Source organism: Gallinula chloropus, assembly GCF_964237585.1.
Source record: "Gallinula chloropus genome assembly, chromosome: 26".
Classification (NCBI taxonomy): Eukaryota; Metazoa; Chordata; class Aves; order Gruiformes; family Rallidae; genus Gallinula; species Gallinula chloropus.
In genome coordinates, this window is record NC_140111.1 from 1,484,666 (window position 1) to 1,553,241 (window position 68,576).

Genomic DNA, 68,576 nt, shown 5'->3' on the forward strand with positions numbered 1-68,576 from the left:
TCCCAGGGCTCCCTCACCCTCACTGGGAAGAAGTTCTTCCCCAGATTGGTGGGGAACTCCCTGTGCTCCAACTTGAGCCCATTGCCCCTTGTCCTGTCCCCACAGACACTGAGCAGAGGCTGCCCATGTCCCCCTGTGTCCCACCCTTCAGCTATTGATCCCCATTGATCAGATCCCCCCTCAGAAATCAAACAACTGCCCTCGTTAGGTAATAAAAGCGTAACTCACAGTGTCACAGGTAAGGAGCAGGGATCAATGACAGTACAAAACCACTGAGTTACTGCTCTGCCTGGCAGTAAGTGTCTCTGAAGGACCACAGGGGTATCCCAAAGAGCTGGAATACCAGCACTCGGTGCCTAATGAAAAGGGAGTAGATGTTCTTCACTCCAGAAGGGCAATCTGAGACCAGGAACGGGCCACAGCAAAGCCAATTGAAATCTGAGCCCAATGCAATTGTGGGAGAAGCAACAGCTGACTGCTGCTGGGGAGTATGGGAACAGAAGTGACTCACTGCTTATCTCACCCAAGGCTTGACTCTGGGAACAATGAGCAGCCCTTGTAAAATGGAAGGCAGGGGCCAGCCTGTGCCAAAGGCACAAAGGACCCTTGACCACTCCAGCTGAAGGAGTTCTGTTGCTGTATGGTCATGTTTTCCCATTCCCTTTTGTTGCCTCCCAGGTCTGATAACACTGGAAGAGCTTCACCAGCAAGTGCTGAAGGGAAGGGGGAAGTTTGCTCAGGACGTCAGCCAGTGAGTCTGCGTGTCACAGGACGGGGCAGAGTGGGGGCAAGGGGGTGGCTGATCCAGATTTCCCCTCTAGCAACAAAGCTGCTCAGATGTGATCCACAATTAATCACAGAATCCCAGCCTGGTCTGGGTTGGGAGGGACCCCAAGGGTCCCAGAGCTCCAACCCCCCTGCCACAGGCAGGGACACCAACCTCCAGGCCTGGAGCTACACAAGGTTGCCCAGGGCCCCATCCAACCTGGCCTTGGACACCCCCAGGGATGGGGCACCCACCCCCTCTCTGGGCAGCCTGTTCCAGCCCCTCACCACTCTCTCTGGACAGAACTTCCCCCCAATCTCTCCTCTCACCCTTCCCTCCTCCAGCTTCACCCCATCCCCTTGTCCTGCCATTATCTACCCTTTAACAAGCTGATTCCCCTCCTGTTTCTCTGCTCCCTTCAGGGACTGGGAGGCTGCAATGAGGTCCCCCAACAGCTTCTTTTCTGCAGGCTGAACCAGCCCAGCTCCCCCAGAATGATGTTACAGAATTTGGGCTGAAGTTTAGCACTCGCCCAGCTCAGGCACTGTTAGTATCTGTCCTGAGTCTGCCCCTTCTGCAGGGGCACAGGCAGAAAAACTTCTGAATTCCTTTGTAACATTTTTTCAGGTCTTGATTACCTGAAGCTGCAACAAGCTCCAAGCAGCTCTCACTGCTCACAGCTTCCACGTGCCAAGTCTTCCTCCTTTAGAGTGTAGCCTGCAGCTCGAGAGGGGCTCTCTCTTTAAAGCCTCACGTTGACCTCTGCTCCTCAGGGATGATCTCCTCCGTGCAATCAAGAAACTGAAGGTCCTGGGGAATGGCTTTGGGATCATCCCTGTTGGTGGAACCTATCTGATCCAGTCGGTACCAGCTGAGCTGAACATGGATCACACTGTCATCCTGCAGCTCGCAGAGGTAAATACAGCCCCCTTTAAAGATCCTTATTGCTTCCATGACAGGGAACTGGGATTAGACCAGGCAAAACTTCCCCCACTCTTCTAAACTACAGGCTCAAGATTTGTCTGTCAGTGCACGGTGGTTTTTCCTCTCATTTCAGAAAAAGGGCTACGTCACAGTCAGTGAGATCAGGTCCAGCCTGAAGTGGGAGACAGAACGTGCAAAGCAGGTGCTGGTATGTACCAAGGTCTCTTGTGCAGAGTGGAGCTCAGTGACTGCTCCCCCAGCTGATGCTTCCCTGGGGCTGTGTTACCCCAGCATACCTGGGGAGCCTGAGCTAGCTGGCAGACCAAAGGCAGAGCGTGTGCTGCGTTAACACAGGCTGAGGGAAGCTCAATCCCAGCAGCTCCAGATACTCCTGTGGCTTCACTTATCTCCAGTAAATCTTGAATCCCACATAATCACATATAGTGGGCGTGGCTGGATGGCTGAACTGTCTGTTCCAGTCTGTAGCCCAAGTTCTGTGCCCTCCCTTACCCTAAGTACAGTGTTGGGGTCAGGGCACGGTGGGGAACGGCTTCTCAGCCACTTAACTAAGTTTCACTCACAGTTTCCACTCTGTGTGCACAGGAACACTTGCTGAAGGAAGGAATGGCCTGGCTGGATACACAGGCACCAGGAGAACCCCAGTACTGGCTGCCTGCTCTCTTTACAGAGCTGTACTCTCAGGAAATCACTCCAGAGGAAGCCAAGGAGGCAACACTGTGACCGCTGCGTGTTCTGTGCCTGTGCAGTTCTTCTCACTGAGGTTCTTTACATATCACCTGACTCATGGGGATCCTAGACTTGAAATAAAAGTTTTGTAAAAAGCAAATTAGCTTGAAAATAGCACTGACTGCTACTTGCTTACCTCTGGATGTTCTCTGTTGTGGGTGGAAGTGCTGTTTACCATTACAATTACAGCAGGAGGAGAGTGATCTAAGCTGCTACGGCGACTGCAGCCTCAGAGGATGCAGATGTGACTCTCAGAGCCAGCAGTGCCACCAAGAAATCACACTGCACTCTGTGAACCAGGCAGTGTTCCACTAAGAGTTACCACAGGCTCCATTCTGCCAAAACAAACTTTATTGCACAAAAAAAAAAAAGAGAGAAGAGAGAATCTTATGTACAATAGTATATAAACAAGGTATCTTAGAGTGACTCTTGTGCATATATTTTTCAACTCAGTTAGGTCTAAAAATCTGTTGCTAAAACATCTCTGCCTAGAGCAGTCACCTTGAGGATTGTCACTTTGAAATGGAAACATTCAGAAATGGTAGGACAGACGATGTTAGAGCTAGAAAACAAATGACTTCTCCTTTACAGCCACATGCTAGTTAGGTGAATAGTGTCCACGATAAGGCATTTTCTTGTCCCGCTGTGTCGGTGGATGGTAACGCCACATGCATCACAAACAGGTTTCAGAACCAGCTCTGCCTTGGGAAGGCAGGGGAGTCACAGCTCTACCCACAATGCTACTGAGTGGTGAAAAACAACGTGACATTTACAATGGGATTAAAGAGGCAGTACAGTAGCAGGCAGCTCAGGGAGAACCCCCTCTGCCTCCCCGAGCCCTCGTTTCAAGGTGAACGCTGCTTCAGTTACTCTCAGCTGCTGTAGGTGTTGAGCTCAGCTCTTCCCTCAAAGGGGAAGACAGGGTTTAAGTCTAAATCCAGCCAATGACAGAGCCAGGGGAGTTTGCTTACTGAAGGGGGGCGGGGGAAACCCTGGTTCCCAAGTTGTTAAACGGCACCTTAAGTCAGAAATGTTTCCACCTTTCAAGCTTTCTGGAGCTGCTCAGGCAGCAGCCTGCAGGCTCCTGAGTTCCACCAGAGTTGATCGGAGACACAGAGGCTGAAGGTACTTCAGTGACACATGGGGCATTGCCTTCCCAAACAGCACATGGTGGGGGTCTCCCAGCCCCTCTTTCCGTGCCTTTTTCCCCCAGCATGAGGATGACTGTGTTGGAAGCTCTCCCACCACCATCAGGAGGCTGAAGCAGGTCTGAGCTGGTGGGAGAGTGTTTAAAGGGAACTGGGAGAGGGCCCAGGAAATGTGCAACTTTGTGCTTCGCTTTCTGTCAAAGCTCCCAGAAAAATCATGAAGAAACAAAGTAGATTCACCTCTTCATCAACCAAAACCACCACAACTGCCCCAATCTATCAGCACCAGGCTCATTTACCTGGAGAAACTGGGCGATTTCACCTCCACTCGAGTTACATCTTGGCTGTAGTGGCACTCACAGCCAGGGGATGCTTCTCTGAGAGGCTGGCCTTGGCTTGCAGGAGAAAGGTGCTGTTTGGAACATTCAAAGCACTGAAGTATTAAACATGATGACACTCAGCTTGAGCTCAGCCAAGTTTGGCAAAGGAACTTACGGGTAAGAGCCCTACACCTCTGAGGAATTCCACCCAGCAGCAGTAGCTTCCTTGGCTAGAATCACCCTTTACTCCAGCATTGCCTTCTGATGGATCAAGGAGCAGTGAGGAGTGAGGTGGCAGGAGGAAAATGGGAGGAAATCAAATCCTACTCTGAGTAGAGAGAGGTGGAAAGCAGAGTGTTTGAGTTCAGGAAACAAACCAGCTCACAGCAGCCAGAATAAAGCATTTCTTGCATGTTAAATTCAAACCAACACCTTAGAAAAATAATACACAAATTGGATTGAATTTTTAAGTGCTCCCCCCTTCTCTGACCACTGGTTTTCTCACCTTCCCTTCCCCAAAACACTGGGATGAAGACACCCACACTTGATGTATGGATTCTTGGATTTCCACTTTCCATCTGCCCCTTCATGCCTGAAGTCTCAGTGGACAAAATCACCCAGGGCTTGAGTAAAGCTTTCAGAAAGGAGCCCAGATTCCACCACTGCTCGTTATCTTTGGTCTGTCTAGAACAGTGTCTAGAAGAAAGACATGGGGTAGATGGGCTCCACCGAGCAGGGAGGCTCCATCTCTTCCCAAGCCCCACAAAAAAGGGTCACACCCTGGATTCAAAGCTCTCCCACAGCTACAGCTCCACGTTCAGCATGGCCCCTGGGAAGGGCTCACTGTCTAGGAACAGAAAAGCTGTAAAGATTGGCAGTCTGGATCTCATTGTTTAATCAAATGGAAGGAGAAAAAAAAAAAAAAAGAAGGGAAAAAAAACCCCCAACCAGTGTAGGTGTTTCCAAAAAAATAACCTGATGCCACATGCTCCAGCTTTCTAGCATAGTAAGTACCTTGTAAGAGTAGCCTGTCACAAGCTTGGCTTTGTCTAGCATGAAGTCATCTCATTCAGCGTTATCCACCAGAGCAGTAAGAGGAGACAGAAGATATCCCACAGTTTTCCCAGCTCTGGCATTGGTTTGGTTGTGGAGTCTGTCAGGGGTGCTCTAGAGTGTGAAGACAGAACATCCCCAGGGCTTGGCCTCTCCGCCGCCGAGGCGGCTCTAAGCTTTAGAGCCACCTTGAGTGTCTGTCTCTGTCTCAGAGGAGCTGCTCTCAGAGTCTATTTCTGTGTTCTCCTGCTGGTGTTTCTCTTGCACCTTCTGCCGGATGCCCTGCAAACGCACTAGTAGGGACTGGTAGTCAAAGTGGCCTCGTTTCTCACCGAAAGGATCCTGGAAGAAACCAGAGATCAGCCCATTAACAGAGACCACTGTCCTGCTGGCAAGAGGGGGAAAGAAAAAACACATCCAGTATTTAAAAGTATAGTAAAAGACTCAGCCCCACTCCCTGGGCAGCCTGTGCCAGCACCTGAGAACCCTTTCAGGGAAGAACTTTTCCACAGTGTCTGGTCTGAACCTGCTCTGGTGCAGCTTGAGCCCATCCCCCTCATCCTGTCGCTTGGGCGAAGGGACCATCGTCCCCTTCTCTGCACCCTTCTGTCAGGGCAGTGTAGGGGTGAGAAGGTCTCCCCTCAGCCTCCTCTTCTCCAGGCTGAACACCCCCAGCTCCCTCAGCTGCTCCTCAGAGGATTTGCCCTCCAGCCCCTTCCCCAGCCTGGTTGCCCTTCTCTGCACTCGCTCCAGGACCCCAATGTCCTTCTGATGCTGAGGAGCCCAGAACTGGACCCAGCACTCGAGGTGCAGCCTCACCAGTGCCCAGCTCAGGGGCACAATCCCCTCCCCAGACCTACTGGCCATGCTCGGTCTGACACAAGCCAGGATGCTGGTGGCCTTCTTGACCACCTGGGCACACTGCTGGCTCACATTCCATCTGCAGTTAACACATCCCAGGCCCAGGCCACAGTCCATAAACCCCCAAGAAAACAGCTCTGTCTCTCTGAAGAAGAAAGAGCAGGCCACGTGTGACAACCCTCTAAAGTCACCAAACTTCACTATACAGCCCTCGGTTCAGCGTTCCCTGCAGACACAGAGTCTCCTTATGGGAATTCCTTCACTCCCAGCATCAACTCCTCTGCTTCAGGAGCACCTTCAGTTTATGAATTACAGAGCCAGCCAAGGCAGAGACAGGGAAAAAAGGGCTCAGAGACACAAGATCATTAAATCAACCACCTCCATCTTTTTTTAGCAGTGGAATTTCTCAGTGAGTCAGACAAGAGGTGGCTGATGAGGGAGGAAGACACATCTGTTCATATGCAAACAGCTCAGCAATCTATTCTTCCAAGTCTGCTTTGCTGCAGAAACAAGCTCCTGCATTCAACCTGTCTAGATGTGTCTGCCGTACTGTCGCTCTTCCCCCATCCCTTCCTCCTCCAGCAGCTTTTGACTCAGCCACTTTCAATCTCATCTGACAGAACAAGGAGCATCAGAGGAAAGTTCCCTCTGAGCAGAGGAACCTCAGAAAGAGAGAAACTCTGCCAGCATCCCAATGGAAAAAGGCTGCTGTGGAGTTCAGTCCCCACCAGCACTGGATAACCTGCACGGGCTCTTCCTGTTTAACACCAAACCCACTGGAAAGCCAACTGCTCCAGCTCCAGTGCTGAGAGAAGATATCTGCTTGCCTGGAGAGTGGCTCAGGCTGAGCTGGGAGAAGTCTGACAGCCCTTAAAGCCCTGTGTGCTCACTCTGCCCCTGGGGAAGGGAGTGTTTTATCCACAGGAACACCTTGTTTTCAGAGTTGATTCCAAGTTGGAACACACATTTCATAGAAAAGACCCAGATCCGTGTCATGTGCCTCCACTGGAGGTGGAGAACATTGTCACTGACCACACACCCTTATCTGAGGCAGGGTGTTATCAAGGAGAAACCTGCCTGCCACCCACCTGCATCGTCTGTCCTTGGAGATACAGCCTCTCTTTACACACCCCTTCGTAGAAATCGTAGTATTCCATGAAGGATTTCTCCATGACACCCCTGAAGGCAAGGAGAGAGCAAACAGTCAACACCAAACAACAGCATTACAACGGTCCCATCATCCAGTGTCACCCCATCCCACAGAGCCCCAGCCCATGTCACTGCTGTGGACACCCACACAGGGTGTCCCAGACAACTACCAGGGCGAAACAAACTGCAGCATCACTGCAGCTGAAGGGATTCTGCACATGCTTCCAGGCCAGCTGTGCTCCCCACCCTCTGATCCCCCCCTTGCCATGAAACAAGGCACTTTTATTCCCCAACACAAGTCAGAGGATGCAGCCATTGTGCACACTGACACAGCCTTTGTCAACGCTCAGCTCCTCAGCACCACATCCACGCAGCCATCCACTGCAGGGCTCACAAAACGAGGGGGAAAGGTTTGCTCAGGATTTCACCAAGAGCAGCCAGAGAAACTGAGCCTGGTTCCCCACACCCATGTTCTTGTGCTCCCTCCACACCTCCTCTCCATACCGTAAGGGCTCTGGGCAGGGACACTTTCCTTCCAGCATGTCACACACCGCTACCCGGATGGTCTCGTGCCGAATGCACTCGTTATAGTTCTTGCTGTCCCCAGGGTGCCTCTCCTGGAAAGAGAATTTGGGCCAGTGAGTCCATATGATGGGAACAGCTCTTTGTCTCTCCCTCCTGGGCCTGATGAATTTCACTGGTGCATAAACCCACTATGGCTTTGTCTGTCCCAGGGATGCTGAGCTAACTGATACTGCAGATGAAGAGCTGGCCAGGTTTTACGTGTCTCCAGAGCCTCAGACCCACACAGCCGTGGAGACAGCTCAGCTGATAAGGTCAGCAGAGAAACCTGCCTCTTCCTGAGATTCTGGAGACCAGGAAAACCTGAGGAGTTGGGTTCCTGCATGGCAACGTCTCCCAAGGAAGACACTCCAGGAGTCGTGTAGCAGAGAAGTGAAGAGCTGTCCCATCTCCTCAGCAACTTCTCAAATGCCTCTTGTTCTTCTGTTACAGCACACATACGTGAGCTAGGCAGCCTCCAGTTCAAAGCTGGCTTCTAACTCCCCCTCAAGCTCTAACTAGAGGCAGAGCAAGCTGGAAAAAAGCCAAGTGACATAACCTACTTTTGTTCCCATTCCCAGAACGGGATCTGGTACCAGGAGGAAGGTGTAGAGGGAAGACAGACAAATAGCAGCAGAACCAGAGATGATGCACCTCAAACTCTCACCTGCTCGAAGCCGGGTTCGTTGTGATAGGGGTTTTCAGTCATCAGGGACTGGATGGAGATGAGGACTGAGGAGATACTCTGGGCTGGGCTCCACGCAGGCCCGGTCCAAGTGCTGGGGCATTAAAACAGAAAAGCATCAATTAACAACACAGGACTGGCCCAGAGAGCACCATCCCTCCAAGTCCCAAAGATCAGACAGCTTGGGAAACCACACCTCAGCCTTACTGAAATGCACAGGGAAAGAAACAGCTACATGTGTAGAAAGCACTGGACACTGAGAAGGTTTTGGGGGTCAGAATCATTTATTCTCTCAACCAAATGAATACTTTAGCTTGAGCAAGAGAAGAGAGGCTGCTAAGCTTTGCTCCAGTGCCACGACACACAGGGCATCACATGTGAGTCGAGGAAAGGAACATTCCCAAGCATTTTGCAGGGTGCCCTAAAGCTCTGGCTATCACAGGCCCAGCAGCCTGGGGCCACACAAGAGACCAGCTCTACTGTCAATCAAACCCAACAACTCTCAAGAACTGAAATCTGATTTTCAAGACCCAAACAAGACCCTCTCTGTGCAGTCTGTAATGCAGGCACTTGGCTCAAGGACTGTCCTCAAAAGCCCCAGTGGATGTGATGCCACAGGAGCCTGGTGCCTGTTTCATCCATGCAGGGAGCAGCAAAAGCTGTTCTGCTGCTTGACCTTAATATCCTGGTTCCAGATACAGACCTGTCTCCCTGTGAGCAGAACAAGGATGTGCTGACCCACATAGGCTCTTCCTAAATCCTCTGTGCTTCCCATTCCTGCTAAGGCCCAGGCTTTTGTTCACTCCTCAATAATTTACTCTCCACACCAGGGCCACAATCCCAAGAGCAGCTTGTGTGGGACCTGCTGGGCTTCCAGACCCCTGAGGTGTAGCCGTGCCCTACGCATCTCAGTGCCTGGCTGCCCTTCTCTGGACATGCTCCAGCCCCTCAATGTCCTTCTTGGGAGTGAGGGGCCCAAACCTGAACCCAGCACTCGAGGTGCAGCAGTGGCACCCAGCTCACTGGATTGAGGAAGACTCCTATGCTGAGGAAGGGGTTTCCATGGACAACGCAGCTCTTACTCAACCCTGTGCCAGCAGCTACCAGCAATTACCTGGACCAACCTTGGCATAAAGTGGCACTGCTGAAGCTGTCCTGGCAAAGGTATAACCACAGCAACACTCAGATTCTTGCTGGTGGATCAAATCCCTATGGTAATTCAAGCCATCACTGCCCCACCATCACCAGGACGCTGCTACCACCTCTTTGCACCAGAAGGAACCAGGTACTAACAGCCCAGCTGCACCAGTCTGGAGTCTCAGACTTTCTTTACCCACAACTGAAACCATCCCAGCTGGACTTGGGAACATCACACCACAGTCAGGGTTCCTCTGGGAGAGCCCCAAGAGCCACTCAAGCAACCTGGACCTTCACATGCTTAACAAAACCAAGCAGGTGACTAAGAATTCACAGCTGTGGAACCTGTCGGCACAGGCAGCGCTTGGAAATCGTCACCCCCACCACTCAGCCCCACAGGCTGCGTGTAGGTGGAAGCCCAGAGCACTCAAATGGCTCTCAAGGAAGTTCTCAGCGGCCTTTCATTTTATTTATTTCTTTTTAAACCCACAGAGGGAGAGGAAATTAAAACCACAGAAACCTACATTCCACGAACATGAAGGACCAGCCTGCGAAGCGCAGAAGCAGAAGATGAGCAGTGCTGGGGCTGAGGCTTAGGCAGGGGAAAAGCAGCAGCATCCACTGAACTTCATGCTCCCCCTGCTCAGGTGCTTTTAAAGATAAGTTAGACTCTTATTTCAGTAGAGGAATCTGTGCTGCTTTACGATTCTGATTCTGCACAGGACTTCAGAGAAGCGTAAAGGTGCATCCAGGCACGTAAAGGTGCATCCAGGCACATGTCTGAGGCAAAAATCGGGGCACAATGCACCCAGAAGGATGAGAGGGGCAGAGTACAGCCTGCAGCCACCTCCTGATTTCCCATCAAAACAGCCAAAGTCTCCTCTTACCCTAGAATACTCAGGCAGACTTTCCCATTGCGGTAGAAGTTGGGGTTAAACCTCACTGTGTTATTTCCCGTTGTCATCAGTTTGACCCTTGGTGGGTGGATGGGATAATCTGGAGGACAGCGAAACAGGAACAAGAAGAAACCCCCTTCATAAGGCGTGTCAAATGGGCCTGTGATCAATGCATGAATCTGGAAAACAAAAGCCCGTCTTGCGCACCACTTCAAGACTCTGCAGCACCACCAACCCCTCAGCAGCGCCAGCCGGCGGCAGGGCACCTCCACCCAGGCAGCAGCAGCACCTTCCACAAGCACACACCACGTGCAGGCCACACTTCAACCCTCCCTCCCTCCCCTCCTTAGCCAGGGCCACTGCTGCGTGCTTCATTTCCCCCCACACACACACACACACCCTCTGCTCCCCTTCAATGTGCAAAGAAGGTTTCCAACCCAAGATTTGGCCAGGGTCCACGACAGCTGCCTCCCATACATCTCTATACAGCCCCAACCAGGCTGAATTCAGCTGGGAAGTGCTGCTTTAAAAAAAAAATACAACCACCACCAAAAACCTTCAAATATGAAGGAAAAAAAAAAAAAAATCTAATTTTAGAAAGAGAAAAAAAAATCATCAGAATTTCTGCCCAAACTAGAGCATTCCTCCATTTCAGGGTCTCTGTGCTGATGTGGTCTGACTGAAACCAATCGCTCAATCTCCTCTGCCAGGATCCAAAATTAAGACCCTATTCTCTCCATGCTAATTGCCTTCAAAGATCTTAATTGTATACCAGGAAATCTACTCCCTCGGGGCTGTTAAGGAAGCTTACTCTCCCTGGGGATCCAAGCAGTCTCCTTTAATGATCCTCTTACCTCCCTGGGATGCCACCCAAGGCTGATGTTCTACAAACTCCCTCGAAGGGCATTTTGGCACCTTCAGCTTCCAAAGCTCCCAGTAAGTGCCCCAGGTGGGAGCTGCCTGTGGAGATGCTCCCTTTGTGCTACCCCCAAACAGCCAGGGGCCCTAAGCCAGGCTTGTACTTCCATGGAGGGAATTTGGGGGGAATCTGGGGGGAGGAACACCAGATTCAGAGGGGTGGGAGAAGGGTGCAGCAGAGGGGGGAAGTAAATAAACTCAAAGCAACCCCACAGACACACACGTGGAACTCTCAGTGCAGCCAGACAAGGTGACACTGGCTGGGGAAAGGGCAGCACCAGCCAAGAAACACAGGGGATGGGGACACTGAGCAGCCTCTGCCCCCCAGCTCACTGCAATCTCCCTGATGTCATCAGAAACTCCCAGTCCTGGAAATTCCCCCCAACCCTGAGAGCCAGGAGGGGAGGAGTGGGGCCAGGGGAGGCTGTAGCCTGTGTCCCCAGGGATGGGTCTGCTGGAGGTGATGGGGTGGGAGTGGCTGCACGGGGCAGAGCCCGGTACCTGTGAGGACCAGGTGGGCAGGTCCCCAGCAGGATGGGGTCTCATCTCACTGCCAGCTCACAACAACTGAACAGCTCCATTTTCCACAGGGGGACTACAGACAATCCAGCACTGCTTGTAGCCAAGGGAGGTTTCCCACTCCCAGCTTCTCTAAGAAGCAGCCCCCACAGCCAGCACCCATGGGGCTCTCTCCTCTGAGCTGCTCTATCGATTGTTCTCAAGCATCAGAGGGATGAAACGAGCTGGCTCAACACCCCACTGGTTCAGAGGGCGGCTAAAGCAGTGCTGGCTTTCTCTGTGGAAGCTCCTCAGATCCCTGTGATGGTGTCTCTCCACAGAGCCAGCTCCCTTGAGAACCTTCTCTCATTTTACATGCAGCCCATCTCAGCGTCACCAAGAAACCTGGAGCCTCGTTACACTCTTGCAAAACTCACCCTCTGTTCTCTGAAAACATTAAGGGGACGCTCCATCTGGGCAAACTCTTAAAGCAGCCACCAACAGCAACATACAGAGAAGCAGAAAGTTGAACCAGCTCCAAGTCTTCTCTTACCTTGGTCATGTCGTGGGGATCAGGCACAACAAACATTCCTGGGGGCGGTTCCTTGTAAATGGACATGATATCCCTGAACAAAGGAAACAGGAATCAGCCAGGATCTCCCTTGGCGTTCATCAGCAAGACAAACCCATGCATGGACACACAGGGACAGACTTGTAAGATGGAAAATTGCAAGTTGTAAAGAGCCAGACATCTTCCCTGTGCCTCTGACTGTTTTCTGGCTGAGCTTTTTCCAACTCACCCCGAAAGACAGTTGAGGCATCTCAAGAGCACAAGCAGCATTCACAGAATCACAGGATTGTAGGGGTTGGAAGGGACCTCAAGAGATCATCATAGAATCACAGAATCCCAGACTGGGCTGGGTTGGGAGGGACCCCAAGGGTCCCAGAGTTCCAACCCCCTGCCACAGGCAGGGACACCAACCTCCAGGCCTGGAGCTACACAAGGTTGCCCAGGGGTCATCGAGTCCAACCCCACTCGATGCACAGACACAGGAGGCATCCCCCCAGCACACCCTGACTACCTGCTGCCTGTCAGGCACACAGACCAGCTCCAGAGGGGTAAATCTCCAACTACAAGCTTCCCCCAAGGTAAGCATTTAAAAGTCCTCTCAGGTGAAGTTTGCCATCTGAAGGCCGACTTTCCCACCCCACGTTCTCAGACTCTCAGTTCTCCAGACTCAGCCTGGCTACAGGATGCCTTTCAGGTACCCAGCCCTTTGCTTCACCTAAACAGTGACTCAACTGCCTCAGAGAACGTTACAGCTCTGACAAATTAGGGCTTAATCAGACAGCGGGTTCCAGAGTCCTGAGGGTGCACACACACACACACAGCTTGATGGCAGTGTCCTTATTTCCTTAGGGCCACAGGACCTGCAGAGTTACACATCGCCTACTACTCTGTGCAGACAAACCAAATGGCACCCATGGTAAGGTGATCCTTACCTCCCTCCTGTAGTCAGAGCTACTCTGAGCTCCAGGCCCAGCTCCCACTCATCATCCCTGTTTGGGAAGTGACCAGAGCTCTGAGAGGTTTCAGGGTGAGAAGCAGCAGGAGAGCAAGGGGAGAACCTCCCCTTCCTGCCCACCCTTAGGGCGTCAGAGCTTCTGGCTTTGGACTGGGAGCTGCCCGAATATCTGGTGCCATCTTTGAAGACATTATACAAGATCTAGAAGGAGGATGAGCAAGAGCCTGGCAGGCAGCACTGCTTGCTCCAAAGGCAGAGGGAGAGCTTGCTGAAGCAGAGCCAGCACGCCTCACAACGTGAGAGCAGACTGCTGGCTGCAGCGAGGGCTACCGGCGGGCTGGGTGTCACCAGCTCACCCCTAAAGCCCGGGAGCAGCCACACAGGTGGGCACGGGCAGGAAGGAGGATTGCAGATGGCCTCAGAGACCCGGGGCGGTGGCACAGGGCTCCGGTGAGGTGTGAGGCTGCATCCTCACCTGGCTGAGGAGGGGCCGGGGGCGCTGTGGGGACCGGGCCTGTCCCCAGGAAAGCCCCGGGGCACGGGGAGGGAGTGGGGCCTGTCCCCAAGCCCAAACACAGGTCTCCAGGAGCTCTGGTGAGGCCCGAGGGTCCCGTTACCGCCTCGGGGGTCCCGGGGACGAACCCAGCACCTCCACCGCCTTACAAGGCTCAGCCCCGCGGCCGCTCTCCGCCCGGGCAGCCCTCCCTTCCCCTCCCGGACACCGCGGCGGGGCGACGGGATTCCCCGGGCACACAGCTGGTAGGCCCGGGGCCGCCCCACGAGGCCGGGAGGGAGGCGAGGCCCGGGGCCGCCCCCGGGGGCGGTTACGGGAAGCGGCCCCCGGCAGCCGGGCCCGGGCCGGGGAGGCTCCGGCGCTGGCGGGCAGGGCCGTTGGCTCACCGTTTGATCCGCAGCAGACAGGCCGGGCTGGGCCGCTCGCTGTCCCAGTCGCCGCTGACCGTGGGGTCCCAGAAGGCGGAGTGCGTGAGGAGCGCGGCCCCCGCGGCCGCCGCCGCCGCCGCGATGGGGGCCCCGCCGCTCCCCGGGGTGACGCCGCCGCCGCCGCCGCCCGGCGTCGCAGCGCTGAAACCTGCCGCCGCCCACAGCTCGGCGGGGATGAAGACACCGGGGCTCCCCGCGCCGCCGCCGCCACCACCGCCGCCGCCACCGGGGCCGGCCGAGGCGCCGCCGCTGCCCGTCGCCGCCAGCACCGCGGCCGGGGCCGCCTCCTCGGCGGCCGGACTCTCCGCCATTCCGCGCCCGGCCTCGGGGAACGCCGCTTCCGGGACTCCGCACCAGCGAGTCCGCCGGCCAGAGCGGCCCCCACCCCGCGCCTCACTCCCCTCCCACTACCGGCGCAAACTCTGCCCAGCCACCATAGAGGATCCCGGAGCCAGAGCGCCTCTACCGGCCAGCAGCGTGTGTGTGTGGGAGGGTGGGCTAAGTGTACCGCCGGGAGCAGCGCGCCCCCTGCCGCGCCGGGAGGCTCCTGCCGCGCTGCAGCCGCCGGGACCCCGGGCGCGCAGCGATCGCCCCAAGGTCACTCCGGCTTCGGCGGGGCCGCCGCACCGACGGGCCCGAGGGGCGGCTGCGGGGGAGAGTTAACGGCCCGGCCCGGCCGCGGGTAACGGCGCCGTTGATCCGGAGCCGCCGCCGCCGCCCCCAGGCGCGCACCGGGCTCGCTCCCGGGGGCAGAGGCGGGGCTCCCGCCCCAGCTCAGCCCGCAGCTCTCCTTCCAGCGCCTCCTCTCGTTCCGCTCAAGCCCCAGGCGGGGAAAGCCCTTCGGGACCACCGGGGCCAAGCGGACCCGTCCCCTACTAACCGCATCCCTGGGCGCCTCGGCTGCCCAGCCCAGCCCAGCCCGGGGCGGGGACTCGGCCCCTCCCTGGGCAGCCCGTTCCAGCGCCCCAGAGCCCTTTCGGGGAGGAACCTTCTCCCTAATGCCTGAGCTGACCCTGCCCTGAGCCCACCCCCCTCACCCTCTCACTGGGGCAAAGACCCCCAGCTCTCCCCCCACTCCTGCCAGGTAAGGTGGTTCCAGAGCCCTCTGTCTCCCAAAAAGTCTCAGGGACTCGGGGTTTTTAAGTCTGACTCTTCCCCAGCAGCTCCCAGACCCCCCTCCCCACCCCTGGGAGGTCACAACCACCCTTCAGGAGCTTTAAGCACAGCAGCCTCATTAATTCAATTACCTAAAGCAGATAAGGAAGAGCTCCCCCCCTGCTCACCTTCCTCGAGGGCAGAGCTGGCTCACCAACCCCAGGATTGGTTTTACAACTTCTCCTCTGTAACTACACCCTGAATCCCAAAAGCAGCCAAAGCCCCGTGGAGGGAAGGGAAAGACACAGAACCCAGCTGCAGGGCTGTGTACAGGAGGGAGCTGGGGCAGCACAGGAACAGTGTGACCTTGAACCCTGCTCCTCTGTGCAAGGGCACGTTCAGAGCAGGGTGCACGCTGCTCTGTGGGCTTACTGGTGATGACACCAGTGATACACTCCCAAGCACCCTCAGCTGGACCATCACCCTTTCTACACACTGCCTTTCAGATTAAAGGCAGGCAGAGCTTCTGCAGCACCAGCACGTGGGAAAGACCCCACTTTGTCAGCCCATTGAGTAGTTGCTTTACCAGGCCAACAGCTGTTGGGATTTTTGCACAGTTTGAGGTCATTGTCTCTTACCCAGCCAGCTTTCTCACTCGTTTCCCCCCCCTCCTACCCCCATTTCACACTCCCCTTCTTTCCCAGTGGGTGCCCCCAGACCTGGGACATCACCTGCTTCAATAATCCCATTTCCTTGAATATTTCCCCCATCAGAACATAAGGGGGGGGGGGAAATAAAGAAAAAAAAAAATGAAGCCACCAGTTTCTTTAGAGAAATCTTGTCTTTAATTGTCAGTCTGGAACGCTGTGGTGGAAGCAGACTCAACCCCCAGAGGACAGAGCGATGGAAGCCGCAGCCAGGCCCAGAAGTTGTCACATAGCAAAGAGGATAAGGAATGCCACCATCAAACAGAAGAGACCCATGGCCTCGGACAGGGCAAAGCCCAGGATGGCATAGGAGAAGAGCTGCTGCTTGAGAGATGGATTCCTGGATGTTGTATGGAGTGGGGGGACCAGGGAGAGAAGGGGAAAGAAAAAAAAAGGAACCACAGTGAGGAGAAAAAACCAACCCAGATGAGAGCCTGTAGCACAGACAGACAGGATTATGTCACGCAGCCCCCAGATTTGGGGCCACAGACCAGATTTCTAGCAGGCAGCCACTGGCAGTAATGAAAAAGCTGTGATTTTTGCCAGGTTTTAGTGCCACAGACACATTGAGCCCTGAAGGCTCATTTCACCTGCCCCACTGGCATCAAGCTAATGTAATGACTGCTGCTTCATTTCTTCCAGGGGCAGGCAGAGCTGCCCAGAGCAGCCACACTGCCCAGAACAGGGTGGATTCAAACAGCTCAAGCATTTTCTCACTCATTTCAGTAGAGTAAGGGGCTGTAACAACCATTTTACATTCCAAGTTACAGGCAGTGTCTGCTTATCTCCACACGTAGAGCTGCACACAGACTCCAGAGGAAGCTCTACTAACCCCCTCAATTTAGTGCTGGAGGAAGGGAACAGATCCAAGGCAGCCTGGCACCTTCCTTACCTGGCATAGCCGATGATCAAGCTGCCAAACACTGTCCCAATGCCCGCTCCTGAACCAGCCACCCCCACCGTGGCAGCACCAGCACCGATGAACTTGGCAGCAGTGTCGATGTCTCTGCAGACAGCGCTGGTCTGGAGCTCACGGCGGCTCAGCTGTGGGTGGGAAACAGCAGCTGGCTGGGGGGTAAAGGAGAAGGAACACACTATTGAAGCATTTTTAGCTGTAGATGTGTTTAAATAAAGCACAGTCACCGTTTATCCTCTCCTCAAGGCAAGGGGAGAGCAGCCAAGCTTGCTAAGGCATCACTGCTCTGGGCTGGAAGGTGTGTCTCCACATCAGTCACCCTCCTGACACAACAAACTTCTCCAACTCAGGAGAAATAATCACGTCTCAGAGGCAGCGTGGACAGAAACACAGGAGCCAGTTTATCACTGAGGGGTCTCACCTGTAGAGCCTGAACCTCAGGCCTGCTGAAAACAGACACTGAAACTGGTCTGGCCAGAGCCCTGGAACAGCACCGGAACTGAAACACAGACAATTAACAACTCTTAATTGGATGCACCCACAGTAACCCTCAGGAAAGAGCAGTTGTTTTATGAAGAACAGTCTTAGAGATTTCCCAAGGCATCTCAAGCATGAAACAAGACCACAACCACAGGCAAGTGCAGGGTATTCTACTCGAGCCAGCTGGATCAAGGCCACCAGCAGCAGCACAGTAGGTGTTGTACCTGCTGCAGCAGCTCGGCTGTTACTACAGTTCCATATGTTTCCTTCCCAATTCACACCTTAGAAGAAGAAGGTGAGGGAGCATCTCTGTGAAAAGCACTTTGCTTGTCTTTGGAGAAGCCCTTGGGTCTGCAGCTCAACACATCTACCAAGGCAGGAGCCATCACCCTCCGGTCACCAGAGGTCACCTTGTTTCCTCTCCTTGTTAAATCCACGACAAACACAACCCAGCTGATCCCACCTCAGCTCAGGGTGTGCAGGGCAGCACCATGAGCCGAACACCACAGCAAAAGGCTTCACAATTGAATACCCCGCTCGGTAACGTCCTACTGCTGTGAAGGGAGGCGACTTACCAGAGCTGGGGAGCCGAGGAGCGCCAGAGGAGCCTGCATTTTGCTTAACCTGTCCTGCACGAAGACACAAGGGAAGAGAAATGGGATCCCCAGCGCTGCCAACGCCCCTCCCGCGGGCTGACCCGCGTCTGCCGCATCCCGAGGCTTCTCCCCCCACCCACCCCTCCCGCCGCCCTCTCTCCCTCCGTTAATCCCCGTTCGCAGGGCAGGCCCGGAGCTGCGCGGCTCTGCCTCCCCCGGCACGGCCCAGGCTCCCCCTCCCACCCTTCCCCCGCCGAGGGCCAACCGAGCCCCGGGGGTCGCATGGGGACAGCGGGGGTTCCCCCGCTCGTCGCGCCCTCCCTCCGCGGCCGCCGCCTCCCAGCGAAGGGCCCGGCACAGCCGGGCGCCGTCCCCACCGCCCGCCCGGGCCCCGCGCTACCGGCGGAGCTCCGCGCCGCTGGCAACGGGGAGGGGGGCCCGGGGAGGGGGTCCCGGAGCCGGGAGAGGGCCCGGGGAGGGGGGTCCGGGCCCGGAGCGGGGGGTCCCGGAGCCAGGGGAGGCCCCGGGGCGGGGGTCCGGGCCCGGAGCGGGTCCCACCTGCGCGGGGTCCGCTCGGCGCTGCGGTGGCGGCGGCTGTGAGAGGAACGCGGCGCCCCCGCCCCGCTCACCTTGCCGTGTCCCCCCCGCGTCCTCCGCTCTCATTGGCTGCCGCTGCCCGCCGCGCGCGGCATCCTGGGACAACACCCGCTCTCCCCATTGGCCGAAACCGAGAGAGACCCTCCCGTCGGCATCCGGGACGGCGCCACGGGGCGGGAGGGGCGGTGCCACCAAGCGGCTCGCCATTGGTTGCTTGTTTTCCCTGCTTGCCCGCTGATTGGCTGGTGGGCTGGAGGTCTTCCAGAGGAGCATGAGGCGCGCAAGGGCGCTCGGCGAACCATAGAGCGAACCATAGAGCCCGGAGGGGCGGGCGCGGGGGGGTGATGGCGGCGGGCGGGGGTCACAGCCGCTGCCGCACCGCAGAGGGCGGCCCGGCCGGGGCTGGCGGTGCGGCTGCGGCCCCCCCGTTCCGAGTCCCGCCCAAAGCGCCGCTGGGAACGCTGCCGCGTTGATTAAAGTGCCCGGTTCGGCCGCCGCCGCCGGGAGGGGCTCGGAGCCCCGGGGCTCGCTCGGTGCCCCGTTGCCGGTACCCCAACCGCCGGGGGAGGGGAGGAGAGGAGAGGGGGCGGCACTGCCCTGCCGAGCCCGCCGGTATCGCGCCCAGCAGGGCGTCCCGGAGGTCGGAGCGACCTTCCCGGGGGCTGTGACTCGTTACCGGGACTTTAAACTACCCCCACACACACACCCCGCCCTCCCTTCGCTTCTTCTCCATCCCCCTCCCGAGCCCCAGCACAGCCGGCACCGCTGTCACTCCGCGACGGGAGGGGCGGCACCGGGGGTGGGAGGACGGACGGGGTCCGAACTCCAAGTCCCAGCACCGCGCCCGCCCAGAGAGGCGCATCCCGGGCGGGGCGGAGCTCCCCCGCTCCGCCTTTTCCTGGTCCTCCGCCTCCTCTTCGCAGTCCCGGAGGGTTCCGCCGTGTTTCTCGGTGAGTGGAGGCGGGAGGGGGCGGAAGGGGGGGGTGTGATGGGGTCCGGTGTACCCCTCCCGGAGTCCGATTGCCCCCCTGGGGGGGTCGTACGAGGCGCGAGGGTTGGGGCTGCGAAGCTGCGGCGACACTTTCACTTTCGTTCCGTGGTGGCGGAGTCGGGGATTCCCGGCCCGAGGGGGGACCCCACGTGCGGGGGGGATGTTAACGGGGACCGGTACCGGGGTAACTCCTCGGGGCCCCTGAGCGCTGCCCGGTGATCGGGGTCGCGGTGTCCCGCTGTCCAGCCGGGGCTGGGACTTGGGATCGCTTGAGAAGGGCGAACCCGCGGTTCCTGTACATCCCCGGGACGCGGCGGGTTAACGGGAGACAAAACAACACAAGGAGAAAGTCCCCGGGGAGAGGCCGGGCCGCGAACACCGGAGGAAGCCGTTACTTTTTCCGCCCTCATTAGCTCACCCTGGGCCGGATCTGCCCCTTAGTCATTAACAGAGTCATTAGCGGCCCGGAGGTGAGGCTGTCCCGGTCCCCTCGGGCCTCCCCTGCCTTGGCTGGTGACTTGGGAGCCCTCGGTAACAGAGGTGTGAACGATAATCAAACGTTTCCCCCCCTCCCCCGCGTTTCCTGCCGGCTTTTCCGGGACGCAGCCTGTGTTCAGCCGCTGCCATCAGCCCCACGCCGCTCGTTTGCCTTCAGCATCGCCCTGAGTTTCACCAGAACGGGGCTCCTGTCCAGCCCAGGGTGATGCAGTGATGTCAGTAGGGCGGTTGGGTCCCTGCCCGGTGCCTGTCAGAGGCGGTTTGGGAACTGGAAATCGTAAGGACACGTCAGGGTGGGCAAAGATTGACATCAGCTGGAGAAGACTGAGGCTTAGCTAAAGCACACACCGTTTCCTACGCTCTTCTGAGATGGCTGGAAGTGAAACTGCAGGCCTGGAGATCCCAAAGGATCCCGCCACATCCATTTCTGGGGTTCATCCTGCTTTCTGCTCCCAGCTGGAGGAATTCTCCATCCTCCTGAGGCAGTCGATGCTGCTCCCTTCCAGCTGTGGGTACCTTTGCCTTTCAGGCACGGCCCTGCAATCGTCATCTGAACCCCTGCCTGTTCTTCAGGCTGTTCTTCAGCACAGAATGCTGACAAACTCCTGGGTGATGCCAAAAACACCCCCCAGCAGGGTTCCAGGGAATTCATTTCCATGCAGAACGTCTGGGTAGGGGATGACCTGAAATGCTCCAGTGGGATGGGTGTTCGCCATGAACTTTCCCTCTGTTCTGCATCGGGAATCGCTGGGATCAGCTGGGAATGTTTTGCTTCTGCTCTGGATTCCCGGCACTGACTCATCCAGGATTGGCAGCAGGCTTTTCTCAGCAGCGATCAGCCCCCTTGACACGTTGCCAGAGCTGAAGCCTGGCTGCCAGCAAGCCGTGGTGGCCAAGAGGGTGATTTAGAGAGGTGTTTCCAGCCCTGCCCAGGCTCCTGGCAGTGTGGGGACTGTTTTGATCCGTGCACCCGCTGCAGATTTATGTTGTGTGATTTGTAACACCATAACACCCTGCAGAGCTTTCTGTGTAGGTAACTCATGCGAAAGCCTTACTGCTATTTCTTGACCCTGGCATCATGCAACGTGCTCATCTCCATACTGAGAGGCATCTTGCAGTTTCAGCCTAGCAGTCACGAGTAGCAAGGCTATATTAGCCCCAGGACACGGGCTTGGGAGACAAACTGGGACAGACTGCCTGACAAGGAGCTTCTCCGTCCATGGGAGCTGAGCTTAGCAAGGTACTTCTCTTCTCTTGGCACCTGGAAGCTGAAGGATGAGGTGTTTGGAGGGCAGGTCATCGTGTTGGATTTGAATGCAGAAGGGCAGGAGGCTGTTGAGTTTGCTTCTCACCAGCATGAGCGTGTCTTGTGTCTCACCAGCGGAGGCTGGAGTGTGTTAGGGCTGGGACTGCGTGAGTCCTGCAGCTCCCAGTGTGACAGATCACAAGCTGCTGGGGGTTGTCTTGCACCAGAGCGACTCACTGACGCAGTGAAACCTCTGCTCTTCTCAAGCAGTGTGCTGGCCTCCAGATTCCAGAAGAGCTCATGTGCCCCCACATTAACTCCCTGTGGTGGGGATGTGCCTGCAGTGTCTGATCACAGTAAACGCGTGCTGGGAGGCTGTGTGTGGGCATGGCTGGCACTCCAGCAGCTCTTCAAGCGTGGGATCCCACCAGCAGGCACGCTCTCCTCCTGCAGCCAGGCACCACTGCCTCTCCTGCCTTGCAGATCCACAGGAGTCAGAGGGTTTGTGGGGTCCCAGGGAGGAAAGCAGCTGCTGTGCCACGCTGGCAGCCTCAGAGCACCAGGCACTGTGGCTGGGAAGCAGCAGTTGGGGCAGAGTCTCACACACGTGTCTGCTGAAGAGGATTTGCAAGCTGCCGTGGGTGCTGGGAGCAGCAGGGACACCAGGGAGCTTGTGAGCCTTGCTGAGAAACCTTGGGGGGTGTGTGTAGCAGGTGTTGGACCTCACAGCTCTCATTCAGGAGCCTTCATACCCTTCACAGGCACAAAGCTGAGATAATCCCTTTCATTCCTCCCTCTTGTAGACCTCCACGATGGATGAGACCTCAGATGACCCTCCCACCTCTGCTGTCCTCTTAGACAACTGCCACTTCTCCCAGGTCGTCTTTAACGATGTGGAGAAGTTTTATGTTCCTGGAGGAGATGTGACCTGTTACTACACCCTCACACAGAACATCACTCCCCGTGGGAAGGACTGGGTGGGCATCTTCCGGGTGAGTGGATGCTGTAACACCACAGACAGATAGCTTGGGCTTGGATACAGCAGGGCTGGGGAAGTGGGGTTTTTTTCAGGGATAACCTTGTGTAATGGAGCATCTTCATTATGCCTGGGGACAAAGTGCTGGGGCTGTTGTGACCTGAATGGCTTTGAGGCTGATCAAACCCTCTGGTTATCTGTCCATGGGTAGACCACAGCTCTTAGAAGTCAGGATATCCCTGCAGAAATCCTCCCAGCATCTGACTGTGTGGGGATACATCAGATAAACATAACCTGGGTGGTGCTATGTAACAACTGTACCGTTGCAGGTGGGATGGAAAACGACCCGGGAGTATTACACCTTCATGTGGGCTCCTCTGCCTGGTGATGTCTGTGGTGCTGCCACTGTGCAGCAACAGATCCAGTTCAAAGGTGAGTCGGGAGCTGGGGTCCCTCAGGGAGCGTGACCTGCACCCACGTGCATGCAGCCCCCCCCCTTGCTGCTGCTAACAAGCACCACGTTGGGCATTGCAGGCTGTCTGTAGGAGCACACTTTGGGAGACACATCCAACACTGTCATAAATCACATTTTGACTCTGCTAAGTTCTCCCAGCTTCTTTTCTTATCCCTGGCACAAGGAGTTCCCAACGGTGCAGGAACGATACTGAACTAGATGTCTCGGTTTCCTGACGTTCTTGCTGTCTCTGCTGTACACTTAAGAGCATGAAATACTTACAACCTGTGGTTGTGTTTGTCTGAAGCTTACTACCTACCAAAGGATGATGAATACTACCAGTTCTGCTACGTCGACCAGGATGGTGTGGTCCGGGGAGCCAGCGTGCCTTTCCAGTTCAGAGCAGAGACTGAGGATGATATCCTGGTGGTTACCACACAGGTACATGTTCCCTCTTCCCCTGCTTTTCCCTGCCTTTGCTCTTACTGGTGTGTGCTCATTGCTAATGTGGAGTGATCCAGTAAGTCAGGTGCCAGGCTGGAACTCAGCAGGTCTGGATTCTATTCTTGGCTTTGCTACTGATGCATCACACAGAGTTTGGCAGCCTTTTTTTCTGTACCTGCCACTTACCACTTTAGATCACTGGCTCTTTGTCCTGGGAAGTGACTTTTCATTGTGTTTCTGGGTATTTTGAATGTTTTTAAATGGAAATGCCACTTTCATGGCATCAGCCTCCCTATTTAGCAAGCACCTTTTGAGTGCCTCTCTTGTTGCTTCCCAGGGAGAAGTGGAAGAGATTGAACTACAAAACAAAAACTTGCATAAAGAAAATGAGGAGCTGAAAGCAAGTTGTGCAAGTCTCCAGAAACAAACCATGGATCTGCAGGAACAGCTCAGCAAGGCACAGGTAAACAAAAAGCTCATTAAGTCAGAAGGGTTTCAGTCTGAAAGATGAAGGACTGAGTCAGCTCTTGTTCCTTCCACTGCTTCCAGATGGAAATTAAAGTGGTTTCTCCCCATATTATCTGTTTAATCCTTTACCAAATCATACAGCCCCCCTGCTGTGCTAAGAGCAGTGATGATGAACAAGAGACAGCAGCAGACACGAGCGTTGGAAACGTGTGGGAGGTGTTCAGAAATGCTTTATAGGCTGGCTGGAAATCACACCGTCTTTTCCTCCTTCAGTTTTGCTCAGGGCTTACTATAAAGCAAACAAGGTGTGAAAGAGTAGTTGGCATGCAAAGGAGAGATTCCCCTCCTCCTGGAATTGTGGGGTTTTGTGGTTGCAGTGCTGAGCAGGACTATTGCTTGGGTCTTGTTTACCTCCTGTTGACCTCACTGTGATTTGCAGGAGCTGCAGAATAGGTTTGATTCTCTAAGGAGCAACACAGAGAAACTGGAGCTGGAGCTGCAATCCCTGAAAATGGAAAATAAACGTCTGAAGGACCTGGATGACTGCAGGGAGCCAGAACTGCTGCAGTAAGTGTATTTACAGGAGTTCATGTAAGCACATTGCCTTTATGGATTGAATTCCCAGCTGTAAAAGTATGGTGTGTTTTCATTTGTTCTGATTAGGCTCAAAGAGCAAATTCAGAGTGTGACATCTGACAAGGAATGCCTGGAAACCAAACTGAAAACAGTCCTGGACCAGATGGACCAGCTGCAGGTAGGAAACATGTAGCTGATCTCCTTTTGCCTTTATGACCTGGCTCTGATGGAATCAGTTTCCCTCTGACAGAGCCCTGAGCAATCCTGAGTGAAGGTGTAGCCTATGAGTTTCTTTTATTTTGATTATCTGGGTTCTTTAGGAAAATGTCAGCCTCTGGGAAACCTCATTCTGGAAGGAAGGGTAGAGAGGGATGTGCTAAGAGAAACTGTAAGGGTTTTATTCCCTAAAAATGTCCCCTTTGCATGCTCATTACACTGACCAAAACCAGGCTCCTGTTCACCTCCAGCTAGCCAAGGATTCAGGCAGAAACCACTCCTGTTGTGAAGAACATGCTCAAATTATGTGCAGTGTGAGGGTGACACAAGCCTTGTGGTTGGGAGGTGTGTGAAGGGAGGAGGTAGACTGGAAACAGTGTGGTTGTTAGGTCTGGGACATGGGACACCCAGAAGGATGGGTTAACCAGCTGGCTGCAGAGACTCTTGTTTTCCTTTTTGTTCTTGGACTTTCCAGACTAGAAGCAACATGTTCAAACTTAGAAAGCTCCTCAGAGAACATAGGAGTGAATAGTGTGCTCTGATGAATACATCAGCTCCAATATATCCCTGTGGATATCTCCTGGTCTCAGATTCTGGAGATGTTTTCATGGATAAATGTTTGCAGAAAGAACCCTCTACGTGGCCTTGGTTCTGGAGGTTTGCTTTCTGCAGGAAAAAGGGCCTGATCTCCTCTTGCAGAGCTGTTTGATTTTCAAGTTCTACCCACCCTTCTTTCTCCCCAGTCTCAAGTGCTGAATTATGAGAAAGAAGTGGAGAACCTCTCTCACATGGACCACGACAAGACAGAGCAGCTTGAAAGTTTAAAGGAGGAGAATCGCCAGTTACACATGACTCAACAGGTAAAACCTTCCCTGAGTATCACAGTGCTTGGGGAGCCAGGGCAGAGAGGCTGAGGCACCCTTGGCAGTGAGTAGGTATAAATATTGCTCAGTCTTATGAGGTTCTTGGGGACTTCATGACAGAAGGAGAAACATCCATCGTGGTCCAGGTGTCCCTGATGCATAGAGCATATGTGTATTCTTACAGTGTACACATAGGTTGTAGTTTTGCAAGGGCTGCCTGGATAACTACCTGTTGTAATTCTGATTCTCTGTAGTGGGAAAACTCAGTCTCCATCTCCTCAGAGTCAGCTCAGAGGATGAAATGAAATCAGTGGGAATTCAGGATCGATACTGGTGTGTGGCATTTCCTCCTGATGAGGAAACCATTGTTGGCAGTGGCTGAGGCCATCACCTCATCTTTAGTGTGTTGCCCTGAGTGCCCTTGGAAAGGTGCTCCTCACTCTGTACGTGCTGCTCAGGGAGCTTCTGAAGCTCTCTGAACTCTGACATTGGCATTAACATTTAGATGCCTAAAATAGATGGTATGATTACCTCTGCTGCCCTGCCAAATGCTCGGGATACTCAGAGTGATACTTTGAGACAGAAGCCCTATGTTCTCTAGCTTGCCTAATTTACCAATTTAACTAAGAGTCAGCTAAAAGCTGATTCCCTAAGGATGTACTGGCTGTCCACCATCCCACAGAGGTCTCCCAGAGCCAGGGAACCTGGCGTTCTTGGATAACTCTCACCTGCCAGGGTGGATTTTTCAGCTGTACATGTTCCTTTTCTTCAGCCTCCCTCTTTGTTTGACCCGTCCTATGTCCCCTCCAGAGGTCATGTGTCATCTCACACGTTGTCATGAAAATACAGAGCGTGAGTGGTGACATGTAGATACTCAAGGTGACAAACCATGCGATGGTGAGGCTCCCATTGAAAGGGAAAGGTTATTTGTTGGCAGTAAAAGCAGCATGAGGCAGCCAGTGTGTGACAGCTCCACTGCTCGGGGCTGATGTTGGTTTGTTTGCTGGTTTTCTATGACTTACAAATCACACTCTTCCTTCACAGCAAGAAAACCTCAACTTAATGAAAGAACTTGAGGAGCAGAAGCACTTGTTTCAGAGTCTTCAGGCAAAAAAGAACGAAGCTGATGAGGAAAATCGGGTGAGAACTTGGCACAGCTCTCTCACCTTTCTCCCCTGTTGTACAACCCCAATCCCTACTCTAGTGTTCGCTTCCATTAACCCTCCCACCACAGGATCACTAATTGTGTCGGGACGTGGGGTGCTGCTGTCTGTGGGCACGTAGAGATGACTGTGCCCACAGCCACAGTGTGTCCTTGCTGCCACGTCTGTACTGTATGGAGTAAGGATCCAAGAACTCGCACTATTTTCCTCCTCCACAGAATGGAGTGGTTTTACCCACAGCAGTGTGGGGGTTTCCAAAACCTCCCGATCTTAGCTTAATTCTGACCCCACCGAAATGAACGGCCTTGACTCGTTTAAATGGACGTAGCCTTTTTGGCCAGGCTAAGCAATGTAGCTCAGTGTAGCTCCACACTCTGCATGACTTCAGGGTAGTCTTCTGTCTCCTAAAGTGCTTTACTCTCTTCTGATCATCTCATCTGCCTTTCTGGGCCGGCCACAGAATAGATCCCTACACTTCCAGACCTCACTTTCCTGTTTGGCCAAGCAGGACTGACACTGAGCAACCTAAAAGAAATCCAGAGGAATTTTCACTCTGCTATAAGAGGATCTATCTTAGTGCAAAGTGAACTGATCTGAGATGGAAATTCATTCTGCCCTTCTGTGCCTTTACAGAAACTAAGGGAAGAGAACGACGATCTCCTGAGGCAGCTCTTGCAGACTAGAGAGATTTCTTCCTTCTCTGCTGTTTCACAAGCTCATGCTCCAATTCCAGCTTCTGGAGCAGGAAGCCTTCTGTTTGGAAATCCATACTGTGGTGAGATTACTTGGCATTCTCTCTGAAACCGCAAATACATGGCAGTTAGAGCCCCAGCAAATTACCCTCCTTCTCAAACTGAATGCTGGAGAAAAGACGCTCTTAGCAGCACCTCTGTGCAGCTTTGCATGTGTGCGGATCACTTGGCAGCTGCAAAGTGCTGCCGGGTGTTAAGAGTTGACTTAAGTGATCAGCTGTCTGTTCCTTTTCTGCCAAGAGAGACAACTATTAGCTAGTTTATTCAGCTGTGAGACAGCTAGTTCTGTGGCTTATGTCCAGTTTCCATAGTCCTAAATATAGAGGTTTAGATCCAGAGCCACATCCTCATGTTTCAAGAATTACTAGTTATCAGCACATTGCGTTGTTAATCATTCTGTTGTGGCTAAATTGACTCCTTCTTCTTCTAGTTGCAGGAGCAAACCTGGAGGCAGGACCTGCTAGTGTAAGTAAAGGGGGTACAACTGGATGTGAATTAAGGGTTTGAAATAAAAAGCTCCAAGTTCAGCTCTGTAACCAGTTCTCTACATAGTGTTTTAGTCCTGGTAAGATAGTGAACAGCAAAATGCAGCCATGTATGCTGTAGTGTTAATGAGAGCTGTGTGTCTTAAGGAGGAGAAAGGAAACTCTGTTGACCTTAATCTCTCAGGACCAGCTCTTGGCAGCATTTAAGGTCAGAATGGGCAGCATGCAGCTGCTAAATACCTTCTTTCATATTGGAGACATGGACGTGCTCTGTAGGATGGAAAGTCAGAGCACCTCTCTGAAGCTCCTGTCTTGTAAGTGGTATTTAAAGAAGCTTGGAGCCATGTGAAAACTTAAGAGTGTCAGGGGTCACAAAGCCTTGTCCAAAAGCGATGATATCTGACTACTAAACCTTTCTGTTTCTCCTCTCTTTGGATCTACTTTTTAAACTGGGTTTCTTTGCATTTGCTTTGAACTTCAGGCTTCTCTAAGGAAATGCCCCATGTGCGACGATGTGTTTCCTGAAGATATTGAAACAAGTCAGTATGAGGCCCATGTGCAGAGCCACCTTCTGGACTGCCCGCTCTGCAACGAGACCTTTGAGAAGTCCAACAAGCAGGTGTTTGAGGACCATATGTTTTGTCATGGCCTGGAGTAACTCTGAATTTGTATCTGCTCTGTAGAATAGGTGGCAGAGGCCACAGTATAGAATAGACCAAAACCACCGTGTAGGCTTAACTCCTGCTAACAGCACCCAGACCAGACCGACTGCGGCACTGGTACTGTCATTGTGAGCTTTCTGTTCCATGCAGCGTGTGACCAACAGGTAAATCAAGTCAGACATCCACAGCCTGAAACTGAATTGCTGTCACCAAACTGAAGTCGTCTGTTTTGGATCAAGTGTGTGTGTTTGATAAACGAGTTAATGATCCTGTTGTGGTTAATTAGTCAAAGTGGTGCCAGACCTTTAGAACAGGGTTGGCCATGTCCCTGTTCATTCAGGTTGGGATCCAAGAGGTGGGATGTGGCACAGCAGTTGTCTGTACTTGGCTGCTACATCTCTATTACATTGGGTTTGTTCTTTAATCCAGCACTGTGATTGCTAACCAAAGATCAGAAACACTTTATAATCTGCTAGGATCACACCTTCAGTCCTGCTCAGCTTCTGGAATGCAGAATTCATTAGTAATAAGTAAAAAAGTCTAAGTAAAAACAGATCTCTTCTTTCACCATCAGTTGTAGAGCAAGTGAAAAGGAGATATTTATGAAGAGACCAAATAGCTTTGCAGATCTGAAGGTCTCGGGCTGTCCTTCCAGCAACACAGGCAGCACGGTTTATACCAAGGTGAGGCACATGCACGGTGTTCTCCATCCATCCATCTCATGATGAGATGAAATGGAAGGTGGGTGTGGGGTGGAGCCCATAGATGAGCAGTAGCTGGGTTGTCCTGGCAGCACAGAGGGTAAATGGTCTCTCAGTCAGACACTGGACATCCTCGTTTAAAGGAAATTGCAAATTTGGGTTCCTTTTATGCTTCTAAACCTTCTTGATTTAATGGGAACAGGCTGTTCTCAAACCAAAAGGTGTGATTCTCACAGCTAAGTGCCTTGGGTTATTAGGATGCTTTGTGCACGGATTATCTGGTTACTGGTTTTATTTTAACAGCTTCTTTTCCATGCAAAAACAAATGGGTAAAGCTTTATTAACTACCTGTGTCAGACTGTGGCTGAATATTTGAAGCAATAGAAAATTCTAAGACGTTTACATAGAGTTTTAAGACTATTTAGAGTAATAAAGACTTCAAAGTGTTTTACTGTTTTGATTTTTTTTATCAATCTAGGTTTAGAGTGTTTCTGTCTGGAGATGTACTATACTGCTAAGCTTTATTTTTTAAAAAAAACTCACCATGTTAAAGGAAATAAGAGCAAAGAAAAGTAAAAGCTATATGGAGAAAATCTTTGGAAATGGTGTCTGTGTCTTTTCATCCTTAAAGAAAGGAATGGGAGGAGTTGGTGGGGTCTTAAGGGAGCTATTTGCAGGCTTTCAATTACTTTCTGAAGCTTCTAACAAAGTACTTAAGCACATCTTAACTTTGAACGGGGTGTCCCTGTGGGCAGTGGGACTGTTTAAAGGAAAGCATGTCTGTAACTGGTTGGTCTTCACAGCACAGCAGAATAGGTTGTGAAGGCCAAAGGATGATTCAGGATAACCAGAATGAATTGGGACAGTAAAATGAAGGGGATGGGATCTGTTGGTTTCTATCTGTTCCCAGTAGTGCTGATCTACAAACCCAGAGCTGGCTGAATTTCTTCTGTGCTAGAAACGTCCAGTGTATCGACACCTTTTTCCTTCCCTAGACCAGTAGAAAAAGCTGAACATCCCCCTCACTTGGGCTGCTAAAGTATTATTTAAAAATCCTCAGGACTGCAGATGTTTTGACATTCGTGGTTACTGTATCTCAGCATTCCTGGCATAGCTTTAGCCTAATTTAGACAGTCACAGGCTCCATCATTTGAGTTGAACACTTGTTTCCTCAGGAAAAGTCCCATTGTTTTTCAAGAAAATGCTTTTCCCCCCCAACCTCTTCCCCTACGTCCTCAGTCCAGATGACGTTTTTCTTCTTCTACTGCTTTGATCTGCTTCTGTCAAGCTGTAAATGCAGACACAAAAGCAATTTTGACTTAAAACCCTGGTAGTTTGCCCCGGTGCCAGTTCTCTGCTCTCCTTCCTTTGTACATTGCTGCCTGTACTGCCTCTAGCAGCCCATGTCCTAAACCCAAACCCTGTCACGATGGTATCCATGTCCTTGAGCTACCGGTGCCATGTGTTGGTGCCCCCAGATTGTCTCTCCATCCCTCTTACGCTGGTACCTATCATTTTCCACTGCCTCACTCCCATCGTCTCCACAAATCTCGGCGCCAGTGTTGAGGTGCCGGCCCTGGGACACACAGGCAGCGAGCTGGTGGCCGGCAGAGGGGGTCAGACTGCAATAAATCTCATGAGGATGCTGCCTTTTTGAAGTATTTTAAGGTGCATCATTTGTTTTCTGGAATAATGACACGGATTCAGACTCAGAGCCATATGCTTGGGCTCGTTGCAGGTCATACCTTCCCTGTCCTGGGCAGCCAGGGACAAATTTACCCCTGAGCACAAATTACATCATATATTTTCTGACCAAGTTTTCATTTTGCTTGTGATTTACTGCGTTATTTATGTTACTGCTGCGTTTAGCCTTTGGAATCAGAAGAGGTTTCAATCCTCCTTCAGTTTTATGGTTTAATACAGAAGTAGCTGAAATGGCTGATAATTAGGTCTAGTTATCCTTTGGCTGAGATCCAACCCTACAGCGCTATGTGTTGGGTACGGACCTTGAAATACATCTTCAAAAGGGATGGTAGGGGCTTGGCACAATTTATACCCAAACTCATGTAGCATCTGGTCAGTTCTGGGCTCCCTGGGATAAAACAGACAGGGATCTCCTGGAGAGAGTCCAGAGGAGGCGATGGAGATGATGAAGGGCCTGGAGCATCTCCCCTCTGAGGAAAGGCTGAGTGAGCTGGGGCTGTTCAGCCTGGAGAGAAGACTAAGGGGGGACCTTATTAATGTTTATCAATATCTGAAGTATGGGATGCAGGGGGAAATGGGCAGCCCCTTTTCAGTGTCTGTGGGGACAGGACAAGGGGCGATGGCTGCAAGTTGGAGCACAGGGAGTTCTGCACAAACATGGGGAATAACTTTTACCCAGTGAGGGTGAGGGAGCCCTGGGACAGGCTGCCCAGGGGGTGTGGAGTCTGCTTTGGCAGGGGGTTGGACCCCATGGGCTCTGGAGGTCCCTTCCCACCCCTATGATTCTGTGATTTTATGATCTGAATTGACTTTCATTAGAAACATATCTAAAAGGAGGAAGTCATACTTTGTGGGCCAAATCTCTGTGAAAACATCTCTCTTTAAACCTTTACAGGGCTTAGCAGTTTGGTCCAGTTTAGGAACTGGTACTTTGCTTTCTGTGAGCGATCACTGCTCCAAGGCAGCGTAGCATTTTCTGTTCCCCTCATCCAGGCAAACCAGCTCAGCCAGCTTCACAGAGCTCTTCTCCCTCCGCTCAGTCCTCCTTCTCCCTCGTTTCTGTCAGACCCTTTGCCTCTCTCTTCCAAAACGTTGGTTCTTCCCTCGGGCTTTTTCTCCCATTTACACAGACTGTGTTTTGAATCGGACTGTCCCTGTCTCTGGCAGATCCTTTTCTAACTAACAGGGATGTTTCTGCTTGTGTAGAACACAAGCTTCTCTTGGCTGCAGAGACATGCTGCTTACAGCGCTCACAGAGGGCATCACAGACCGACTGATGTCAGCTCGTTTCATAGGAAAAAACATCATTTTGCCTGGGAAAAGTTATTTTTGACACAGAAAAAAAAAGGGACTGGTCACAAGGAAAACAGGTTCCAGGTTCCCAAACTATTTCAACCCTGAAAGGGTATCCAAAAGGGTGCTGAAACAACTGCCTGGTGGCTCAAGCTTCTCTCAGGAAGCGATTCCCCATCATACCACCACAGTGCCCTTCCTGACTTGAACTGCTTCTTTCCTCCTCCTGGTTCCTCTTCATTTACCCATGTCTTCTTTCCTCCTCCTGCAGAACAATTTGGACAGGGGTGCAGATGAGGGGACGTGGGGGCATGGTCCATCTGGCAGCATCACCTCTCCCTGCCTCCCACCCTGCAGAACACAGTCTGGGAGCGCTGCTGCTTCTCTTTGCTTCACCTTAATGAGGCTCCTGTGGAGAGCAGAGGGAGCAGAAAGGAAATAAAAACGTTCCTGACAAAAGGAAAGCAAATAGACAAGATGCAGGTGAACAAAGGAGGAAGGGGAAAGCTGTGTACAAGCCAGCACTTGAGTGGTTCTGCTCAGTATTCAACTTGTCAGTTTGATTTTAAGACACAGCAGAAAAGATCGATAATTCTTTGCAGCAGCGTAATGCCATTCTGGGGTTTGAAGTGGTTTGAGCACCAAAGTCCTTATTTCAGGGATTGCTCCTGCACTCAGTGAGTGGAGGTGCTTCTGTGCTTGGCCTGTCAGTGATGGGAAGGGGAAGGGAGCAGAGAAGGGAATAGCAGGGGAAAAAAATGACCTAAAATGCCACTCAGCCAGCCTGCCAGGCTGCTTTAGTGGGCTAGCTCAGAAAAACCTGGGGAAGGAGATGCTCCCTGTAAGATGGAAGAATGAAGATATTCCACTTATGCAAAGCAGGGGTGAAGCTTGTTTATCTTTGTTCTGCTGTTGGGATCCAGACCCACCTATTCCTGCTTGTGCAGCAGTCAGGGAGTCCCCCTCTCTCTCCAGTGCAGCAGTACTAACAGAGAGTGCTTAGCGGGTCTGTAACGGCCGAACCCCAAACGCTGCCATCTATCACTCCCTCTGTACTGGATTAAATCACTACGGGAAACGCAGGGAAGAATCAAACCTTTATTGTTCTGTCGGTGGAAGGATTGGGTCCCAGAATTACATCAGTTGTTTTCTCTAAACAGCTATTAGCCTCCTCCATTATACTAACAGAACTGGTTTCCATCCTCTGGCTCATTTATTCCAAACCAGCATTATTGAAGTGAATGGGGTCTAGGCCCTGGATATTAGAAGAGCTGTTGGTCTACTCATAAATAACAAGTTGTCAAGGATTTTAATGGAAACCCTTAGAGTGCTGTAAATCTGTGCAGTTCTGCCTGCATCCCCTCCCTCATTTCCATCACAATATCACTCCAGTGGGACTGCAGCTTGCAGCATGTGCCAGGCAGCCTAGATTGGTGGGACACAAGATGGGGGAGAGAGAAAAAGGGGGGTGGGAGGGGAACACTGGAGATGGGGTGGGGGGATTCAGAACAGTTGGTACTGCGGAAGCATCTGCTGGGTGGCCAGTTTCGGAGTCACCTGGTCTATTCAGCGTGGCAGGGGGAAAGGGTTATTCATCCAGGGGGACCAGAGAGGGGAATAACAGAACCAGGGATGCTTGTGGAATAAAGACGGATGTAGTGCAGTTTGCATCTCGCTCCGTTGGTCTGTGAAGCAGTAAATCTCAGCAAGTGGAGGGTTTTGTTAGGTTCTGATCACAATTTAAGTGGTAAGAGCCAGTGCAGCGGTGCTGCGGAGACTGTCTTTTGCTGTTAAGTCAGAGAACTCCCCTTTGCAAGATCAATTTTCCTTAGCCTTCCCAGCCAGTCCAAACTATCCTCAGGGAAAATTTAACACTGCACCTTGAATAGAAAAGTTTGTGTAGTTCCCTGGGTCTGGCCAGAAACTGGGTTACTACAAACTGACCCACACTTTGTCATCCCCCAAATATCTGCCTGCTCAGATCATAGCACCCTGCGGTATACAACACTAAAGGTTTCTAGGAAAGAACTTGAGCCCACTCCTCCGTTCTCCACTGGCTATATGATATTATGGGATATATTAGGGTTGGCACGGCCATGCTTGTGCCCGTCCCGCTGACAAAGCAGCCGGGACCGCAGAGGGGCCTGTTTAACAGCTCGTGTGGACTCTCTGCCCTCCAAGGCGCCAGAGCTCATTAAAATTTGTATGCAAGGTCAGTTTAGGTTTAAATGTAGGCTTGCAGTCTGGCTTACCATGTAATATAAATAAAAAATGACACTGGTGACAAAGCTTCTACTAGCTTGAGAGTGCCCAGGGCTTATAGTCTTATATAATTACTAGTCTGGCACTGAGAGTCTGAAATACAGCGAAGCCATCAGCCACACAGATCCTAAATTAATTACTTTAAATATAGCTCCTTCCACATTACAACCTCACGTGACAAGCACTGAAGAAGTAAGCCTTACGAGTCTTATGGTCTACATAATTAAATGCTACCCCCCTGTTCAGGCAAGGAGATGGTTATGCAGACATGAAGGAATCTGGCCAAAGTAACTCAGAAAATCGGTGGCATAATCCCCCCTTCCCCTCACCGGGGCAACGTTCGTTTTGTGAAAGGCTGAACGGCACAAGGAGTGAGCTGGGATGGAGGGGGTGGGGGGGAAGGAATAAAAAAGGATGGCTGCCAAAAGGGATTGATGCCCTTCAGACTCCAGGGAGTTTTTAACCCTTCCCAATGGTTTTCCCAGCCTGAAAAACCTGGTGGGGTTCATCAGGCTGTACTTCTCCTCTACTGATCCATAAGAGATTTGCCAGTGGGAGCAGCTGCTTTGAGAGTGAGTTGATAACTCGAGCCCTGAGGCACTTACATCTGTACGTCTCGTCCCCTGCCTGCTTCCCTTCCCCAGGAACAGGAGGAGACTAGAATATTGCATGTGCTCTTATAATGTGTATTCCTGCGGGGCCCTGGTCATGATTACGGCATCTAAACGCAACCAGAAACAAGCACTGACAATGAAAAAGACAAAACAAGATGGTCAGCCTGGAGATCCTGAACATTTTTACCTTAGATTTGTTTCTATTTAATAAGTCACAGTTTCATAAGCCATACAGCACAGTTAATTCCTTTTTTAATAACAGCTACAGTGTTTCTGAGAGCAGCTGCTGCACTTGTTCTGTAGTACAGCTGAGAGAGCCATATGGATTTTTAATTCCTAAGAGTTATTACTCGGTTGTAGCAGTATATATGAACCCACGCTTGCCTTAATGGAGTCATTAGACTTGACAATCCTTCCTTAAAGAGGGCTATTGTTGGGATAGATCTGATCCAAAACGTAGGAAAGATTTAGAAGAGGGGCTCTTCTTCATATGGAACAGAACATCAGTATTTTTTTTAGGCAGCTCAGTGGTTTTTTTATACCTTCAGAAAGTTCCTTCTAATGGTAATTCAAATGTCCTGTATTCTTCCCTTTTAGAGCAGTACCTAGAAAGCGTGCCTGGAGGTATTATTATTGCTTTGCTATTATTATCACTTTTTAACAAATCAGGCAAAATGAGAACACACAAACTCTCTTGCAAGCCTTACTAGAACGCCCCTCTGCTCTTCAAGGCACAATTCTTATAAGAATACTTGAAGTTACAGTCCTAACAAGCGCCTGAGAAGAAGGCTTATTAAATCATATTTCTCTGTGAACTTTCCTAAGACAACCCCTAACCATGAGATTTTCGTACTTTATTCTAAAACATGTGGCCCACTACGAGACAGAAGATGGACTAGAAGCATCACTGTGGGATCTGAATGAAAATTTCTTCAGTAAAGGCTCGAATCGTCGTGTTTACAAGTATCAGAAGAGAAAAATACCCTGCTTTACTGTAGCAGCTATACATACACGCCTATATATCACTTGGATGCTTCCTATTGAGTACGCTACAGATCGCTCAAATAAATCTAAGGAGCTCACTTGATCTTGAGTTCTATAGAAAATGTTGGAAAACTCTTATGACACATCTCAGGGTTGTAAAATTTCAAATGAATTTGGTTAAATCTGCTGCTGGCTGCTGTGGGAAAGGAGCAGGTTCGTTTAAAGGAATCAGTATCGCCCGCCAAAAAAATAAAGGGGGAATCCAAGCTTTTTTCTGTGTGTCAAACAATTAGCTTAGAACAACCTGCTCCATTTTTATCCCCCTCAGTCTGTTTCCATGGCAGCAGGAACTGAATTCATACCCCTGTTGCAAATTCTGGATGTAAATGGTGCTACTAGTTGTCTCAGCAGCACCAACAGACTTCAGAGTCTCATTTCAGTTTCCCAGAGCTGGTGCTTGTGTTTCATTATTATTTATTTAGGATTATTTTTGTGCTGTTTTCGTGATTTAAGACAAGGTTAGTCTTGGGCCTGCGTACTACCTCTCACCAAGAGTTCAGAGAAGCACGGGCAGAGCCAGGGCAGACTGATCCACAGACTTTCGCCTCAAATCCTGAAATCCTACCCGACCAGCTCCACTGGGCCTCATGAGAAGGTCTGTTGCCTCACAAACAAACCCTTCATGGGAAGATCCTGTACGCCCATTACTGTTTAGCACCCAACATTTGGCTCCGTCACCTGAAGAAGCTGTTTCACACCTCACACCCTCCCACCTCCTGAATCACAAGGTTGGAGAAGACATTTGAGATCATTGAGTCCAACCAGACTCATCCTATACTAACCCCCATCCTTGAGTGTCTCATCTGCCCATCTGTTAAACCCATCCTGGGGCAGGGACTCAGCCCCCCCCCGGGGCAGCCTGTTCCAACACCTGAGAACCCTTTCAGGGAAGAACTTTCTCCCTTATGTCTGATCTGAACCTGCCCTGGCACAGCTTGAGCTCATTCTCCTTGCCCTTTCACTTGGGTAGTGACAAGGTCTCCCCTCAGCCTCCTCTTCTCCAGGCTGAACACCCCCAGCTGCCTCAGCCGCCCCTCGGAAGGTTTGCTGCTCTCCAGCCCCTTCCCCAGCTTCACATGCCACGGCAGCCCAAAAGCGGAGCCGTCAGCCCTGCACACGAAGCCTGCCGGCCGAAGGGGAGCAGGGCTCTCAGGTGAGGACCGTCCCTGTACCAAGAGACCGCGCCCAAACGTGAGGCGAAGGCACAATCCCTGCCAGCAACATCCCCTTCCCTCACACAGCCCCGCCTGAGGCAACACCTCCCAACAACCACCGCGCGGTTTTCGCGCCCACTCGTCAATATTCAAATCATTCCCGGCCTTCGCAGCTGTGATTGGCTGTGGCCGTTCAAACAAAGCCACGCCCCCTTGGCCGAGGCGGGGCCGTTAGCGGCCGTTAGTGCGCCGTTTCCTTCTGGGCGGGAAAGGAAGCCGGGAGCGCTAGAATACGCATGCGCAACTCCGGCTCACGCCCGTGACGTTGACGCGTCTTCTTGTTGCCGTAGCAACACCTCCCTCCCCTCCCCTTGCTGCTTTTATCCAATCAGAGACCCTCCTGGTCCTTTGGCCCAATGAAGCTGCACTATCTTAATAAAGAGGCGGGGCCGAAGGAAGATTAGGCTGGTCGTTTTGCCCAATCAGAAGGCGGTGAAGGGTAGTGGGTCTGTTGCCCGTCTGAGGCTCGGCTCGGCTCGGCTCGGCTCGGCTCGGCTCGGCTCGGCTCGGCTCGGCTCGGCTCGGCTCGGCTCGGCTCCCTGAGGCGGGGCGGGAGTCGCGCTGCCCGGCCCGCCGAGGCAACTGCCGGCTCGGCCCAGCCGTGTAGGCCCGAGGGCTTGGGGGTTCGTGCGCCCCAGGCCCGGGGGTGTCTCCGGCCCTGCTGTGACCCCCGGGGGGACCAGGCTGGAGCAGTCTGGGCCTGAGGGACTGAGACGCTCTGTGATTGATGACCGCACCCATAGCAGGGCCCCATGGCGGGGCAGCTGGGGGAGGGCTGAAGCCCCGTGGGGAAGGACTCAGGCTGGGGACTGTCTGCCGTGGGTGGGACCCCAGGGTGCAGCAGGGGGAGGGGGTGAGGAATGACCCCCACCCGGCCAAGAAGGAAAACATCTCACGAGGAACTGACCCAAACCCCCATTTCCCCAGTCCCTGCCCCTCCCTGGGCCACCCCGAGGGGAAGGAGGGAGCGAAATCCTGACTAGAGCTCAGGCTGCTGCGAAGGGAGGGCTGTGGGGAGCTGCTTTAAGGTCTGGCCGCACTTCTCACCACCCGGCTCTGCTGTCACTGGGGGTGCAGGGCAGTGCCATCCATTAGAGAGTTTTCTTTCCTTTATTCCTTGTTGGGTCTGTGTTGTGTGGCTCCAGGAATGAAAAAGGAAAAGCTTTAGCATCCGTGCGTCTTGTTTTGCAGAGAGTTTGGCAGCCTGGCCTGGAATTCCCCCATGGATGCAGTTGTGCTACCAGTTATTAGAGCGTTTCTTTATTGGCCCCGGAGTGTCCCCTGTTGTTCTAACACTTGGTCTTTGTGAGCATGTACTATCCCTAATGTTTAATCTTTCTAAAGCACTCGCCTGTGATCCTTGTACATATTTCTCTGGTAGTGACTGAAGTTAGGCAAGAAGTCAAAACTTAATGTGCTCGTGAGCTCTTGCCAGTGTTTGCTGGATTCGTGCCTCGAGAGAAGCACATGAAGAAGCATTGTAAAGTGGCTCCGTTCCCAATCCAAATAAAGCCTTATTCAGAGTTGTATTCCAGGAATCTTTTGTTTTTCACTACTCCTCAGAAATATCAATGGAGCTGTTTGTCCTAGCAGTTATTCCTGGCTAGTGAGCTGCTCAAACAGTAACAAACTGTCGGTTTGTTTGGTAGTCATTTATGAGTAATTGCCTGGATTATCGTCTGAAGCAGGCAGTTTGTAAATAATACATACACAGTGAGCAAAAAGCAATCCACCTCCATTGACTGCTGAGGTCTAATTGAACAGCAGCGATTCTACTTCTCCCTCTGAGCCCAAGTGGTTCAAAATAAGGAATCTCTGCTCTCTTGACACTGCTTCTGCTCTGCGATGGAGTGTGTGGAGCTGCTAGTGGGTATGGGTTTTGGGGAGCAAGAGAGGACAAGGAGTGAACGGTGTGCTGGACAGCATATTCCATCACAACAGATCAGTTAATGGACATAAAAATTAATCAAGTGCTTATGAGTGTGAGTTAGGTCAGGCCATGTGCCTATGATGATCCCTTAATGGGGTCAGGGGGAGGATTATAAGGCTTTTTTACCCCTGGACTTCTTTCCCTAGAAAATTAGTGGCTTCCCTGGAAGGAGTGGGATCCATAGGAAGCAATCTTCAGCCACTCGTGAGCTGCACAAAGACCAGCTACAGCTTTAAATGAAGTGGAGAACCCACCAGCACTTGCTGTAGTGCTGACATCAACTGGGCTTGTCACCTTGGCTGTAGCAATTAATGAGTTACCAGCTCGTTCATGTGTTCCCAGCAAGTTTGGGAGCGGATCCACTTCCTGTTTTCCTCCCCAGCCTGTTGTTCCTGGTAGATTTAAGTCTGATCTGAGGATTTATGTGCTGATGACATCCTGTGACCCTCAGAGGATATTTGTCTATAATGAGGGCCTTACATATTTTGCTACTTCAGCATCCTCTGACCTTTTGCGTAATAGCTGGGTAAGTAAACAAGCCTATTAGCAGAAGTTAATGATGGTTCAATACACAGAGATAGAGAGAGAAATCATAACGGTTCGTCTGTCCGAAGCATCTTTCTCTGGAGAATCTCAAAGCACTTTGTAAATGCCAATAATTCATCTTCATAGTATCTGAGTGTCAAAAATATGCATGAAATGTTTGAGCAGACACTAGAGTGGAATCCAGCACGTGTTGTGTTATCCAGATCGGTGCTGCACACAGGTTTGGGCAGAGTTGCTGCTTCTATAAACACATATCTGAATAACTTTCTGTATTATTCTGGTACTGTTTTTCATGAAGAATTATTGTGAAAAGAAAAAAAAAGATATTTATAAGAAAAACTAAATCCTGGAAGGAAAAAAGGTCCTAAATGCTGAGATATTTTGATTACTTCTCTGTGAAAGGAAGTTGTAGCCTAGGTGATGGCTGGGAAAGGTTCTGGTACGCAGTTCTGGATCATTCCAACACAGAATTAGCTTTACTAATAAGTGCTTGTAGAATGGGGCCTGACTGAGAAAGAGGGTTATCTTCCATTGAAACTGCTGATTTCTCAGAAGTGATGGAATTGGAATGCTGATGAGATTGCAGTGAAGTGAAATTGAAACTGTTGAGCCTCATTTATTGGGTTCTTTAGAGTAATGGGATCAGTATAGGGCTGATCATATTTAGTGCCATTAAATCTTGTGTGCTTAATTAAGATGCTTTGTACATTAGGCGGTGTGACCGGGATCATGTAGAGAGGAAGGGAGGAGGCTAATACCTTTCTAACCCTGCATCTTGTTCATTCATTTACAGGATAATGTATGCATGCATCTGACAAATTATTCCATTAACAAGAACAGACTTAATTCTGCCAGGGAAAAAAACACCCATAGCAAGAGGTAAAAAGGAGACATTTCTAAGCTGCTCCCAGAGGGGGTAGTGTTTACCTGTGCCTTGTACATCTTCATGTGCTTGACATAAGTCTTCAAAGCATTTCTTTGTGTTTCCCCAGTGCATTGTATGCTTTGCTGCTGAATAAATCAAGTGAAGAAACTCAAATGAGTAACAGAATTGGACAGCAAACTTGGGAAGGAAACTCCACGGAGGGGAGTTTGAACTCTGGCTTGACAGCAGACGTTGGATTGTTTCCATTTTTGTCTTGAGTTTCAATGTTTGCCTGCTTTCCCTAGCTATGCTGATTTGCCTAATAAGATGTTCCCACTCTTTCCAGGCTTTCCTTGTGATCTTAGACCATCGTGCTATTACAATTCCACATCTTCACTGTATTTCTCTTTGTCGGCTGTTTTATATTAGGCACTTTTAGATTAGTTTGCTCAGACATCATGTTTTTTCCTATGGCAAGCATTCCTCTTGCAGTGTTCCTCCTGTCTTCTACCTCTGTAAACAAACCAGCTGCAGCCCTGTGATTGTGCAAGGCGTGATGCTCATAAGATGCTCCAGGAGTAGTACACGTTTCTTCTTGACATTTTGCTTCCTAAATCCTTTCCCGTGTTAGGAGCCAGTATTGCTCTAACTCAGGAATGATAGAAGTTTCTAGGCCTGACTGCAGTTATAATGATGTAAAGAAGCAGTACAGAGATCCAGCTGTTGGAAGATTAGGATAGAAACACACCGGTTTAGATACTTTGTTATCAGAGTTTCCACTATTCCAGCCTCTCCAGGAAACTCTGTGCAGGAATGTGGCTGTGATATGCAGCTGCACAGAGATGTTACTACTAAAACAGGGGTAAGCTCATGCTCTTAGGGAACATTAACTCTCAGGTCTGCTCCCCAGTCACACCAGGGTAGCTCTCACTCTGAAGAATCTCAAATCTCAAACCCAAGCCGCAGTTGCTTGAGGACCCTGATGGAAGCCTCTTCCTTCATGCTGCAACGTGATAATGAATTCACTGGGGTTTTTAATTATTATTATAATTTATTATTCTGTTTCTTTCCCGCAGCCTGTTGGTTGGTGGGATCAGCCTCTTCGGACTGGTTTTGGCTCCTTGCAGGTCTCCCGCAGAGCTGCCGGAGCCGGACGGCGGGAGGGCGGCCGGCAGAGGGGGATAGACTACACCGAATGGGTGAGAAACCAGGGCTTGAGCTCCGGAGCACGGGCGGGCTCGTTCCCAGCCTGCGGGAGCCCTCAGCTCTGTGGCCAGCTTCCCCCCCAGCTCCTTCCACGCAGGAGTATTTCAATTATCCATTGCCCTGGGTGGAAGTTTCCCGGCAGTGGAAGGGGCAGACTGGGATTCTCAGAGCACACCCAGTTAACGCCAGTTCTACTCCCAGCACTACTAGGGTGCTATCAACCTGAGCCTGTCGTTCCAGACTGCATGACTTACTGGTTTCCCTCCTTACAGTATGTATGAAAACCAGCTGGCACCAAGAACACGCTGGATAAGAATGGGGTTTTTTCCCAGCTTGTGGGAAAAGGTGACTTGTTAATAAATCCACATTGAACCATCAGCTAAACTCCAATTTCCTATGTCACCTCTGACCTCAGATGCTGGGAGAAGCATCCCCTGGCCCAGCTCCACACACCTCTGTCACTTGTAAGAGATGTTTCCCTTCCTAATACACCCTAGGTACTGTCCTAGGCATGGGAATTCGGTTCATACGCAGCTGGAGGTGGGGAGATGAGGATTTGCACACCCATTCTTGAATCTTACCAGTCCCAGTAACAGTGACAATGGGACCAGGCACAGCCCAGTTTATGGGCTCTGCTTCCTGTGAAGAGCTCCATGCAGAGGGCTGGAGTGGGCTCCCATTTTCTCTGGCATTTCCTGGAGCCACACAACACAAACATTTCCAATCTAGGCAAGGGTGAGTGAATGAGATTAGAGCTGAGATGTGGTGCAGACCCATTCCTTTAGCCCATCTGTGAGCTCAGATACGCTGAGTGATACTGTCTCTGTAGCTCCAGGCTGGGTTTGATTTTTAACAAGTAAAATTTGAGCTGCTGGATGAGCACAGCTCCAATCTGGACCCAAGAGATCATGCAATACACAGTCATCACCCTGCAACACTCCAGAGAGTCAGATTAGCAAATCAAAACCACTCAGAGGACTATATTCCCAGGAATTTTTTCCTCTTTCTAATTCCAGTCCTCTAAAACTTTGATCTCCTCATGAAAAATCTGAATGGTTGGTGGCAGCAGCATGCCAGCTCTTTGTCACAAAGAACACCAGAGTGTCCTAAGTCACTAACAGTGGAAACCACAAATAAATTTGAGGACAAAGGAAGAGAAGGAGGAAAACTAGGTGGTAATATCTATCTAGGCAAAAGCTATCCCCTTCCAGAAGTATTCTGCAAATAGCGAGTGCTGGCCAGCCAGGAGTAACCTGTATTCAGTGGAAAAAGGGCTGGCTGCATCATTTCTGAGGTTTGACTTCATGCTGGAGTAAAGAGAGATGTGAGTTACTCAGCAGGTGATCTTCCTTCCTCTGCCCCAGCGTTGTATCCTCAGCAAACTATTTAGAGATGTCAAGGCAAAGCATCAAAAGAGCAGAAGATTCCTGATTTTAATTTGAAAGTGATGTAGGAATGAAGGGTTGAACACTGCTGTGTGTGCTAGATGATTAAATCCTCAATATTCAGCATATGATAGCTGTCTCAGAAACGATGTATTGGCTTGGTAGAAGCTGTAGTTAGAAGGAAAAGCAGCTTGTGCTGCCTTCACTTTGACCACCATGTCATTGTCCTTACTGGAGACAATACAGGACAATTATATTGCCAGGAAGAGGATTTTTGGGATCTGTTTGGCAAGTTTTTCAGCAGTCTCAAGCACAGCCTTAGTAGAATCTGTGGGAGAAGTGTCACAAGCTGCTGGGCATGGGTGTGCTTTCTTCAGTGCACGTAACTGCTCCATGGTCTTAGAGCAGTAGGATGGAGTAGCCAGTCTCAGCCTTTATGAGCATGTAGGTTGCTTAAACTGATAATTAAACGCTTACCTGCATGAAGGTGGTAACATGGTGGAGCAAGCTAATTTGGGAACCCCCTTGTGAAGCAATATCTGAGCTATCTTTGATTGACTTCACTCAGAATTGACACTGTACCTGCACCTCTGCCTCAGCTATTCCACTTCCAGGATCTGAGCTCGGTTGTTTAAAGCTTCACCCTCTAGTGTAGACATACCATTAATCAGCTAATTGTTGTATTTCCTTGGTATGGGGCTTGAGCAAACCTCTACTCCTGAAGAGAAACCTCTACTTCAGAAGAGAAACCTCTATTCCCAAAGAGAAACCTCTACTCCCAAAGAGATCCTCTCTTCTTGTAAACAATGATGTTCATCAGGAACTGACAGAACCAAGTTGTTACTTCTTTTTTAAAGCATCTTCTCTGGCAATTGATTTCATTTGTACAGCTTTGCTAGCTTGTAACATCCATCAAGAGGTGACCAATGAAATTTGCCTTTAAAAAAAAGAAATACCAGGAGTCTGTGGTTGTCCTGACATGAAACTGTTGTACTGGAACTTGATGTATAAAGGCTTGATGGTATCTGCTGCTAGCTCTTGTTTGCTCAGTGAAAAATCTTTTGCAAAGAATTAAGGTGTGATGTCTGAATAATGGGATATATTTAGGGGAGAAAAAAGTTCTCCATACTGAACCTCGGCCGAGTGCTCACACTGTGTCTTGAAAACTTCCTCTTCAGAGGGCAAGATGTGTTTAAAACAAACCGGTACATTTGTGAGTCTTTGTAACACAAAGGATGTGGAGGAGCAGAGCCTTGCTTCTCAGGCTCCTGAAGAGGAAAGGGTGGAAGAGGCTGAAATGAGGAACACCAACTGTGATCTTCCAAGTCGGGGGCTTTGGCAGGGCTCGCTGTTTATAGTGCTCCATGGAGAGTCATTCATTTTGCACTTAACCCTGTTAAGAGAGCACTCAGCTGCTCACAGATATGCCCTTCCTTGGCCTAGTTTTCATCTAATTAGAGGCAAAAAGACCTCGTGTATCTGATAAATGGCTTCACTGGATGAAGCAGTTTCTTTTTCAAGCTCAGTTTCAGAAAATGTACTTTATTTACTACATATTAACTGTAGATAAGGAGTCACTGTCCCTGCCCAAAGCACTTGATGAAAGAAGGATTCGAGACAATTGCTTCATGTTTCCTCTACCAACATCAGAACAAATATAATCTAGTGTCTCATTCTGACAGATCTTCATCCTTGTGTCCAAACCCCAACGCTCTTAATTGTGCCGGCTCGGTGATCACCGCTCGTACTTCAAACTTGGCCTGTGGAATTATATTAGAACAATGCTGGTGCTTTGTTGTGATTTTTAACAAAAGCACTCTCTGGATCTGCTGCAGACGTAGGTACAGGTACTGAACAGTTGTTTTCCCTTCAACCACTGGCTGATCCATTGTTTTAGTTCAAAGCTGAGGGATGGTGGGGAATGAGCAGCTGAGTGAGCAAGGGATGAAAACCTCCACCCCAGCAGAAGAGCAACGGGAAACAAAATTAAAAGGTAACCAATGCCTCATCCTCATTATTTATTTATTTTTTAGATCTTTTTTTTTTAACAGGAGCCAATTTTGTAAGGTAGCCTGAGCTGATGCTCTCCGTTTCACCGACCTCAGCAATGTTGCACCAAGAATGAATTTAGCCCACGCCATCAATCTGATCTTGAATCAGCTCCTGATACAACCTATTTAGCCTTGTGAGACAGATGTGTCTGAGTTAAGGAAGATAATTCCAACGCAGGGCATCAATAAAAGACTCATCTTTTCATATATTTTAATAGAAGTTTTGGGTAGAAATTAAGCTACCCCCTTCCAGACTGTTCCTACATAAAAATAGAGTTCAATTTAAGTCTCTGGGAACTACCACATCTTTGACATGCAATTAAACAGGTCGCTGTGAGAAGGATTAAGTGGCCATGATTTGCCTCCTTGCTCTTTTCTAGTAGCTGGATTCTCAGTGCAGTGATTCACTGTGGTGTGAGTCTCCACACTGATTTCTGAGTTGGAAGGAGATATGCTTGCTGGTAGAGGAAGAAATTTCAGTTTTTTCAGAGACCTACTAAATACTTGAAGAATATTTGAATATAAAAGAGAAAGGAGGAGCACAATAATTAAAGAAGATTGATGGACAGCAATCAAGGCAATTAGTCCCTCTTTTCCTTCAGTTCTTGTACCAAACTTAGATGAAGAAATGAAGCATGGCATATTAGAAACACTGTCCATACAAAGCATCACTAGTGGATTGGGGAAATAAGATCAGGACAATAATATTGTGGATAGGGAAACTGAGGGTTGTTGGCAGAGATGATCATTTCTGGAACTTTCCCTGTCTCCCACAGAGTGAGGAACAGAATCAAATCTCATTCTCTCCACTCTGGAGTAGATTATTTTGATAGCATCAGCATGGTTTTGGTTTCTGCTCCAGCTAAAATAGGTTCTCTGTAAAAGGAGGTTTCTTCATTGTTTTGTATCACTGTGGAAAAATGATACCAAAATATTTTTCCTTTTTTTTTTTTTTTTTAACCAGTGATACCAGTTTAGGTATTAAACTGGCCAGATGTGTAAATGTAACCAGGAAACAGCAAAGCAAAGCAGCTAGTTTCAGAACTGGGTTTTTTTAAGTTCTTTGGTGTGCTCCTGACCAGTGAGTTAGGACAGGATGGGGTATCCTTGGGACCAGCTGCACTGGGAATGTACTTTGCATTTAACAGTTTAAATAGAACATGGCCACTTCTGGCTTCTGCATAATTGCTAAATACTTAAAAATCTCTTCCAAGCTGTTACAAATGCTTTGTCCTTTGAAAGCCCCAACACATAATCCCACAGATTGTTAATACTTCTGAAAAATCAGATTAATGCAATTAAGTGCCCAGATAAGAGTGAGAATCCGTTAAAATCTGATCAAAAGAGACTGCAGCAACTGCACCTTTTTATTTAAGTTGAAGAGAACCAGCCAAGCTCATATAAAAAGGAAAAAAAAGAGGGGGTAAAAAAGAAGCCACTGTCCGCTTGGTCTGGCTGCAAAGCACATTTTCAATAAGTTTATGCTCTAACAAGCTGTATCAGTTTCATTTCAGTAGATCTGATGGTTATTGAACAGTGTTCAATGTTCTGGAGGGTGCCAGGCACATAATTGTTTTTACAACACTGTAAAATGAATCAGACTGAAATTAGTGTCACTCAGCAGAATCACTTTCCTTCCCTTTAAATTACTTAATCTGGGGGGTTAATCAAAAAGAAAATGAAGTTTTGACACTGCCCTTCAGCTAAGGGCAAGTGCAGGTTCAGTTGTCTTCTCTTCATTGGGCTGGGAAGAAAGATTTCACAGTATCTGTGCCTGTCTACGTGCCCCTGTCCTGCTGCTCATCCCAGGGGAAGCCGGACAGTGCAGAGTTTCAGATTGGCAGAAGCAGAAAGCTGGGGGGGGGGGGGATTTTTCCTTTCATTTTACCTCCTGTGGCAAGCTAAAAACCTGCTAATTGGTTACACTGTTTACACCCCACTGATTGGTTAGTGATTATAATAGGTTATGATAAACGTATGTTATAGCTAAATATCGTTAGTTTACCTTTGATGCCTAAAAGCATCTGCACACCTGCTGTTTTGACCATCTTATTATGGCTGGTTCTTAACATCTTCTGTTACTCCCAAGTACCTTCCTGTAACTTCTTGGTTTAGGGTAGCCTGTACCCCTGTCATCAAGGCCGCTGTGTTTTGAGAATGTGATTATTAAGATCCTCTCAGCATGAGTAACTTTTCCTTTCTCATGGGAACACGAGGATATTGTCAGGGCCTATGTCTTTGGTGAAGAGAGCTAGGCCGCAAGCAGGCCTGCTGTCTTCCCCAACAGAACAACGCCTGGCTGATGTGTTGTATCAGTAACAGCTGGGCAAAGTAAGATGATCATGAGCTATAATTATTATACACAGCAATCCTGTCAGCTAAAGGCTCTGAGAAATGATCTAGGCTAGAGGAGATCTGTCGTTTCAATAGCGTGGAATCCCTTTACAACAGTACAGTTATGCAACATGAGATGAAAGGGTTTGTCTGCACGTGGAAATTGCATCAGTTTCCATTCACACTGCTTTTTGGGTGGTGTGGGTAATATTTGTCCTTTGAAAGATTCATTTCAAGAGCTAATGGCACAACAAGCCCCCACTTCCATTTCTCCTGCTTCCCCAAAAGCAGCAGTGCATTGGGGGCTTTTTGGTCCCTTTGGGGTGAGTTCAGAGAGCTCCTTTTTTAGGCAACCACTCTGCTAAGGCCAAGCTGCTACCAATCAGTCATACAAATGACCATCAGCCACTACAATTTTAACACAGTCCTATCCTAACCAGAAGCTGCTTATGTCCAACATGAGCAATGTGGATGCCAAGGATCAGGGCATGGCTCTCAGGATATGGAACAAATGGAAATGCGAGTGTAGCAGCATGAGATGTACTCACTGTGCCCACCCCAGCTTTAGTACCAGTAACAACAGGAGCAAAACAGAGGCTTAACACAGGTCAGGAGCCAAAACATTTGCTCAGCATCTTCCAGAGGCCTATAATTCCAGCTACCAGCTGGTGCAGGAAGGTGTAAGCCTCTGCTCTTGTGCATGGAAGAGCTGTGCTGCTCTCAAGGCACGTCCTCTCTGTTGGGAACATGTGATTAGGATTTAATTAGTTCCAGTGCATATGGGACAGCTTCTTTCATTACAACATATATCTGAAGATTTATATTCCAGCAGAGACAGGGAGGGATGTAGCTTGTGGAGCACTCTGACTCGTCTCTGCTGAAACTGTTCTAGATTTCCTTCCCCACACAGCATAACCAGAAGAGGAATTATGCCTGAAATCTCTGGTTATTTTACTGAGGAAGTGCAGGCATCAAGGCCAGGGGGCAATACAGGGGGGGATAAAACCACTCCACCTTTAGAAAGGATGTCAGCTGTTACGGTTGGAGGAAAATGGCTCCTCTACAGGCAGTAAAAAAGGGGGAGCTCAAGGGAAGAGGCGATTACAGTAAGCCAGCCATGAGGAAACAATACTTACTTCTTCATCTCAGTTCTTAAGCAGCAACCAATAGTGTGTCTGGCACGTGTTCAGTGACAAATGGAAAATATGAAGCTACTGATGGGGATGTCACACACCCTGCTTTTAACAGTCAGGGCCTGGGTGCAGAAATACAAGATCACATTCAGGCACACGGGTGGTAATGTTGCTCACAACCACCCCAGGACCAGCACGCAGCATTTGTCGGTCTCGGCATCCATAAAACGACCCGGCACTGCCTGATGTCTTGCGGTACGTGACTAGTCAGGAGGAGAGGTTGTACATCATGGCAGTGGAAAAGGAACATTAATTGTGAACCATCTGTCAGAGGGATGCTTTGGAAGGTCTCTGATGTGGTGTACACACTACATGAGGAGGGAGAACCCAGGGCTGCCTCGCCTTCTGGTGAATATAAAATACTGTGGGCACAGGTATTAAAACGTCTAGATTATCTTGGCAATGGGAGGAGAACCACCAGCCAGAATCAGTCTCCTGCTGTGGGGGTGTGCAAGCATGTGCAGGTGGTCTGCTTTTTTTGCTGTAAAGAGCCTGGTCTGGACAAAGTCAGAAGGACATTTGTCAAAGGGAATGCCTGAACATGGATTTTTGAAGGACTTTCTAGCATGACAGTGATTCACTCTGGTATTGTGAATCTTTATTTTCCCCCCTATATTATGCTTTGGAAATACGGTTATTCCCCAACTGGCCTAAAATGAGTAGGAAGAACATGGTCTGGGACCACCAGAATGGTCCAGGCAGGTTCCCCAGGCAGACTGGGGGAGGCCGGGAGCAGCTCGGGTGCCTGGAGCTGTGAATATCAAACCCAGAGCTCCTTGGGAAGTATTGGCACTGTGTATTTCAATATCTAGACTTTTAAGAAGCCCATGATATTTTAAGGGTGCCATGCAGGATTTTTTTTAAAAAAAAATTAAAATTCTGAAAATGGGGAGAGTTTGAAATTCAGAATAATGAAAAATAACTTAGGTGTGGGCAGAAAAAAATGGTAGGAAAAAAGTCTGCTTTGCATATCATTTTCCTATCACCATGCAAATGTGGTTTATTTATTTAATTTCGGTTGCACTCGAATATCTTTAATTATTTTACATCCTGATTGTTTGATAATTAAGAAAGAAAATTCATTTTCCTTGCTGGAGGACAAGAAGCAGTAGAGATCGCCTGGAGATTAAGATGTTTAATGGTATAAATCGGCTGGGGAAAGATTGCTGAAAGAGGCGTTATTCCCACTAACGATTCATCAGAACACGAATAATTCAACGGGAAAAGTTTTGACCCGAGGGTCTGTGCCCTGTTCGCTCCCAGGATCTCAAGGACCCCCGGATCCCGTGGGATAAATTTTGCCGGGAAGAAGGGAAAAGGAAGAAAATGAACCCGAAATACGGGTTGGTAATCAGCGGGACGGGCAGATCAATCCCTGCTCGGACACCTTCCCCACCTCCGAGCACACCTTCCCTCCCGGGGAGGGTTCTGGGGGGCTGAGTGCTCCCCGCAAAGCCCAGCGGGGATTCCCAGGGGCCCGGCGGGGGGGACACACTCAAAGTCGGTGGCACCAAAACAGGAGAGGAAAACCCAGCCGCTTCCCCCGGGCAGCTACAAACCAGGTAACGCGGGAGCGTTACAGGGAGGGAGGGGGGAAAAACCTCCTCTCCCTTCGGGAACTGGGGTGATTCGGGAAACACCAGGACTAGGTGGAGGGGGAAAAAAAGTTTTTTTAAAAAATCTTGACTGATTTTATAATTATTTCTCGGTTTTACAGTATCATCTCGGCACTTTGATGGGGTTTTGGCGTGGGGTTTGGTTTTGTTGGGTGGCTGTTTGGGTTTGGGCTCTTGGGTGGGGGTGATGAGGTTTGGCCCTCACTATAAACCGAGGGAAGGAGCAGGAAGAAACCTTCCCGAGCCTCTGCTTTAACTGCGACGGAGAAAACGGGGGACTTCAGGAACACGGGGCTTTCAGAGCCCGCAAAGCTGCTCTGCCCTGACGCTCCTTTGGAGGTACCCCTATGCGGATGCAGGTATTAAATAAAAAGATCATCGGGGCGATATTTTTTTAGGGATTATTTTAATAACAGAAATAATGTCCTGATAACCTGATATTTATCAATATAGTTATTACCGCATCAATATTAACAATCCTATTTAATGATTGATGGTAATATTTATTGGTGAATGTAATATAATATGATATAATATAATATTAAATGATAAAATATAGTCATAATATAACGTTAATATATATTCGCACGCTTATAGTATGTTGTCAATATTTATTCATACACTTACATTGTTAGAACACATTGCACTTCAGTTACTTAAAACCCCAAGGAAGCTCTCAGAGGGATACTGGGTCTTGATTATAGTTGGAAGGGCTTAATTATTTTATCTCCCTGGCCCAGAGTGAAAGGCAGAGGTTTCCCCCCGTGGAAAGCTCCGAGCACTGGGAAAACGGGAAACCAGCAAGTTCAGGGAGAGGAAACCGGGTGGAGAAGGGGCCGGGAGGGGGTGAGTCGATCAGGTACAGGGTCAAAAAGAGAGAGAAAAGGTATTTGGCAAAAATAGCCCCCAAAGTTCTGGCCGCGGTTAACAGTTTGCAGCACAACTCGCCGGAGGGGAGTTCTGCGCCGCAGCGGCGAAGGGAAAACAGAAGGAAATTCCTGGCTGTTTAGGAAAAACGAGTGGGAAAAGTTTGGGGGATTAGTGCTGGTGTTGACGTGAGGTCTGAGCCGCGCCGCGTCCCTGCTGCTCCGCCACGGTCCTTACTCATCAGGAGGATGTAAAGAGCAGCGAATATTAAATACTTTATCCCGCTCGGAGGCAACGGAGACGTGAATTCCTGTGCCTCGACCGACTCTGGTTTAATGGCTGGATTATTTTCATTTTATCTTATTTTACTTTAGCAAAAAAATGTGTAGAGAAGGACAGGCACCTCCTCCTTGAACTGCAGCCGCCGCGAACCCGCTCAGACCCGATTTCTTCAGTCCTGAAGCAGTTATTTCTTCACCGATAAGAGCTGCTGCTTCTGCCGTCCCCATCCCAGCTCCTGGTCCAGCTCCCGCCGGTGTGTGCTGAAACTTGACGGGGTTTTGAACCGTTTCTGAGTACAAACGGCCTGAGAAATCCCCTCTCACCCCCTAAAAACCCGCGGGACTGGGGAGAGGAGCCCCAGTCTTCCCTCCTGGGCTGGAAAGGAAGGGAGGGAAAAGCCACCGCAAAGGTCGGACTCGGGTAATGTGTATTTTCCTTCTTTGGAAAAAGGATGGAATTATGTTTCTACGAAGCAGAACGCAAATCGTCCGACCTTGTCCTCCTCGTAAACCAGCGGTGCCGCCGTTGTGTTCACGCGTGGGGTGTGACGTGGCCGGGCACTTCCTGAGTACAAACAGGTCACTCACCCAGCCGCTAATGCCTGGCGTTATTTTCCCCACCGTTCTGGGCGGTAACGTTTGGGTGTTTAATTGATTCCCAGGAACGCAATTTATTCCCCAAACCGAATTAATTCGGCATCAGCTGCCCGGTCCCAGCAGCCGGGAGCGTGTCGCGGGGAAGCAGCGTTGAAAATGCCAGGAAATACCTGGATTTGGATACCGGCTGCCACGTCAGGCTAAAACGCTGTTCGGGTCTCCGACCTCCCCTTCCCCCGTAGCCCCCGGAAGCCCCCGAGGCCCCCTGAGCCCCTGGAGCCCCCCGAGCGCCGGCTGCAGCCCGGGGAAGGAGGCGGGAGGCGGCTGCGCGTCTCCCCCCGGCTGCCTCCTTCCCTCCCTGCCTCCCCCCGCCTTCCTCCCCGCCCTCCTCTGCCCCGCCGCACCGGGCGGCCCCGGCCGCCGCCCTTGCAATAAGGAAGGGGGTGAGGGGGTGGGAGGGAAATGCGACCTTTGAAACCCCCCTCCCCTCTCCACGCCCCGGGGAAACAGCTCATGCCCGGCGGGGACCCAGGCGCCCTGCGGGCAGAACCGGGGCGGGCGGGGCGCTCAGGGCCACCCCGGGAGGGGCAGAGCCGGGAGCACCCACCCGGCTCCCTGCCCTCCCCAGCCCACCCATGGGCCCTGCTGAGAGGAACGAGGTACAGGGTGCAAGCGGCGGAGAGCAGTGGGAAGAGCGGCTGGCACTGGGGATGCTCCAGGGGGGCTTCACTGCCTCAGGGAAGAGGAGCTCTGCAGACCCGGGTTGGCATCCAGGTGTTTCCAGTGACTCACATCTGGTGTCGTGGTCTCAGTCCTTCCCTGTCACTAGTCCCACCCCACACTGGGATCTCAAACTGGGATTCAGGAGCTGGGGCAGGGAGGGACAAGGACAGATGACAAGGAAGAGACCCCACTCTCATCCTAGGAATTGCTGAGTAAATAGAGATGTGTAAAACTGCATTATAACCCACTAGGACAGGGATGTCTCTCCCTGTACCCCATGATGCTGCAGCTCAGCGTGCAATGGCAACAAGGGGTAATGCACAGACCATCTCCCAGCAGCTGGGGATCTCAAAGCCTCCCAACACACTTGCTACAGTCTTTGCTCTGCCTGGGCCATGCTGAGCCCTGTGGCTGTCGGTAACGGCCTTTAGGCATTGCTCATCCACCACAGGCTCACTCGGAAAGCAGAAGGAACCTGAATGAAGCACTTGGCCACTTTTTAGCTATAGGTAGACCTCTCTCTGCAGTCCAGATAGGAGAGACACAAGATTCAGCTGGAAAAGTAGCAGCACCACACCCCAAGCACCTCCATGGGGCATTTCCACAGTGCGCCTGCCCTGAGGAGGGTCAGATCCCCAACATTTTACCTGCTCTGAAGACCTTAGCCCTGAAGGCTTGGGGAGGATTTGCTGTGAATAGCAGGAGTCATAATTCCCAATGCAGTGGTAACCACAGGCCTGGGGATCTCAGTCACCATCCTGCTGGCCTGAGCACCTCTGTGCCCAACCTGGGACTAGGAGCAGCCATCGCTCATCTTGCTGTGATTTATGATCCATCCTACTGAGCTCAGTGCGACTTCCCTGAGTGTACAGCACAAATCATGCCAGGCACATGAGTTAGAGCCTGGCTCTCGATGAAGATCTCTGGATCCCTCTGTCCAAAAGACAAAGGTCTCATGTTTCAATTTTTTGCCCTAGGGAGACAACTCAGATCTACCAGAGAGACCAGAAGAGAGTGATAACCCATCGAGTGCAGCAGAGTTGAGCCACAGTCCATAGGGAAAGGGACTCTGGTTCCCACCCCCCAGGCAGCCCCATGCCCTGGGCACCCAGCAGGAACACGCCTGGTATGGGATAGCTGCTCCCACCCTGGCTGGATACCACCAGATATGTCCCCACAGGGCACGTTTTTAAGAATAAGCATCAAAATCCTCCTGATCCCACCAAAAATGTGGCTGGCTCACCTCCAGCCCCTCCATGCGTGTGGTCAAGCTATAACCCCCTCACATGCTGCCCGCAGGACCCACACCAGTCAGTGCAGAGGGAGCAGCGGGGAAGCGCAAAGGATCCCGACGGCTCCGACCAAATTAAACATCAGAAGCAGGGCTTAAAAGCCAGGCACAAAGTAACTCCCTTTTTCTCCCACAACAGCTGAAAGAAATTGCTTTAACTGAGCAGGAACTTGGGAAACACAGGGTTAGTCCCTGGTGTGTGCAGTGATGGGCGCCAACAGGGAACCAGGATCGGGCTGCTGTGGCTGGGTGGGGTGGATGGGATGCACGGCCACAGTGCAGGATGCACGTATAGGAGGGTGTGGAGGGGGTGTGCAGAGATGCATATTTTGCTGTATTTAAAGAAAAGGCATTTGAAGAACTGGATTGTACATGGAACACACGTGAGCAAGGGACACCCAGCTGCATTTATGTGGCTGTTTCCAGGTCAGGGATGGGCAAATGTCTCTATCTGTGGCAGACAGAGAGAGAAAACATGAAATATTGTATTAAACAGATGTATTTTGTCTCTTTGCTCCCAGGCAGGAGCATTTGCTTCATAAGCTGCACCCAGGCCACATCCCCTCCAGGCTTCTGCTCAGTGGGTAAAGGCATCACGGAGTCCCACCACACATCTTCCCATCCCGGAGGTGGGAGTGGAGTGAGGGTCGGTCCCCTAGGAGGTTTTGGCCTCCCTAGCTGCAGGGGGGGGATGCGGGAGATGGGAGGGGGGCTCATAGAGGGGCATTTTCTGAGGGAGCGGATGGGTTTGGGACTGGGAACAGAGGGGACACCGAGAGCTGTGACCTTCAGAGACCCACCACAGTGTTTCATTTTCCATTTTGGTGAACACCAAAGACACCCAGACTGGAGGTTTCAGGTTGGACAACCCAGAAGCAACACGCCAGCAGACAAGGTGGAGCTCAGCCCTCCCAGTTCCTCTACAGGAAACTAAACAGCAAGGAAGGATCCTCCAGTCAAACCCAGGGAAGGGAGAGGAAACCTGGGAGGTGCAGGGATTGTGACAAACAGGTCGAAACACCTCGAGTTCAAAATCCCACCGCATTTCACCCCAAAACGGGGAGGGAGTGTGGGTCAGAAGTGCACCGCAGTGATTGTGGCGCCAGGGATTCAGCATGGAGCGGGGATAAAAAAGAGCAAAGAGAAGTCAGGCCACGCTCTCTGTTCCCATGCCAGCTGATTTGTTCAAAGGATCCACGCGAAATGCACTATAAAGTACAGATTCTGGCTCTCCAGGCATCAGGGAGAGAAATATTCGCACCTACATCCCCCGGGCTTCCGGGGATGCCTGGGGTGGGGGGGTGGGAAAGGAGGGGTTGGCGGTGAAGGGAGAAAAAAAAAAAAAGAAATAAAAGATCAAAATGTTTTTCCTTTATTTGATTCTTTTTTTCTTCCCAGAAATATTGCCAAAATCAGAAACCAAAGAGCTGGGCTCTTTTCCAGCCCCAGAATTTAATTTTCCAACAATTGATTATTTCCAAACGTTAAGCCTTTAAGTAGTTCCAATTTTGTTTAGGGGTTTGTTTTTTTTTTTTTTTTCTCCTTTTCAAACTACTTCAGGGTTTGGGTTGGTTCTGAGGGGGTTTTTTCCTTGTATTTTGTAACGACAACCTCAAATCCAATTGCTTGAAAAAAAAAATCACAGCTTTTAAAAGCTATTCCACAGATTTTTCTTTTTCTTTTTTCTTTTTTTTTTTTTCCCTTCAGATTCCGGATGGCATAAATATTAAATGGAAATATGATGAATATAATAAAATAATAACTGCAAACTAATAAGAGCATTTGATAATTTTAAACCAGATCACCGAAAAAACCCCCCACAACCCTGGTAAAAGAAATCGGGGGAGGGGATTGTCTTTAAAATAAAGCCGTTCCTCTTGCTTTCTTGTGACTTTAAATATTGCACTGCAATTTTCTCCGTAAAATTGCCAGAGAACAGGAATCTTGGAAGTTTGGAAGCCGCAGTTTAAACTCTTTCCACGGCAAAGCGGGCTCGGAAATCTCCGCACATGCTGTAGGGAAGATGAGCCGAAGGGAAGCGAGGTCTTAAAAGCACGAGGTAGGCTGCCGTTGGGAAACCCGGTAACGCTTCTAGATTAATTAACCCAAGCGCTGGGGAAAGGAGAGGGGGATTTTGGGGTGAAAATAAAAAGTTCCTTTCTCCCCAGCGCTGCTCCTGCCCCGGGGGAGGCGGCGGGGCGGCTGCGGGGGCCGAGGAGTCCTTGGGAAAGCGAATAAAATCCTGGTTTGATAAATCGGAGGTTCCGCACCCCTGTTTGAGGGGGAGCTGGGCTGGCTGGTGGATCCCACTACTCTTCCCCCCCCCCCCCTTCTTCCCCCTTCCCCAGTGGATTAAAAATAATAATTCTAAGAAATAAAAAAAGGAAATAAAGTGACACAAACTACCAGGAAAACGCGCAGCAAGTGGCTCTGTCCGCGGATCCCTCTCCAGCCTCAACCCGGGACACCTCGGGAGCTTCTCCCTGCCAAACCGCCGCGGGATCCCAGCTCTGCCCGTGGCCGTGGGGGCTCCGTGGGGCGGCGGGAGCGGGGCAGCCCCGACGGCCGCCGCCACAGCGAAGCCCCGAAGCCGACAGGCTCTTAACATTCAACTTGGCCTTGACCTCCGGATTAAGCCCGACCTTTCTGTGCAGGAGCGGGGGTGAGACGCGGGGGAGCTGCGGCCCCGTCCGCAAACACTCGGCCGCCCGTCGCGGCCGCCGTGCCCCAGCGCTGGTTCAAAGCAAATGGGGAGAGGGCAGGAGCAGGGGAGGGGGGAATAAGAAGGGCATCAAAGAAGAAGTGCAGTCGTTAAACTACGGAAAGGGAAGAAAGAAGCTTTGAAAGCGGAAAGGTGAAGGCTGAAAGCACAGGAGAGGTTTTTAATTCTTTTTTTTGTCTTCTTTTTTTTTTTCTAGGATAAACAAAACAAACCCCCCCAAACAGAGGAAATTATCGCTTTCGGTGAGACTGCGGGATTTTTAGGGGATGAGAAAGGCCGAGGCTGGAAACGCAGCTTCGCGATGCGGTTTATTTCCCTGGGACGGGGTGCGGGAGCGGATCTCGCCGAGACAGCCCGAGAAAAGCCCCTGCAGATGTGGGGAGCTGGACGGGACGGGACGGAGGGGAGACGGACGGGAAGGGGATGCTGCTTCCCGCAGCGAAACGGGGCTTTCCCCCCACACACACACACCCGGGCCAGCTTTGTAATTGTCATTTTAACCTCTATTTTCTGCCGGGATTCCTGTCCTGGGACGGTGGTCGTTGCTTTAGTGGCTCAAAAGTCGTGACAGAAGGAGAATTTTTCGATAGTCAGAAAGCAGGAATCTCTCAATTGCTTTGCACGAAGGAAAAAGGCACGAGTTTGAGCTGCCCTTGGGGGAATTATTGCAAAGCTTTATCCAGACGAGACCTTTGGGAGAAAACCAGAGAGAAAAAGGGGAGAGCAACGCGGCTCTAAGGTTTGTATTGTGCATACAGATGATTAAAAACTGGCCTACCTGAATATTTTATTAGCACACACATAGGCCTCAGTGCATTTACCCCAAAGTTTTCTAGGCTGATGTAATCCCTCATCGCCACGTCCATCTGTCCCTCCTCCTTCTGCGTGTCTCTCCACCTGCCCGCTGCTCCAGGACCCCAAAGGGGCTCTCTGTACTATTTCCCCATCCCTCTTTTCCAAACTCTTTTCCTTTGAGATGCTTCTTAGGTGGGGTACACGCTGACCTGCAGACCCAGGCCAGGGTCAGGCCAGTTCCCTGCGTGGCAATAGCTGTGTGCAAGCAGAACATTTTCACTCCCTTTGCAGTTATTGTTTTCCGTTTTGATTTATTCTTTTTTTCTGGGATGCTGGGGACACCCTTTCCCCCTTCTCCTTGCTTTTAGAGCTGTGCCCTGTTCCTCTCTGCAAGGATATAGTTTTCACCCTTATGAAGATGAAAATGGGGATGTACGATGATGTGGGGGGGATAAAACCCCTGAGCAGAGAGCGGGGCCAGGGCATGGGGGAGGCCCCGTCCCCGGGGGTCCATCGCTGCCCCACAGCTTCTCCCCATCACCACATACGGGCCGAGATGGGTGCCTGGGCTCCTCGAGTTTGTCCGGGCCTTTTCCCAGGGCAGAAACCCCTGGACCTGTGTGGGAAGAAGGGGCCACACCGGGGGAAGAGGAAAAAAAAAAAAACCCTAGGAAAGATGAAAAAAAAAAGGTGGTTTTAATCTGAGCTCGGATTTTTCCACCGGGGACTGCTCCTCCTCGCTGTTCGTGATCCTCCCCCTCCTTCTCCTCCCTTCCCTCGTCCCCCTCATTCCCTCCCACCTCTGCCCCCCCATTTTTAATTTTTCTTTCTCAAGATGCAGCTCAAGAGGCACCTCCCGAGTACCCAGTGTCACGTGCGGGGGAAGGGGGGGGGGTCCCCTCCTCCTCCCATTGCAATAAAAGTATTTTCGCAATTTCTGCAGCCAGGGTTTATTGGGGCTGGGAGGATTTTTTTTTTTTTTTTTTTTTTTGTGGGAGGTTGGGTTTTTTTTCTTCCTTTTCCGTCCTTTTCCCCCCGAGCGGCAGCCAATGAGGCAGCCCCCGGCCGTTGCGTCAGGGCAGCCCGGCGGGGAAAGGCAGCTCAAAGCAGCTCGCAGGCTTTTAAAAAGATCCGGGGACCCCCCCTCGAGCAGTGCCCGGGTGCTGCCGAGCAGGCTCTCCCCATGCCCCGGCCCCCGCGCCGCCCCCCATGCAGCCCCCGGAGCCCCGCGGCCCCCCGGGCCTCGAGGGGCTCCTGGCAGCCGGCGGCTTCGCAGGCGGCCAGGGTAGGGGGCTGCTCCCGCCTCCCCCCCCGGCCCTCGGCGGTCCTTCGCCTCCCCCCGGGATGAACCCCGGTTACCCGGCAGAGGGGCCGGCCGAGCCGCCCAAGCCGTGCCCCGCCGCCCCTCCGCCGCCTCCGGCCGCCCCGCCGGGTCCCGCCGCCTCCGCCCCGCTGCCCTACGGATACTTCGGCAGCGGTTACTACTCCTGCCGCGTCGCCCGCAGCGCCCTCAAGTCCGGCCCGGCCCAGGGACCTTTCCCCGCCGAGAAGTATCTGGACCCCCCCGCGGGCAGCGAGGACTTCCAGAGCCGCCCCGCCGAGTTCGCTTTCTACCCCGGCTACGGGGCCCCTTACCAGCCCGTCGCCGGTTATCTGGACGTGTCGGTGGTACCGGGCTTGGGCGGCCCGGGGGAAGCCCGGCATGAGACTCTGCTGCCCGTGGACGGTTACCATCAGCCGTGGGCTCTGGGCGGCGGCTGGAGCAGCCAGATGTGCTGCCCCAAAGATCAGGGCCAGGCCGGGTACCTCCTGAAATCCGCCTTTGCAGGTAAAATCCCTGTGGTGGGGCTGCGAGGGGTGGGAGAAGGGAAGGGTGGGCGCGGGGGTGCACTGTGCGGGGGGGTGCTTGGGACCGAGGTTTAAATAATCTACCGGGGAGCTCTTCTTACCACCCTGTTTGCGATCTAGCCCAGGTTACGCAGTAGGTGGGTTTCACAAATTAATTCAGATTAGCACAGCCCTTTGCTACTCATCGCCCTGGAGCAGGGAGGCAGATGGTGATACTGCCCGGGTTCACTGGGAATTCGGGGTGTTTTAACGGGGTAGGGGGTGCGCAGGGCCCCCACCAGTGCGGGGCTGTGAACAGGGGGCTCCTTCCCACGCACCATCACTCACAGAGGTGGGATTGAACTTCCCCCCCCCGCAACCCCCCGGCCGTGCCCGGCCACGCACCGACCGCGTTGGATCCGCAGAGCGAGTAGGCGAGGGTTAGCGCAGATCTCACGCGTCGGTATTTAGCGAATACCTGGACTTCTACACACCCCCACCCCTCGCAACAATAATAATAAATTCGGGGAACAAACCCACTATTTTATATTTAAATATCACTTGGGATAAGATATCTTTTAAACATCTTCAAATAACATCGCTGTCAGCAGGCTGGAGGAAAGAAATAAGGTGTCAGGGAAAGGGGGGTCTCATAGAAGAGAAAAGTGATGGGAGGTGGGTGCAAGGTGGGTTGCAAGGGTGTGTGGGGACACCACCACCGCCCCCTCCTCGGCCCCTCTCAGCTCCGTCTCTCTCCATGCCCAGACTCCGCCGGGCAGTTGCCCCCCGACGGCTGCTCCTTCCGCAGGGGCCGCAAGAAGAGGGTCCCGTACAGCAAAGGGCAGCTGAAGGAGCTGGAGAAGGAGTACGCCAGCAGCAAGTTCATCACCCGCGACAAGAGGAGGAAGATCTCCGCCGCCACCAACCTCACGGAGCGACAGATCACCATCTGGTTCCAAAACAGGCGGGTGAAAGAGAAAAAAGTCGTCGCCAAAATCAAAAGCAGCAGCAGCAGCAGCACCCCGTGAGGACACGGCCACCGCAAGCCCCGAGGTGGTCCACATCTGCCCCCTCCCCTCAGAGAGGGCTCTCCGGTACCTTCAGCGGCGGGAATGAGCGGCGCCTGGAGCGGGCTGAGCCGTCCCCGCCGCCCGGGGCAGCGCAGGGAGCTGGGCACCGCTCCCTGCTGCTCCCGCGGGGTGAGACCCCCCCCGCTACTCCCCCGCAGTGGAGGGCAGGTTAGGAAGATGCCCCATCCATCCTTGCCCGCTTTGCACGCAGAGGACCCTGTACAGTTTGCTCCTGCCATACGACGCCGCTGCCACTTCGTCTCCCACCGCTTCGGTACGAATCGCATCCTCAGAGCGCTTAAAAAAAACCCAAAAACAAAAGGAAAGAAAGAAAAAAACAAACCCTGGTCTAAATGATTAATTAACTCCAATATGCAGCTCGCCTGCGTGTGGCTGTCCGGGAGCTGGGGGGCGGGGAGGGGTGCCACAGATAATTTGGTCTTTAGAAACGAAAAGCCGTACTTCTAGCAGGAAATAATCTCCTTAATTGAGGCAAAAGTATCAAACCGCGCATCTAAGGGAGAATAAATACAGCCCGGGTGCGTGACACAGAAACACGCGTGGATCGCTTGCATAGACACGCAGGTGTGCGTGGTTGTACAGCCCATGCGTGTGGCACACATGTACCCGCCGGCACACATGAAGGCACCTACTACACCTTTGCGCTGTTATATATAAACTATACATACCTGTATGCACATGGCACATATTTAGCAATACCCATTATTTTACCTTTTCTCAATATACGGTACTTGTGTTCGTGAGTTTATCTATACCCAGCTACCCAAACGTATGCACGTATACATGCAATATAGTACTGGATGTGTGGATATAAATATATAACCAGATAAAGGTGTATATACGCGTGTTTGTATACATATAGACATATGTATGGTCATGCCTATATTTTGATACAGGTAAACGCAATTCGCATAATTCCTTCACGCTTTCGTTTGTGCTGATAGATGTGTATTTGTAGCCACATTTTCCTCCTACTAATACAGAATGATAGCGATACGTTTCGTAGCATGTGCTGGCATAATCCCTGAGTAATATGGTTAATATTAAGAAACGTCGTCATCCTTTTCCGCAGAATAAATAGGGTGAAAGTAAACGCACTCAACCAGGCGCCTTTCTCTGCTCTTTTCGGGTTATTTTCAGCTTCTAGGGAAGGGCAAACTCCACGTACACGATTTCTTTGTTTAATATCTCGGTGTTTCGAGGCAGCGGCGTGTCGGCTCGCAAAGTCCCCGCAGCAGCACCGCGTTTGAACCTGCCTGTGAACGCCAAACCAGCCTCCCGAAGGGCGAATAAACTCCAAAACGCTGTCACCGCGAGCAAAAAAAAAGTTCCCCCCCAAAACCCCTCTTTTCCTGCCTTTTCTTTCTTCTAGGAATTCGAAGCATTAAACCGCAGCGTTTAAGTAGCGATTTTGTTCTTGTTTAATAACGTGTTTAATGGATATTTTAGGCTTGAGCCGGCCCTGGCGCCCGGCAGGTCCCGGCGGGGAGCGGAGCTGAGCCAGGTCCCCTTTCCCTCGGGGTGTTTTCCCCCGTTCTCCCCAGGTATTTCCCCCCTGCGCCATGCAGGAGGTGCCGGCGGCACCCCAGGGTGCAGCTTGTCCCCGTCTGGGCGGGCGTCACTCGTCCGTGACGTCACGCGTGATGCCAGGAGCTCTGGGGTCGGGACAGCCAATGGCGCTGCGGCTGCGTGTTCCGAGTGGTGACGTAAGCAGGGGCGGTGGTGTAGTCGCGACAAATCCCGCCCCACACTGGGGGAGCCGTCGGGGCTGCGTGGAGGCTCCGTGACGCCCGACGGCCGCTCCGGTGTCGTGTCCCGTCATCGTCTCCCCTAAAAAAGCCCCAAACTATAGAGCAGGATAAGGGGGGACACGGACCGTGTGAGCGCAGAAACGCGTAGGAAACCGCGCGGCTCCGCGTGTGCGGACCCAGCACGGTCTATAGGTCCCCGTGCTCGCCTATAACGCCCCTCCAAGCCCCTGGCAGTGGGGCTGGGTCCCCCGCAGCTGGAGTGCTGGCAGCAGCCCTGTGGTTCAGGGACCGGTTACACTTTGCTCTTCCCCATCCGCACCCTGCTCTGAATTAACTCGGCTTTGACCCAGTTCGGGTTCTGCACTCGGGTTGCTCCCCCTCAAGAAAGCGGCTGGGAATGTGCCTCTGGCTTCCCTGAACGGTAGGACGAGTAAAAAAAGCTAAAAATCCACTTTTCTGTCCCTCTGTGTTACCAATAATGCACCTTCACGCCCTGATTTCTGTCTGTCTGTCTGTAGGGGCTGCAGAGCAGAAGCAGCTTTACCCGACAGGAGGAAGCCCCTCGAGTGTTCCCCAAAGAAAACCAAATAGTCCAATAAAATAAATGTAATCTGGCCCGTATGTGAGCGCCACTTCAAATTACAGCCGGCCTGATGGAAAGGGATGCTCCTTTCACAGCTCCCCACTATGGCACACTACGGGTTAATCCTCATAGTGATTCCCCCCCACCCCCCAATGTAGGCATCTTTTCCCGATGTTCCCAAACCAGCTCTGGAATGGCTGGAACCCCGCACCCCTCCGCCCCAGACACCTCCAGCCCGCTCAAGGTCTCTGCCCTGGTGAGAAACGGGGCTGAAACTGGGCGACGTGGCACCCACCCACCCCCATCCCGCGTCCCCCATCCCTGTCTTCAGCTCCAGCCCCGAATCCGAGGGGGGAAATGCAGATGGGAAGGGGAGGAGGAGAGTCTCGGGGAGAGCTGTAAAACCTTTACACGGCGGCCTCAGCAAAGGGCGAGAAAGGCCCGACATCCTCGTAAAACGCCGGGAAGGAGCCGCTGCCGGGGGGCGCCGGGCCAGGTGAAGGTTCCCGCTCCCTCCCTTTGCCGTTGAACTTGAAACTCAGAAAACCTGGGGCAGAACAGCCCAAAAGCTGGACCAGAGCAGCCCTGGGAGGTCCCGGGTGTGAGGTGGGGGTCAGCTCTGGTATGGTTTTTACTAAGAAAATTGAGTTTAAAGCAGAGTCACTGGAGGGGCAGCTTCATCCCGCGGCTGCCCTGTGCCGAGGTGGGGCACACACCACACTGACATTCCTTCTTCCCTTCTTCTCCCCTTCTTCTCTTCTTCGTTTTTTCTTCCCTTCTTTTTCTCCTCTCCTCTCCTCTCCTCTCCTCTCCTCTCCTCTCCTCTCCTCTCCTCTCCTCTCCTCTCCTCTCCTCTCCTCTCCTCTCCTCTCCTCTCCTCTCCTCTCCTCTCCTCTCCTCTCCTCTCCTCTCCTCTCCTCTCCTCTCCTCTCCTCTCCTCTCCTCTCCTCTCCTCTCCTCTCCTCTCCTCTCCTCTCCTCTCCTCTCCTTCTTTCCTTTACCCCTCAACCAAGTAAAAACGGACCCAAGTTCCACCTAGGAGCACCAGAAGACAGTCAGGCGCAGTGGGAACACCTCTCCGAGTCCTTCCCTCACACCTCCCCCCTTTCCCCAGCCTTTGACTCCTTTCTTTTGTTCAAGTTCATGCCCACTGCACAAAGTGTCTGGGCTGCTTTTTTTTTTTTTCTCTCCCCCCTCTTCTTCTTCCCTTTTCCCCTTCAAAGGATTTTGTCATTGAACTTGAGCCCACGTTGTAAACATTCTTGGGTCTTACAAGCATCTTGACGGGATGTCATTAACAGGGACCTCAGACTGCTCTCTGTCTTTCCCTGCTTCTCCTTCAGCAGAATCAAAGGTACATTTTTTTTACGTCTTCACTCCCCCCTTGTTTCCCAACCTGAGTCCAAAAAAAGAAAATAAAATATAAAAGGAGCTCTGCCTCTCTCCTTCTTTTCCTTTTTAAAACATGTTTTCTTTAATTATTATTTTTTAAACCTAAGACGATGTGATCTCAGCTCGCTGTACAGCACCTCCTGGTTTTTAAACCTGTAAACAAAACAGGGGGAAAAGAAAAAAGATTCTCCAATAAATTTGAAATGAAATTCTTTACTCTAAAGTACTGCCAGGGAAATGCTTCGGCAATATAATCCAGTGTTACACCTTCTACAAAGGCAAAATATAATGATTTTTTCCGCCGGAATCAATATTCTCTTTCTTTGCTAGATGACTTAATTGCTTTATATAAAACTATTTTTTTAAAAAAGAAAAATAAAAGACGAAACAGGTTTATTGTTTGTGAGCAGTTGATGGGTCTCACGTCACTCTGGAAGTGCCACTGGGGTGAAATAGTCCCTAAACAGCAACTAAAGCACTCCTCCTCTTCGGGTTTGTTCTTTCTTCCCCCTCTAATCTACAGAAATAAGTGGCCAAGTGAGAAATATTTCCATTTCCCGAGCTGAAATTTAATACAGCCGTGGTTTTCTAATGGGTTTTTTGTCCATTCACACCCCAAACCATTTGATTCCTGCTGCAGAGCCCCGTGTGCTGCATGTTAATGTCCACTGTAGGACTGTGAAATATCCGCATTATAGATCCGCGTGCGATTTTCTCTTACAACCAAAAGCCGGGGGGAGAAAAAAAGGGGGCTCTTTTCAAATCCTTTCAAGCACCGTTTTGTCTTTATTCTGATGGCTAAACACTGCTCTTTTTTTGCCCTTTTTTTTTAAAAAAAAGGACGATAAACGAACACCCAGAAACCCGCGGCTGCCCATTTGCATCTCGCCGCATCCCTCAGCCTCCATCAGTCCCTTCGGCATCATTTTACTTGCAAGAAAATGCAAGGAAAAGGCGATACCTCCTGCTCTCTTCCTGGGGGAAACGAAGGGGGAAAAGCCCGGTTTGTTCCGTCCCGCGAACGTTGGCTCCGGCTGAGGACAAATCCCACCGCGGCCGCCGGACCCGACCCGCCGGGAGCGGCTGCAGCCCCGAGGACGGGCTACGGGGAGAGGGAAAAATCACTTGTAAAGCGCAATTTTACTTAGAAAGAGAAAAGCCCTGACTGCACCCGAGCTCACCTTGCAAGTGTCCCCTGTTCCCTTCGATAATTTGCAGCCCGATGTATTTTACAGCACCTGTAGGGTTGGGGCTTTTTCCCCCCCTAAACCCCAAGGCTAAAAGAATTTGGGGTTTTTTTTGAGGATGCACCTTATGGCTTTTAGTTTTTATAAGCGGCTGAGAAAACCTGTCTGTAGAGCCACGAGAAGGGAACGTGGAAAATGCATGGAAAGTTGTGTGTTGGTTATTATGAAGACACGGGGAGGGGGGGTTTGCACAGAGAAGGGAAAGAAAAGGTCGGTGGTGCTGATCTTCGGTTCAGTGAGGCAACGAAAGCACCCAAATTAAAGGATCTGCTCTTTTATAATGCCATTAGTTCCTGAGTGATGCACAGGTATGAGGCAAGTAAGGGGGCTTGGGAAACTGAGGAACAGGACACTGTGTGTGTGTGATGTCCAGAAGATACCCAGGTCCCACCTCAGTCACCTCCCAGGGACCATTTTATCAGAGTGAAGAGATTTGATTTGTTAAAATTCACCTCCAACCCCAACTCAGCCTTGAACATCCCTGAAACCATCAGGGGCCCAACCTGGCTCTGTGACCCAGAAACTGGCCACAGGCGAGAATTTCAAAAGCGAAAGGGAAAGAGGGCTGGAAATACCGGGGACAGACCCAAACCTGTATGCAAGGAGCCGATACGGAGCTTAAACCAACACTAAGCCGCCGAATATGGAGACTGAGCACAGGGGCTCTTGAATCTGCTTTCTGCACTAGAAACGCTGGAGAGGGGAGGAAATGGGAGGGATGGAAGCTGCCAGACACAGGTCCCTGTCTGCATGGAGATGCTGCAGCAGAACTCCATCATTTATTTTTTTTTTAAATAAAATAACCTGCACTCACAGCTTTATTTCCTCATTGAAATATTCCTCACTGAGGTATCCTCGTTGAGCAGGATACCTCAGTGACCTGCTTTCATCAGGTGGAGGAGACACGGGAGCTTCATCTGGTTTAAAACCAGGCGGCTTTCAAGCACCTTGCACGACATGGGGCTCCCAGGGCTGTGCTCCGGCACTGCACGCAGCCACAGCGGGCACGAGAGCTGCACGTGTAAGTAACCAGGGCTGCTGGGATGGTCATTGCTCACCCGAAGGGCTGTTAGTGGACAAGGGAAAGGAGGGAAATGTTTCTGGCTTGGGAAATCCCACCAGGAAAAGGACAGTTGGAAGAAATCTCTTCAGGGGAAAAAAAATATCTTTATTAGAATAGCGAAGTGTTTTCATCTTGCCTTCTCCTCCACAAATAAATGAAGTGATGTAAAAGAAATTCCCATTTGCTTTAGCAGCCTCTGGCTCAGGTGCCTCAGTGCTCATTCACATCCACACACAAAACCTGGGTTTTTTCTAAAATTTATCAGAAACATACGCGTTGCATTGGATTTTGTTTTTTGAAGGGGAAATTGTTTTCTCATATATTTTGGATTTTTAGAGCAGTTTACCACATGAAACAGGAGAGATGGGAGGTGCAATTTAGCTGAATTACATTAAATGTCATTTTTCCTGCACTGTGTAGCACTTGAAAGCCCAGGGGCTCGTTCAGCATCCAGCATCCAGCTTTTGTCCAGGGCAGAAGATCTAAATATGCATTAAAAAGCCAGGAGCTGCTCAGTGCAGCTCGTTTGGCCTTGCTGAGCACACATGGCTCTGAGGATGAGCCTTTCCTTCTGCAGGGACCAGAAGCACCTTTTCCCGTCTCTCTTTGGCTCCTGCCAGAAATCAATAGCTCTTCCCCTAAAGTGCACCAGCAAGACGGGGCAGTCAGTCCCTTGGATTCCTTAGAGTTCAAAGCAATCAGAAGTTTAGTGCAGAGGAGGCTGGGACCATCGTTTCATGCCCATTTGTGAGGAATGAAGCGGAGCCTTTCTCCAGCATGAGCCATTATTTTATGTCACCTTATTACGGCTTCTCCTGTTTATCCCTCCTCAGTATCCCTCCACCAACGCTGCCGAGACACCAGCCCGATGCTGCAGATCCTCTGGGGATGGAGCTGCTGCTTCCTCCCACGGCAGCTGGGATTTCCCAGCAGCAGATTTCTCTGCCCCTTCTCCCATCCATCCTGCACAAGCAGTGACCTGTTCAGATGGTGTCTTCCAGGCAGACAGGAGATTCGTGACCTGAAGTAGCCTGTGCTCCTGTGTTCTTCCCTATGTGCACCCAGAAACGCTCCCCACAGGCCTGTGAAGATGGGGCTGAGCCAGACAGTTGAGGAAGAAGAGGCAATGAATGGCTTCACAACGTGATCTCTCCCAGGTTGGCCTCTGTCTGCCCAGAAATTTTGCCTTGATGGGAGAAGGGAAATTTCATCGTGGGTTTGGGACATCCAGAAATACAGAACAAAGGCAAGTAGGGAGAGATTAACTCCTGAGTCTGGTACATATGGGACATGCCAGGACCTCCTGCACACAGGCCAGCGAGACCAGCACCCTCAGACGTGCTGCATGGTCCACGACCTCCTCTTTGGGCTGGGGATTTCAAAGCTGTGACCATCCAGCCCTCCCCTACTCCCTTCATCACTTTTCCCCATTTTTTGATGCTCTTTTTTGTTTTGTTAACCCAGGAGGATGCTTGTTAGAGCAAAGTACTTCCTCACCTCTGAAGCTGAAGCACATCATGGCAGATACATCACAATCTGCTGTGTGCTGCAGCATGGGGACTATTTGCTGGGCTAATGCTTCTACCAGTGTCACGCAGATGCAAAGCCCAGACCAGTTGTTAAGTCAAATGCCTTTCTCATCTCATCATTTCTGGCCTATGATATTCCTCAAGAGTCTACGTGAGCTCCTGGATGCTGAGAACATCCAAGTTCCTCATCCAGAGCTTGCATGTTTGGGGCTGATTTTGGTTTTTATTTTTATTATTTTTTTTTTTAACACACCTTAGTACCTTCACCTATATGTAAAAACCCAGCCACAGAGTGTTTAATCATTAGAAACAATATGTAAACTGATGTGCTTGATTAAATTTAACAATGTGTGTAAAGCTGTAAAGGCCAGTGCTGAGCTAGAGGAGCCAGGCAGGTGCTTCTTGTTAAAATTCCTCTGCTGAATGACATGGCAGGTTGGGGTGAGTTTCCTGTCATTTGAAGGCTCACCCTTTCTTTGCAACAACCATCCATCTCCCCCAAGATTACAGAATAGTCCCTGACATCTCTGTGTTTCTTGAACA

The 68,576-nt window shown here is 51.2% G+C and overlaps 5 protein-coding genes across 8 annotated transcripts in view; 3 read left to right on the top strand and 2 right to left on the bottom strand.

Annotated features, from left to right (window-relative positions):
* SNF8 (SNF8 subunit of ESCRT-II) overlaps positions 1-2,528 on the top strand; it is a gene marked incomplete at its 5' end in the record, with an annotated part of 4,531 nt that extends 2,003 nt beyond the window's left edge. For 2 of the 3 annotated variants that reach the window (XM_084275586.1, XM_084275588.1), the window contains 4 exons: positions 679-751; positions 1,540-1,681; positions 1,824-1,898; positions 2,294-2,528. In XM_084275586.1, coding sequence (XP_084131712.1) covers positions 679-751; positions 1,540-1,681; positions 1,824-1,898; positions 2,294-2,431 — 428 coding nt within the window. In that variant the 3' untranslated portion in view covers positions 2,432-2,528. The remainder of the gene's footprint in view (positions 1-678; positions 752-1,539; positions 1,682-1,823; positions 1,899-2,293) is intronic. The other variant, XM_084275587.1, reaches the window with a different exon arrangement.
* A 2,262-nt stretch (positions 2,529-4,790) lies between these two features.
* Positions 4,791-14,457, bottom strand: UBE2Z (ubiquitin conjugating enzyme E2 Z). Its single transcript, XM_084275488.1, has 7 exons — positions 14,090-14,457; positions 12,217-12,289; positions 10,239-10,426; positions 8,197-8,308; positions 7,473-7,585; positions 6,908-6,998; positions 4,791-5,300 (listed from the first exon to the last, which is right to left on the bottom strand). Exons 1-7 carry the CDS (start codon positions 14,440-14,442, stop codon positions 5,130-5,132), a joined length of 1,101 nt encoding a protein of 366 aa, XP_084131614.1. The 5' UTR covers positions 14,443-14,457; the 3' UTR covers positions 4,791-5,129.
* A 1,588-nt stretch (positions 14,458-16,045) lies between these two features.
* Positions 16,046-18,602, bottom strand: ATP5MC1 (ATP synthase membrane subunit c locus 1). 2 transcript variants are annotated; one of them, XM_084275509.1, is made up of 5 exons: positions 18,555-18,602; positions 17,905-17,958; positions 17,271-17,348; positions 16,826-17,001; positions 16,046-16,273 (listed from the first exon to the last, which is right to left on the bottom strand). In XM_084275509.1, exons 2-5 carry the CDS (start codon positions 17,941-17,943, stop codon positions 16,159-16,161), a joined length of 408 nt encoding a protein of 135 aa, XP_084131635.1. In that variant the 5' UTR covers positions 17,944-17,958; positions 18,555-18,602; the 3' UTR covers positions 16,046-16,158. The 2 variants fall into 2 exon arrangements, with proteins under 2 accessions (XP_084131635.1, XP_084131634.1); XM_084275508.1 differs by having other exon boundaries at positions 18,484-18,565.
* Positions 18,603-21,128: 2,526 nt separating this feature from the next.
* CALCOCO2 (calcium binding and coiled-coil domain 2) lies at positions 21,129-29,614 on the top strand. Its single transcript, XM_084275476.1, has 12 exons — positions 21,129-21,251; positions 22,061-22,249; positions 22,563-22,665; positions 22,995-23,128; positions 23,469-23,594; positions 24,039-24,166; positions 24,263-24,353; positions 25,135-25,251; positions 26,299-26,394; positions 27,051-27,192; positions 27,600-27,634; positions 28,136-29,614. The coding sequence occupies exons 1-12, from the start codon at positions 21,231-21,233 to the stop codon at positions 28,310-28,312; spliced, it is 1,359 nt and encodes a 452-aa protein (XP_084131602.1). The 5' UTR covers positions 21,129-21,230; the 3' UTR covers positions 28,313-29,614.
* Positions 29,615-58,759: 29,145 nt separating this feature from the next.
* Positions 58,760-62,818, top strand: HOXB13 (homeobox B13; the record flags this gene model as incomplete). Its single annotated transcript, XM_084275359.1, has 7 exons — positions 58,760-59,378; positions 60,143-60,401; positions 60,606-60,721; positions 61,025-61,092; positions 61,616-61,753; positions 62,013-62,174; positions 62,738-62,818. 7 exons carry the CDS (start codon positions 58,760-58,762, stop codon positions 62,816-62,818), a joined length of 1,443 nt encoding a protein of 480 aa, XP_084131485.1.
* Between the last annotated feature and the right edge of the window lie 5,758 nt (positions 62,819-68,576).

Coding starts and splice junctions, on each gene's coding strand:
- UBE2Z (XM_084275488.1), bottom strand. CDS start 14,442: ATGGCGGAGAGTCCGGCCGCCGAGGAGGCGGCCCCGGCCGCGGTGCTG. Junction 12,290..14,089: donor TGTCTGCTGCGGATCAAACG/GTGAGCCAACGG, acceptor TCCTTTGTTCAG/GGATATCATGTCCATTTACA. Junction 7,586..8,196: donor ACGAACCCGGCTTCGAGCAG/GTGAGAGTTTGA, acceptor TTCTCTTTCCAG/GAGAGGCACCCTGGGGACAG.
- ATP5MC1 (XM_084275509.1), bottom strand. CDS start 17,943: ATGCAGGCTCCTCTGGCGCTCCTCGGCTCCCCAGCTCTG. Junction 17,349..17,904: donor TCCTCGGCTCCCCAGCTCTG/GTAAGTCGCCTC, acceptor TCTGTGTTTCAG/TTCCGGTGCTGTTCCAGGGC. Junction 16,274..16,825: donor TTGATCATCGGCTATGCCAG/GTAAGGAAGGTG, acceptor TACAACATCCAG/GAATCCATCTCTCAAGCAGC.
- CALCOCO2 (XM_084275476.1), top strand. CDS start 21,231: ATGGGAGCTGAGCTTAGCAAG. Junction 23,129..23,468: donor TCCTGGTGGTTACCACACAG/GTACATGTTCCC, acceptor GTTGCTTCCCAG/GGAGAAGTGGAAGAGATTGA. Junction 24,167..24,262: donor AGGGAGCCAGAACTGCTGCA/GTAAGTGTATTT, acceptor TGTTCTGATTAG/GCTCAAAGAGCAAATTCAGA.